The 72,089-nt window shown below is 42.2% G+C and overlaps 1 protein-coding gene across 2 annotated transcripts; it reads right to left on the bottom strand.

The window, feature by feature from the left end:
* Positions 1–21,040: 21,040 nt before the first annotated feature.
* Hs3st1 (heparan sulfate-glucosamine 3-sulfotransferase 1) lies at positions 21,041–51,602 on the bottom strand. Of its 2 annotated transcripts, none has more exons than XM_087584432.1 (2): positions 51,262–51,602; positions 21,041–22,503 (listed from the first exon to the last, which is right to left on the bottom strand). In XM_087584432.1, the coding sequence occupies exon 2, from the start codon at positions 22,395–22,397 to the stop codon at positions 21,459–21,461; it is 939 nt and encodes a 312-aa protein (XP_087440558.1). In that variant the 5' UTR covers positions 22,398–22,503; positions 51,262–51,602; the 3' UTR covers positions 21,041–21,458. The 2 variants fall into 2 exon arrangements, with proteins under 2 accessions (XP_087440558.1, NP_445843.2); NM_053391.2 differs by lacking the exon at positions 51,262–51,602 and adding an exon at positions 50,584–50,767.
* Positions 51,603–72,089: the final 20,487 nt, after the last annotated feature.

The following is a 72,089-nucleotide window of genomic DNA, read 5'->3' as shown; positions in this document are numbered from 1 at the left end:
GAGGGCTGGGAGCCAAGCCCTGGTCCTCTGCAAGAACAGCAATTGCTCATATCTTCTGAACCATTTCTCTAGTTTAGCACACATTCTCAATACGTATTTCAATTGCTATCAGTATTGCTTTTGCATTGCCACAGCTGAAGAAACAGTTTTGTGCAATCTTTGCCCTGAAGACTTTGCTGAGCTGTATTTCCTTATCAGGGTTTTCAGGAAACAGGGTTGTTTTACAAAAAATGCACATACCCACATGGACCTTGGTACATGCTTCTCAGTGGCTATCAGGAGTATTTGAAACATTTCAATTTGAGACTCTTGTAGGAGAATGCCCCAATTAACAGATCCTTACCAGTGTTGAACATTTCCTGTTTATAAATTTCCTATGTGTTTGACAAGTTGATAGGTAGAAGTCATTTAGTTTTGGTGCAACTGCCTTCAAAATACTGCTAGAACAACTCAGCGGGTTATCTCTATTTTTGCTCATTTTACATACAGAGCCTACATGACTCTTCAGTTTTCTATTATCCAAACCCAAGCAGACACACAGTACAGGAAGAAAAGATGAGAAATGACTGGTGGTGGGTAATTGTCAATCTGTGTCACACTCACTGTCCCAACATCGTGTTGTTGGGCACTTGTTGAATCATGACCTGTAGGTGGGACCTTGTGATGACTGTGAAGAGAGTCCACCTGCTGATTACCTGAAGGCATTTAAAAGACATAGACAAACCTAACCTGGATCTATAAGAGATCCCAAAATTCCTGTGTAGCAATGGGCCTGTATATTTTGAAAAAATGTACATCTTGAGACAATATAAGACACATAATGGAGCAAGTTTCTTCTCTAGGACATCTCTGTGAAAATTTAACTAAGGCCTTCCACTTCACTTTTCCTTCACTAACATCTAGGGTCTAGAGAAAGGGCATAATCTCTGAAAAGTGGTACCTTTACATTGTTCAACGTACTCTTGCTAATCAGGAAAGCATAGAGTGCGTTTTTTTGATCATGCATGGTCACTGGGTAGCTGTGTGACTCCACCTTTGTAGTTAAGCCTCTCCAAGATTTAGTTGCCTAACCTATTAAGTTGATAAGGATTATCTGCATTCTCTATGAAGCATTTTCTAGTTAGTTTTTTTGTTGCTAGTTAAGATAAGGTCTCATAAAATCAGATAGCGGTTTCTTTAGTTTATTGTTTGGGACTTTCAAAGGTTCAGTTCTAGTATCAGCTTAGGGATAATGAAAGCCTTTTTGCTGGCAGAGTACCATAAAGTTATCTGCTATCTCTTGGTATGTCTGCAGTATGAATGCTTGTGTGTGTGTGTGTGTGTGTGTGTGTGTGTGTGTGTGTGTGTGTGTGTGTGTGAGCCTGCTCATCTGTGCGTGCACATGTACACACTGGTGTCTGTCTGTCTTCTAAAGCCAGCAGGATTTAATCAAGAGTGCTCTCATTCAAGCTTACCAAATTCTATTTGCTTTCCAAAGGCCACTCCACTCATAGATTCATTTTCCACCCTCTCAATGCCATTAGCTATGGCTTTGGATTTAATCCCCTTGATTTCAGAAAACTTAAAACCTTCCTGCTAGCTATGATAGTCATTGCCAAAGGAGCCACCTTCAGTCTGAGTAAAAGCCAGTCAGAGAACACAGGAAGTTCCATTTCTTGCACCTGCTCTCTACATAGAGGCTGTTATCTCTTTAACACTGCCATGTTGCTGAAGCTCCAACACCCACTGATGTTTATTAATGACTATCTATTGCACATTTCAAATGTGCCATTTAAACAGGTAAAGCTGTTTGAAATAGAGGATCATCAGCCAAGGAAATAGGACCTCTTCCATGCTTGAAACTCTTGCCATCCTATATTTTACCACACTCCCACAGCTGCAGAACAAGAGTTCACAGGTTTTCAAGGTGCAAAGTAGTTTTCATCGGCTGAGGAACCAGTTTCAGAGTATTTTAAACAGTCACTGAGGTGGTTCCAGAGCTCACTATGTCAATATCTTCCATAGGAAAAGCTGGCTCTCTGGTAGTTGTAATAACACACACGCTGATATGATTTTATGTTCATTAAAGTGATGCAGGCACAGAAAGCAGAACCCATGAGCAAGAGAGTCATTGCTGTTGGCCAGAAGACCATTGACTTTTGTTCAAGACAGTCAAGCTTAATCTGGTTCCTTTCTTCTAGAGAACTACTGTTCCGGTTTAAGAAGTTGGAATACCTTAAATATGTAATCTCTGTTCCCAAGTAAGTTTATACCCATAGTCCATTGCAAATCTCTGTGCTACTAAGTGCTCTGAATTAATTTCTGGGTCTCAGTTCCCCATCCATGACTTGGAAACATTTTGTTTCCCTCCCATAACAAAGAGCCTAATTTCTTATTATTGATTGACACATTGTTTTTGTCCTGTCCGTTCTTTGAACTGAATAAGGTATGACTGCCTAATGACAGAAACATCTCCAAATACCACAGGCTTTACACACAGAAGTACTTCATTGGATCCATTGAGAGTCCAGGTAGCATTAGTACTATGGCCTCCTACTACGCAATTAGTGCATGATTTCTACATGGTTGGGGATCAAAGATGTAGGGACATGAATATCAGGCCCTGTCTCTATTCAGAGTTAAACTTTAGCTGGACTCCAAGGAAATGTCACTTATCTAGGAGTTGCCCAGTATCTCCCATAAATACCCATCTCTGTTGTCTTCTCAACTCTTTGCAGGTGTGCAAAGGCAAATGTTAAAACCCAAGTCCATCTGTACAATGATATGACAGAGTGCGAATTGCTATTTAGAAAAAAAGAACCCCCAGTGAACGTGATTGTTGGGGGGAGGGCAGTAATGGGGGGAGGATGGGGAGGGGAACACCCATAGAGAAGGGGAGGGGAAGGGGTTAGGGGGATGTTGGCCCATAAACCGGGAAAGGGAATAACAATCAAAATGTAAATAAGAAATACTCAACTTAATAAAGAAAAAAAAGAAATTAAAAAAAAGAAAAAGAGAAAATTTTCTTTATCATTGTACCTGCAGGCGTTGGGGTTTGTTATATGTAAATGAGTGCAGGCTCCCAGGGAGGCCTGTGTCATCAGATCTTCTAAAGCAGGAGTTACAGGAAGCTGTGACTTATCCAACATCTATGCAGCATGCTCCCTTGAGACTAAGCCAGTCCTCTAACCTCTCTCCTCTAGTTGTTTCCTGGGACAGTCCATAATATCTTTGAACATGAAATGTGACATCAAACAAACAGAGCTGTTTGAAATAGAGGATCATCAGACAAGGAAGTAGGACCTCTTCCATGCTCGAACTCCTGCTATCCTATCTTTCCCCACCTTTCCACAGCTGGAGACCATTCATTCCTTTCCCATGACAGTTTTTAGGGAGACTTGGGGCTCAGAAAGGTAAGATCCTTGTTTAAAATCCCAGAGCTGCTAAGTAAGTTAAGACTAGACACGTCACTTCCCCTGAAGATAAGCAAGAGCTCCAAGGAGGGGAAGGCTACGCTCTGTGATTCTCTTTCCCATGCTCGCCTAAGCAATACAGTCTGAAACTATGTGTGTGAAAGGAGTTTGTTCTGCTACTGAGAGCTCTTTGAGCCCTGTCTGTTCTGAGGGAAGGGCAGCCTCGGACTTAGCTCAGCAGACTAAAGTTAGTAGAGGAAGTCTCCCAGCAGAAATGGGGCCTCTGGACTCTTGCTGGCCAAGTGCAGAGAACTTCTTCCCAAGAAACTAAAGAATTCACTCTAGGAAAATAAACAGATTTGAGTGTTCAAACCCTGGCCGAGGATGAAATATTGATCAAGGATGTGAAGATATGAATAAAAAAAACATTTATTCCTTCATTCTCCTCTGTGTCTCCCTGTCCTGCTCCCCTCTTCTCTTTTTTTTTCATTTACTACCCACAAAAGGATTTGGATTTTCAGATATGTTCAAATGTTCAATGTTCAGATATGTTTGTATGTTCAAAATACCCATAGCCTGTGGTTATGTATAATATATATGGATGGTTGCATGTTACTGGCATCTGACCCTTTATGGCACTATCCAATGTGAATAAAAGGTCTCCTGAAACTGAGGTCACTGTGAATCCTTTAAACATCCACCTAATAGGGGGCTGGGGATTTAGCTCAGCGGAAGAGCGCTTGCCTAGCGAGCCCAAGGCCCTGGGTTCGGTCCCCAGCTCCGAAAAAAAAAAAAAAAAAAGAAACATCCACCTAACATGTAAGGAGGGCCTCATGTTACTGAGGCCTTTGTGGATCCTTTACAGATCCACATCACTAACATTAGTCTGGGCTGCCCAGATGTTGTACTGGCTGGTTTTGTGAGTCAACTTGACATGACCTGAGTTAACACAGAAAAAGGAGCCTTCCTTGGGGAAATGCTTCCGTGAGATCCAGCTGTCAGGTATTTTCTAAATTAGTGATCAAAGGAAAAGACCCCAGTTCTTTGGTGCCATCCCTAGGCTGGTAGTCCTGTATTTTACAAGAAAGCAAGCTGGCCAGGTGAACCAATCCAGTAAGCAGCACCCATCCATGGCCTCTGAATCAGCTCCTGCCTCCAAATTCCTGCCCTGTGTGACTTCCTGTCCTGACTTCCTTTGGTGATGAATGGCAATGTGGAAGTGTAACCTGATTAAACCCTTTTCTCTCCAACTTGCTTCTCGGTCATGGTATTTTGTGCAGAAATACGAACCCTGACTAAGATAAACTGGTACTAGGAGTGCGGGTATTTCTGTGACCATGTTTTTGGAAGGGTTGTGGAAGGACTTTGGAACTTTGAGCTAGAAGAGCCACAGGGATGTTAAGAGCTCTGTGGGATGTTCTGTAGGAACTTGGAAGATAATGTTGAGAACAGTGCTAACAATAGAGGCCTGGCTAGTGAAATTTTAGAAGATTAAAGACTTATCAGGGCTGATGCTGTTTTGATTGTGAATATTCTGTGGTTTGGGTTAGCTGGGGCTGAAGAATCAGCTGTGATCAACAAGACACCAGAACTACTAAAGCCTTTGCCTTCCTGGGACTATTGATGCTGGTCAGCTGGAGCTAAGAAATTAGTGGTGATTAGGAAGAAACCAGCATCACTAAGGTGAAATTTTCTTGCAAATGTTTCCTGAGAGCACAGAGAAGCTGTGTTCCAGAGGCAGCCACGGCTGTACCTCATGTTGGCAGCCAGACTTGGTAATGTATAAGAGTCACCCAGGTGGTACTGGTATTGAAATATAAAGGGGCAGCAACTGATGCTCGATAGTGTAAAGGGCCAGGAGAAGTCATTAGTGAAGGTGCAGTTTCAGTGGCAGTTGAAGGCCCAAGACTGAAGAGGTCATGCAGACAAGGTGAGGCTTAGCACTATGAAAAGAGCCTATGAGAGGCTATTGGTGAAGCCTAGTTGAAGCAGAAGACAGCAGTATTTTGGAGATGCCAGTACCAGGAGATGACCATCAAGAAAAACAGCAGCAGTGGAGGACAGGTATCTAGAGCATAGAAGACAAGGTGTGTGCTACAAAGGGCAGAGCTGGAGAAGTAATCCAAGCCATTGGAGTAGCCCAGAAGATCATGGGTGGATCCCAGACATTAGATGGTTAGAGTTTGATTTTGCTTTTGATTGTGACTGTGCCCTGATATTTCTCCCTCTTGAAGTAAAAAGGTATTTTAGTGGAGCCTACTGTTAAGAGACTTTGACTTGTAAAAAGACTGAATTTCAAAAGAGATTGGATATTTTGAAGTGATTAAAATTTTAGTATGTAAGAATCTGTTAAGACTGTGGGACTTAAAGTTATTTAGATCTTGGGGAGGAATAAGAAAGTAAGGGTTAAGGCTTAATAGTGATGCATTTGTGTGTTAAGTTGACAAGGGGTCAGTTCTACTGGCTGATTTTATATATCAACTTGACACAAGCTGGAGTTATCACAGAGAAAGGAGCCTCCCTTGGGAAAATGCCTCCATGAGATCCAGCTATAAGACATTTTCTCAATTAGTGATCAAGGCTGGAGGGCCTAGTCCATTGTGGGTGATACTATCCCTGGGCTGGTAGTCCTGGGTTCTGTAAGAAAGCAAACTGAGAAATCCAGTAAGCAGCACCCCTCCATGGCCTCTGCATTAGCTCTTGGTTCCAAGTTCTTGCTCTGTGTGAGTTCCTGTCCTGACTTCCTTTGGTGATGAACAGCAATGTGGAAGTGTAAGCTTGTTGTTCAGGTTTTGTGCAGGAACACAAACCATGACTAAGTCAGAGATGGTGAGTAGCAGAGGGAAGTGGTCAAATAGACCTGGCTTAGAATTCTGGCTCTGGCTCTGTCTCTGCCTGTGTTTGTGATGTTTACATCTCACTTTTCTTACTGAGGAGAGAAAGCTCACAAACTACATAGACCTAGGAGAGCCCATAACAAAGTTCTCCATCTACAGATTTCAATACTTGTCCTTTTTCCCTCCTGTAGACTACTATGCCATGTAAGGCAACTATTCATTCATTAATTTACAACTTTACAAGTTCATGGCCTACTAGCTTTTCAAGGTTCTGAGAGGGCACTGATAACCAGGAAATGTAAATACAAAGACAACCTCCTCTCAGGAAATCCTATTCAATGTTTAATAAGCACTCAGTTAATACATTGAGAATTGAGTACTTTTTGTAACAGCAATTAAAACAGGGCAGAATAAATAGAATTATATTCGATTCAAATATAGTATATAATATATAACATGTAATATGTAATGTGTAATACAATATGCAATATACAGAATATGGTATATAGCATATAACATTCAGCATATAACATAACAAATAATATAATTAATATATCATGTATATATACATATGTGTGTGTGTGTGTGTGTGTGATTTCAATGATTGAAAATTAAGTTCAGCTTTAAAAATTGTTAGGAAAATTACCAAAAAAGATTGTATTTCCCAGACCTTTGATATGTAGATGCCATCTGAAGAGCAGGTATACATGCAGCATCAATTTCAGGGAATTGTCACTGATCACAGAAGCACTTTCTTGAATTGAAGTATTGAATATATTAAGACTACTTAGTTTGTCATAACCCAGTGTATATTGCAATTATCAGAATCATCAGGACGGACAGATCCTAAAAACATTAGTAAGTTACTTACAAAGATCTTCCACTTCCCTCATTCTCTCAGTTATACCTGTGGCCTCAAGAGGATTACTTTCTGACTATCTGGTATAATGAAAACCTTGGGCCTCATTAACAGACAGTTGTGTAGAGTATGAGGCTGTATGTTTATGCAACCGCCTTCTAGATCATTCCTGGAATACAGTCAAAGTGGGCAACTATCGCAAAGAGAAGAACCTAGGGGTAGTTATCCCAATTTCCACTTTGATGGGTGCTGGCTAGATTATAGTTATAACCAACATATTAGCAAGATATGCGTGGTGGGTGGTAGTCATCAGGAAAGACCTGATTCAGATGATACCTACTTATCAGAGCTCTGGGAAACACAATCTCTCTTGGTAATGTCCCTAACACGTCTTAAAACTGAACTTAATTTTCCATCATTGAAATCACACACACACACACACACACACACACACACACACACACACATTTCTAACCCTGTCACTGGGTCATAGACACCTCCAGGTTAGAGGAAGTATTTGAGACACTTGCCCTTAACTTGGATTTTGGAATGCAGACAGAAAGACACTAAATATGGTCTAAGGTCAGCAGAACCAGAAACAAGACAAGACAGACCTTATTGGCCTCACGTCTCAATCTGAACCAGGCCTAGATTCAGAAAGCAACTATGAGAGTGAGTTGTCAAACCTATAAACCAAATCTCCCTCCGTTTTCGAAATAGCTGAGCTCCCTTGAAAGACTTAGCTCCTTAAGTGAGCAGAAGGCTCTTCCTTGAAGCAAGCCTGCTGATTTTTCTCTCTTTGTGTCTTCAACCTGAGGCTATATCTTGAGGCACATCAGAACTCTGACCTAGAGATTGCCGAGAGTCACGATGAAGACGTAGGAGATGTCCACATCCTAGTCTGCGTCATTCTGTGACTAAGTTACTTTATATGGAGAGGAATCTGCATATGGGATTAAGAATCTTGAAATCAGAGAATGTTCTGAGTTGCCTGAAGGGCCCCATGGAAGCAGATCAAGGCAGACTCTAAATAAAGGAGTTCTGACAGGTGAATAGTTTTCTTTATAAAACTGGGTTATTGTGGCTATTTGCATGTAGTTGTATATGCACACACACACACACACACACACACATGCACTACATCTTCTTTGCTCACTCCTCTGTTCTTACACACTTAAGTTGTTCACAATAAACAAAAAGGTGCAAATATTCTGTGATATACTGACTTGGGATTCCAAGAAAAAGATGTTCCCAGGAGACACCAGGAAAAACAGATGCCTGACAACAATGTGTTTCTAGCTCATAGAAAGTTGATTAAATTCCAGGATAGTGAGATCCATCACCTGGTACAGTTGTTAAAACAAACTAATCAAGCCCTGCTGTGACTTCCATATATGACACCTGTCTAGAAGAGGGAGGGGTGATGCCATATGAGGCAGCCATGATCTTTACTACTGAGTTGTATAGTCTCTACATGCTGACCCTGCATGTGTCCTCATGTGTCAGCCTCTCAAGCCTCCCTCACTTCTTGTCTTTTTAGAATTATATTGATGAAATTATAATTCTTGGTTGAGTTTTGAAGAAAGTAGTCATCATACATTAACATTTAGTATTTATGGTTCATTTAAATAACAGTTATTAAAGCTGAGATTAATCTCCCATCCTTTAAATTTTATATTCGATATATTATATTATATGTTAAATTTGTATATGACAAAGACTTGACATTAAAAAAGAAAGAATGAATTAAAGAAAAAAAAGAAACCCACCATGTCCAAACTCAATATTTTAACTACTTAAGTGTTAAAACTTATCTCGAGGAAACCACTTCAAGCTTGTCCGCTTTATACTTCTCAGAAAATTGGATCCAACAACTTTAAAGCAGAGCAGGACCTCATGATTACAAGGCAAAAATTTCAGCTGGGAGCACTCCTGTCCTGCTGGTGAGTGGTATATCTGGAAACACCAGTCCTGCTTTCCTCCCCTTCCTTTGGAGGTCATCTACCTTTTTGGATGGTCCCCTTGATCTAAGCCCTTCATTCCAAGGTGGTGTAACGCCATGAAGACTTGTTCCAGCCAGTAAGGCTTGATTCGTGCCTTAACATTTTAGTCTTTTTGGGCAGTGTTTTGTCATAGAGGCTTCAGGTGAGACTGCTGATCATATTGCAACCACAGTTGGGAAACAACGAGAGATGCATACTTTTCTCAGCTCACTTTTCTTTTTTTTCATTGAGTCTGGGCTTCCAATGCACACAGCAGAACCACCCGTATTTAGAGTGGGTCTTTCCATGTTAATGAACCAATCTAGAAAGTCACAGAAATGCCCAGAGCCTGAATCTTGTAGGTGATTCTAGACTATTGAGTTGATCATCACCTCCTTTGTTAATTTATTCTTTTGTTAATTTTGTAAAAGGACTCGATATCCATCTGTTTTTGCCAATTCATCATTTGGTGATCATTTTAAACATTTAAGTTAGTGGTGTTCATTCTAAATTTAGGAACCCTTATCAAACTCCATTACCAGGGCAGAAAGTTAACTTGCACTTTTGAAAGAGATGACTGATGATACGCATTGAAGTTGTTATATTGAGCATTTCATAGGAAGCCAGCAAGGAGCATACTTTATGAAGGCAATGTTGCAATTCCTGATATGGTGGAGCAGAAAACTCAAGCAATAGCTTAAATTATGAATGCAAATGATTTTGTTTCTTTTTAAGTGAAGTCATGAGATATGCAAAATAGAAGCAGGTATAGGTTTGTTTTAAGATGTGAATTAAGCACTTTATGGAAATCTTTTCATATATACTCCAAATGAACTTTGAATGGTATATATGAACAAAATTCATGTATAGACTAAGATTAGACATCATCCTCTATTGAAAGACGTAAGGATATATAAGCAATATAATATATAAGACGTAAGGATATATGTGTGTGTGTAGTGTATGCATGCATTATAATTGCAGGGTACTATATTATAGAGAATTTGTCCTTTTGCTCATTTTCTACATATGAATCATACATTGGTCAGTCAAAACACTGTGCATTGTCATTGTTTCTAATACATTTTATATCCCCAAGACAAACTCCATACCTCTAAAACCATATATCTTATTGGCCCTTCCTCCTACTTTCTGTTAATATTAGCCTATTTTATATTTCTGTGGATTTGCCTACTCAAGATATTTTGTATGGGTAACCACATTTGTCTTTTGGAAGTGGTTCATGGTTCATCCATGCATGTATCAAAACATCATTAATTTTAGTATTTGATCAATATAGTATCTCATGGATACATCACATTTTATTTATCTAGATATCTACTGAGGACACTTGGTTTTGTTGTTTGAAAAAGATGTCTTCCATAAATATCCAGCATTTGAACACGTCCTCAGTTGATGGCTGTTTGTGGAGGTTTAGATCTGACCTTACAGGAAGATGTATGTCACTAGGCGTGGACTTTAAAAGTTTCAAAAGACTCTCAATATGTTGAATGCATTCTCTCTGCTTCCCACTTGTTTAAGATGTGTGTCCTTGGGGTTGGGGATTTAGCTCAGTGGTAGATCGCTTGCCTAGCAAGCGCAAGGCCCTGGGTTCGGTCCCCAGCTCTGAAAAAAAAAAAAAAAAAAAAAAAAAAGAAAAAGAAAAAGAAAAAAAAATTTAAAGATGTGTGTCCTCAGCTACTGCGCCAGCACCCTCCACCTGCTCCCTCTATGCCACCATAATGAACCCTAACCCTATGGAACAGTACACCCCAAATAAACCCTTCCTTCTAGAAGTTGCCTCTGTCATGGTGTTTTAATACTGCAATAGCAAAGGAACTACTCCAAGTGGCTGTTTCTTCCTCTTGCCTGTAAATGAAATGACACTTGACTATATACGGAGGCGATTAGGTTAAGATATCTGCTACACTTTAAAATTCTTTAAGGGTACTTTTCACGTTGTCATCCTCTCTCCCAAGGGAAGGAAAAAGATATTAAGTAGGTCACTGTACATTTGTAGAGGAGAATAGCTTAATTTTCAAGGAATAGCTGTGGCAAGAGTAAAAAAAACTATAAAGTGCTAAAAGAAAAAAATGCCATTTTATGTTTGTAGAATATAGTTAACAACCTCTCCTTCCCAAAGGGGTAAAAATAAATTTCCAAATGGCTTAGGTGAAGTACTTTTCTTTAAAATGATCTCTTATGTGTATCAGTTAGAGAAGAAACAGAACACATCTTACCTTGAGTTTTTCACTATTTGAATATTACATGGAAACAAAATGACCTTTACTTTTCAGAGAGTTGGCTCAAAAAACTGCATTTGTTGATGGTATGTTAAAAACAAAATATATTTGTCTATACACCGACTGAGCTCTCTCACTGTTTCTTTTTTTGCTATTCATTAAATATATGCTTCTTTTCTCTCAGAATGAGCAGTTCTCCAGTTGTTGGAACTTACCATGAGGGTGTCCTCCTATTGCTTTCCATTCTGACAATCTCCTGAGATACCCACTGATCTCTGAGGTAAAGAACTGCATTCCATAAATCCATCCCCCATTTCAGCTGAACATGAACATCCATGTTGCCTATTGCATTTCTGACTCATCGATTGCAAGTTAAATATTCTTAAGTGTTCTTTTTGGGTTCCATAATTCTCCGAAACAGCTAATGTAATTTGAAAAAAAAATAGTTAGCTTACTGGATCAACAGCTCATTTTTAAAAAGGATACAATTAGGGAATAGACAAAGAAAGAAATGGTATATAGGCCAGGAAATGTCCAGGTACCTCCAGCCAGTCTTTCCCAGGGCCTCCACACCATTACCTGTCTGTTTGGATCATTTGGGTTATAGAATTTCTGCTCAGGATGTTCAGTTAACTAAATAGCAGAACATGGTTTATAATTCAGCCTTCATTCCTTGCTGTCTGTACCCTAGAAGATAGAGTGGTAGTAGGAACAAAATTCAAAACAGCAAATATGGCCCCTCTGGCAATTGTCTTCTATCCAGTCATTGTTTTATTAACATAGACTAAAGTTTGACTTGTTATGAACCACCAAAGACTTCTTTATTTTTCTTAATATTTAGGGAATCCCAGAGTTTAGAAGCTATTGGTCAAGAATGACATGAGACCAAAATACAGTATTATTTTCTGACTATATCAGGACCTTGATTCCTTCTCTGTGAATATTCATATTTAGAGGCACAGAGCATTTTAAAAATAAGAATTTAAGTCAGCTGGTGTTGCTATTTAGGGTGTTTCAATGATGGCTGAAAGAATGCTATCTTGTTAGTGGTAATATCCTATTTAAAAACTATGAATGTTATCATGAAAAATATATTAATGTAAAAATAAACGTATAATTATTGGATATCACTCTGTGGCTGAACATGTTTACAGGCCTAAAGGCTTTAGCCATTCCGAATTCCCCCTCAACAGACCAGCAGACCGACCCTCTGAAATGCTTAGTCCAACTTTTCTAGTATCACACAGATCTCGTCATTAGGCCAACATGTAAAACCTAGGATTTTTTGTGGTTGTTTGTTTCTGAAGAGATTAGCAAAAAGAAAAGAAAAGAAAAGAAAAAAAGAAAAGATGTAAATTACAGGTAAATTGGATACTTGAAGTGCAAATCAGAATTAGGTAGTCTTTAATTGTGTAGAAATGTAAATTGCTACTAAAATAGAACTTCCAAATTGGGAAGCTGGAAATAGAACCTGCCTTGCATTCTCTGTTGAATGCCATAGACAGCTTTTAATCCCCAGTGTTAAAAGTCTCAACAACAGTCTTTAGTGTTTGACAAATTGTCTAAGAGGTGTGGTAGGTCTGGCACGCAGTGTGCTTCCATATAGCACGCTTTCCCAAGTGGATCTCAATCTGTAATTTGCTTTAAGTGTGTTTTAAAGCACTTCTTCATGTGGTTTGATGGAATTGCACAACGACGTTCAGAAGAGACATCACAGCAAACAAGCCTGCATTCTACTTGTGGCCTGAATGGACTTATATAAAAAAAATCACTTAATCACCATCAATATCATCAAAGAATCAGTTTGAAAAGAGTCAAACAACTGAGGCAAAAGTAGCTGAAATTCCATAGGAGCACACGGGCTTATAATAACATGCATTAGTGTAATGGACTTTGATATCATGAAAGCTTAAACCTATATTAATCTTCCCCTTAAAGTATAGCCAATGATCCATTACACAGGTGTGCTGTCCATTTTATTGTAAAGGAATATATAGTAAGCTGATAAATAGCTGGTCTCTTCAAATGGCCCCTGTGAATCACACCTACTATTATTTAGCCCCTTATGAGGTCCTTTCCCATAAGGAATCCCAGCTGGTATTTTTGGAACAATAGAACGAGGCCACTCTTTCTCTTTATTACCTGATAACATTTGATTTCTCTTTTGGAAGTCTCAGAGCAAGCCAATTGTATAAAATGTCTATCTACTATCCTAGCTCTGTTGGGCTATGAAAAGCCAAGTTGGCAATAGGGAGAAATGGAGAAGGTAGGGAAAAGAGTTGGGGGAAGAGAATGGTGTGTGTTCCTTTCAACTTAGGATTCAAACATGTGATTCGAGGCATCCTATTGCATATTCATCCAGTTGAGCCCTCCAAGAGTTTTCTTCTATAGCCAACATATGATTATACATGAGGCTCTGCCAAGTTAGACTTGCCTGACTATGCTCATCCAGCCTCCAGGGTGTATAAGATTACAGATTTGGCATGGAACCAGCAACGCTAGTATATTTTGTTACCAGAATGTATGTAACTAGTGATCCAGAACTAACTGTTTTCCCTTCACTTCCAAAACACTACTAATCAAAGAGCATAGCTTTAACTGAGAACTGCTAGCTGACCTCCTTTATGTACAGATGGATGTGGTACTGGCTTTCTTAGGCAGTATAGGGAACCAAAGGCCTTTACTAGATAGTGAATGATAAAATCAAAAATCTATAGATAACATAGCATGATCATATGGCTTCCAGGTTGAAAAAAAAGTAGAAGGATATGAATACAAACATTGGCAATTATAATTGTTTCTCAGTGCTCAAAATGCAGGCTCTGGTGATTATATAATGTACTTGTATTTATTTGGTAACAACAACAAGAAAACCTCCACAGATTTTGTTTGTTTTGAAAGCAGACATAGAAAAGTAAGCACAAGTCATTTGAATGGACTAGAAAAATTGACACAAGTCTCTGTGTTAGCATAAAGGTGAGCACATTACTAGATCACAGCAAGTTAAGTCAATACACGTCCATTTACTCAGTGTAGGTGACTCAGGAGACCAAGCCTGCCATGGGATAGTTTCCTCAGATACAAACAAGGTTTCAGACAGAACATTTTCTAATCAGCATTTTCTTCCTTGCTCACAAGTGTTGGGGAAAAAAATGAGATATTTGCAAACATCCCTGTTGAATGTTCCTAGAAATACCCTTAGCTTCTACTCGTCTCAATAGTTCTTTGGTATGTCATCTTATCAGAGTCCTATTATGTGTCACCAGGAAGATATGTCTCCCCCTTCTTCATCTTCATTTCCATTTCATTCTGAACTGATCTACTAAATTACAAACTATTTTCTTTGCCACACAGATTAGCCTAATTAAGATAATAAATGGCCCATATTATTTTCAAATGCTACTCAGATGTGAGGGGAGGTCAGTCAACAAGATATCTACACCAAAGGGTGGGTATTTGGGGGCCATTTTAGAACTCTTTCTGCCAGAGACATTTAGGGGCTGTTGCTCTTGCATGATTTGTCTTTGACTACTTTGCACTCACCCTTGCCATTGGGAAAGATCTCTTTTCCTCTTTGAAATGGAGAGTAGCCTGGAGGCCAAGTGTGTTAGAGACCACTCAGGAGAGAGTTCTGGCAGCTAAGTGTGTTAGAGACTACCCTCAGGAGAAGTTTGATGGCCTAGTGTGGTAGAAAACAGGGAATAATTATGGAGGCCAAGAAAGCTAGTGACCACCCAGGAGAGACAGGACTCTAGGCAAATACTATCAGTGTTCTCGAGTTTCCTCATGCATAACCAAGGTTAATGGTAACAAAGGCCCAGCAGTTACTACAAAGATTAAAGTATAACTCACCTACTGCTTGTGGATTATGATTTTAAAATTGTTCAATTGTCCATTATTTATGCATTGCTCGTAACAACTGTGGAAAAGGCATTATATTCCTTACTAGAAAGTCAGGGAAATTAAGGTATTTGTCTAAGTCCACATAGCTATGAACCCGGCTGCACAAGAAACACTCCTTCTTGGTTTCATGGACAGAACCTAAAGAACAGAGGTCCAAGAACTATGAATATCAAATGTAAGTTTGAAGACATAATGGGGTGCCTAGGAAAGTACTGGGGTGTTTGATTATTCCAGAAGCTGCTTTAGAGTTTAGCAGAGTGGAAGGAAGCTGAGCAGCAGGAAGATTTGTTTAGTTAATAAACATTTGTGATTCCAACGTCAAGTATTGTACTATTTGCTGGCTCTGCGCTAATAAGCAAACACATGAAACTTGGTTTGGTTATTTCCCTAGGGGCTTTTGAGGATTGAATAAAACACCATATTGTTAAGTGCCTAGCAGTTCATGGACCAAAGAAAGGACTCCCAGGGGGAGGCCACACTGTGAGGCTGGAATGTGATGGAGAGAATTTTCACATTAGATTGACAACTGGACAAGATTTATCATCTGAATCCATAAACGAGTATTTCTGTCTACCTCCTACCTAGGCAGGCACAATGCAACGTACCACAAGGTTTCAGTTAAGAGGAAGATCCCCCCTTGTACTGACCCTGAAAAGAACATTGCAAATGAATGGAAATACTGTACTGTGGAGCAGAAATGAATTAGAGCAATGCAATTTTATCTGTGGGACCCAGAAGTAATTTATGAACCAGAATCTCAAGTATTACATTAATGTCTTGATATAATTTTTTTAACTGAGTTGGGGTCTCCCTATGTACCTCATGATGACTTTGAACTAGTCCTCCTCTTGTCTCAATTCACAAGTTCTGGGATTATAGGTGTGTGCCAACAAGCCTAGCTTCATCTATGGGGTTTTCATGATAGTCTAATAATCCACAGAAAAGAGTTAGCTTGGAAACAATTTCATCTACTGTCACATTTAAGCCTTCTATGTACTAGCCAATAACATAGACTTGTTTTCTACTTATTGTTTTATTAAAAAGTGATGTCTATAGTTCGGCCATACTATCTATATTATTTCCATAGAACAAGACATGAATGCAGGTTTATTATCAGACATTAGATGTCCTAGAACCAAAAGCTGAACTGCTTCATTTACTGAGAATGGGGTTTCAAAACAAAACAAACAAACACGCAAAATGAGTGGAGAAAAAAAGAAGGAGGAAACAAACAGGCATAATTTTTAGACGTTTGAACACGGGCTGATCAAGAGGACCTATGAGCAGAAATTATACCGAGAAGTAGCCTGTGAAAAAGCAAGGTAGTTGAGCAGTCAAGCATTAGTCATTTGTTCTCCCCAAGAAAGGGGGCACAGCTTTGCAGGTATCTCTGGGTCATGTGGCTTTGCTAAGATAAAACTTCAAGAACACATTTCTATGGAGATGTTAGTCCTCTGCCTTTGGGGAAGATGGAAGACAGAAGTCCTGGGAAAGAGGATCTGTCTGGACCAGTAACAGCAATGACTACAGTCTTATAGCTGGAGAGTGGGGGACAGAACATAGACAGTGAGTGTTTGCTGATCACTGCACAATCAGTTCCTGTCTGTGTCTTAAACTCTAAATCTGCTCACAGCTAAGCACTATGGGTGCACCAGCTCGATGGCCTTTACCATTCATCTCATTGACTTTCCTTTTAAACTGAGTTGAATATCAGCCCATTTGTACCAAAGAGCAAATTAAGGGTCTGGGAATTTATACTAAAGGCTGCATGGCCACACTGGTTAAATTTCTGGATTATAATTGTGTTTTCTTTTCTTTTCTTTTTTTTAACCTAGCTGTGGAATTTGAAAAGATGGAGTAACTTAGCATCAGTTTGAGCTGAAGGTCCAGGGCTACTCCTTACATGAGAATAATTCAGTCAAGCAAGTGGGGGAGCTGATGGGATATGGATCCCCTGCTTACTCTATGCTACTGGAGTATCCTTGCTCTGGCATTCATTGCATGCTTGGTGATGTATTTTTCTTTTAACTGCTGCCTGTTGTGACATCCTTTAGGACATCCTTTAGGACATCCTTCAGGTGTGGTCCTATGGACACCGACTTTCCAGTCCTCTTTTGTCCAACCTCACACCCTATAACTTTCTTGGGAGATGCTGCCGTCTTGACAGACACCTATGTGTTTCTTCTTCCCTTGACTCACCATGGGTTGGAAGGAAATTGCACAGATTCAGGACACTAGAAAAGTTTGTAAACAAAATCAATAATTTTCTCTGTTTTCAGAGGTCAAGGTTTTAATCTCTGTTCTTAAGTTTCTTCTTGACTGTGAAACTAGGGCACTATTTCTTACCTCTCAGAGTTTTTTTTTTTTTTTTTTTACACTTGATCTTAGCCAAAAGGTCGAGAAGTTTTTTTTTTAAGTTATGTTAGAAGCAATGAATATAAGATACAAAGCACATAAAAGGTGTGTAATAACGATCGTTATTCTTGTGCAATCGACAAACCTGCACAGAATTCAAAGACACATGGAGGATTATGAGGCTTTTAGTACCTCCACTTGGAAACCTCTAGCCAAGACTACAATGAATGATATATCTTGGCTGCTTAGTGTGTTTAATCCAAGCTACATACTAGCTAGACATGACTTTTCCCTGTACTCTCCTGTATCCATTCCCTCCCCCTTTTCAAGACAGGCCTTCATGCAGCACGTCTTCCTTTGGTAGCATCAATGACTTTCATTTTCTGGCTCCAGGGCAATTCCTCCACAATGCCGTGCTGCTAAAGGACAGGGTCTCTGTGACCCTTGAATTAAGTGACTTTGGTCATAGCTCTGTTGCAACTGTCAGGCAATATTCTTTTCTTTCTTATAAAAAGAATGATTGGCAATCAGGAAAATCTCATTCCTTATTCTTCATTCATCCTCTTTATACCAGCTGGTCGTCTCCTTCCAGGGATGTGGCTGAATTGATGCTAAACTATGGAACGTATTGTCCTCTCTACTCCGTACCCAACTCAAGGCCATTTCTCTTGCTTTATTAGAACTTCTTTGCTTCTTAAAATACTTAACTCCTGTGACTTTTTGTATACTTGAAGAATTAATACTGCACTTTCTACACCACAGGATCTCAAGAAAAAAGATCATTTTAATGCATATTGTGGACTTTGTCTCCACATCTGTAAGCAGCAGACATGATGGGCACTGGCTTATTCAGTGCTCCATGTCATCTCTGTGGAGGATAGGAAGAGAAAGGCAGCCTGAGTTCATAAACTAACCAATTCCCAGGCTGCTAGGTGACATTTATATAGTAACAACTGGGTTTCAATGCCATCCATTCCTAGAGGAAGAAAAAGTGATGCTATTTCTCCTTTGGCACAGCAAATGAGGCCTGAGTCCAACCCTGTATGTACTGCTTTGCTCAGCAAATCTTAGCCGTTTCTCTAGAGCTCTCAGGTGGCTGTGGCCTGAGCTTGGGTAGGTTCTTACACTCCCGTCAGGAAACTGTCTTTGTTAATAGGAATGGCATTCAACATGATCATAGAGACCAAATACCATTTGACTCCTGACTCACTGCATTTTGTTCTAATAGGAATGACCCTGGGTCTATTTCGTGATCCTCTGAATGGGATTAGGATGAGGTCTGAATGCCTGGAGTGAAGTAGGAAGTGATGGGGTTTTGTTTCTTAATATGTAGTGATGACTCACTGGAGTTTTATCAAAAAAAAAAAAGAAAGAAAGAAAGAAAGAAGGATAATGAATTAATGAATGAATGAATGCTATCCCTGGAACTCCTGGCATCTTCTCTGGTGGTATGTGCAGGACCATGACTCCCTGAGTCAGTACTCTGTTCCCCCAATAGAGCAATGAATTAGATTTGCATCCTAGTCACCTACTCTGTGTTACCCATCCCATTAGCTATGCCATTTCTAGAAGCTCAGGCTTACTGGTGCCAATTCTGACTTTCCTCATTCCTAACCAGCACCTGTTGGTGCAGCACACTAGGCTCCAACCCTATCATCTCCAGATATGCACCTTCTTGGGCAACAGATTTCCTCAGTGGAGCTTTCTTTCCATCCCATTATCCATGAGCTGCTTTGGAAAAGTGGTTTAATCTTTTTGGAGCCCCTCGTTCTTCAGGTAAATTCTCATAAATGATCCCAGGATAGGCTGCAGAAGGGAGCATTCTGCCTATCACAAAGTCTACGGAAATCTCCTATAAATATGTCTGCTTCTCTTTCTGAGGAGGCGGTAGTCGATGGAAAACCTTAATGAGTTCTGAAGAGGAGTGCATCCTCTACACTTAGTCCTAGCCAGGAATGGGGTGTGGGGAGGTTAAGGTCAGATCAGGCTGGGACTGTGAAAATACAACCAAGGTGACTCATTTCCCTAAGAAGACTGCTGAGAAAAATGCTGGTTTCCCTTTGCCCTTCCTCTGGCTCAAGTGCAGCTCGTAGGGTGGAAGTCTTTTGGCACCAGGAAAGACATGTCAGGTCAAGAAGTACTCTTTGAGCTTTTCCTTAGAGTTCAGATAGAGCTAAGAATAAATAAGTAAAAACACTACCTCTGAGTTTGAGCTTTTCTTTAGAGTTCGTATAGAGATAAGAAGAAATGAATGAATAAGTAAATGAATAAATAAACAAGATTACTTGTGCTTTGGATGCAATTGGGCTGTAAGCCTGATAGTCAGTGAGAGCTTCAACAAGTGCCTCGTGTTTCAGGGCCTATTCTCTATTCTTGGAACTTGTCAGAGTAACGCCTTCATCTTAAGTTGGCTTGGGGGCAGTTTCTGAGAGTTCTAAGATGGGGGGAACAACCAAGGATGCCTGCTTGTGTGTCACTGCTTCAGAACAAACTGTCAGGAAATTCTGATGCCTGGCATTCTCTCCCGCTGTAATGATCACACTTTATTATCTTATTATCTTTATTATCTTATCCATATTTATCATTATGAAAAAAGTCTAGACCATTTAATCATAAAAGGTTGATTGTCAGGTATGTGTGACATCCAGAGACTTGTAACTGGCTTTTATGACCAGCCTCTGCTTTGTGGCTGTTCTAGGGAGAAGTGAAACTCCCATTTCAGTGTGCAGGTGCACGGGTTACGTTGTGGTTTTTTTTTCACATCTTAACTTCAGTCCTTGGGAGTTTTAATTTTCTTTGCTATTCGAGACTGTAAAGTTGGAGCCGATTTTGAAGTCCTATCTGTCTGAGTATGAAATAGAAGATCCTAAATATATGTTGCTCTTCAGGAGACAAATTCTAGAGTGAGCAATGGCTACTCCTTACTGTGCTCCTCATGTGAGATTCAGGATGGACAGACACACACAAAGCGAACTTGCCTGATTCTTGCTCTCTCCTAAAAAGCTTTGCAGAGGCCAGTTGCCACGAAAGGCAAAGGTTGCAGCCCCAATAGCATCCTGAAATCCAAGGTGATAGCTTGTTTAGTATGGGTTTTGCACATATCCTCTGAGACTAATTTGGATCTTAAAGAACCTCTTGCCAGTTATCATCTGTTTTTCATTCTCAGTACCGTTTTCTTCACTTAACTGTCACACGAGTTAAACCTACATGCAAGTGGCCGAGGTTAATCCCACATAAAGGCTGGCAGGGGTTAAGTCCACATGCAAGCTGGCAGTGGTTAAACCCATATGCAGGTTCCAAGGGCTAAACCCACATGTGGGCTTACTTGAACATAGATAAAACCGCCACTTCCAAAAATAATACTCTCTCAGTGAGGAGGAAATGCAAGGTGCAAGTAAAAACTAAGTCTGATGACCACAGTGAGACATTAAAATTTAAAAGAACAAATTCAGAAAAGAGAGGAGAGAGGTCCATAATACCAATAAATTTTTTTAAGCAGAAAAAGATTATAGATTTGACAAGGAGGGTTGCAAACAAAGAGCTATTTTGAATTGGAGGCAGGTTAATTATATTAAAAAAAAAAAAGACGTCTCCAGAAAAAAAAATCTCTTATTTTTTTCAGTGCAATAGTTAAGTTCCTTCATATTATAGAGACATACACAATGTTAACAACCATGAAAAACAATACAAAACGCCCTCCATTTAACAAGTAGAAAAATATAACTACTATATATGGCAACTGTGAATCTAATACTGTACAGAAGTCATTTGTGGGTTTTACAAATAAATTATAGCTTAAATGCTTTTTTAAAATTTGTTCCTCCCCCCACTTCAGATGTACACCAGAAGTTACAACAGGAAAAGTCCCGTGCCTAACAGACGGCAAATTAGTGCCAGTCGAATGTTCTGCCCACGAGCTTGAAAAATTTCTTATTTGGCTCATGAAAATATTCGTGCAGTTTATCAAGTAGTTTGGGATCTACTTGAGGGTGCGCCCGGCCTTTGGACTCATGTAAGCAGCGGTCCTTGCCACTGTCCCGCAGGCAGTAGAAGCCCTTGGTTTTGTTAAAGTAGAAGTTCGAGGCGTTGATCTGTGGAGACAGCTTGAGGAACCTTTCGACTTTCTGGATCTCAGGGAAAGGGTCTCTGATGAGACGGTCGCCATCCACGATGTGGATGTGGCCCAGTGGGAAAAAACGCAGCCAGTTCAGCATGTGTGCATGGTACAGGCTGCGGTTGAGAGCCTTGTAGTCCACGTTGAGCCGTCCGTCCCGCATTAGGAGGTCCTCAATGGGTGGGTAAGGTTTGTGCTTCTGAAGGTGGTTGTACAACACCTGGGTGTAGTCGGATAGCACACGTTCGGATGGGTCCCTCAGGATGAGCAGCAGGCGGATAGTAGGGTTCATGCTGTGGATTCTCTCAGGCACTTTGGGCGAAGTGAAGTAGGCAGGTGTCTTCTCTACCGTGAGCTGGTGTGGGGAGGAGAAGGGCATCTGGGTGAGGTACCAGCCCAGGCCTTGGCTATAATGTTCCTCCCAGTCAAAGAAATGGACCTCGTTTTCAGCTGCCGCAACATCAGGATGCAGGCTGAGCATCTCCAGCAGGGCTCGGGTACCACCCTTGCGTACTCCAATGATGATAGTCTGTGGCAGCTGCTGAGTGGAACCATTGGTGGCTGCACCTTCTCCAGTGTCCTCCGGGAGAATAATCACCTTCCTCAGAAGCTCCTGCTGTTTGAGTCCCGGGCCAGGAGCAGCCGGGTGGGAAGGCACGAGCTGGGGCTGGGCCACCAGCAGCACCGTGCCCAGGAGCAGCAGCAAGGTCATGCTGTACAGCTCAGGAACTTCACTGGGCCACACGCCCCTGGATCATGAAGCGGCAGCAAGGATCCCTCTTGATTACTGGAACATGAGTGTCTCCAATTTCCAATTACTAGGGAGGAAAAGAAAACACTTTTAATCCCAAGCAGACACTGAAGTAGTCCAACAAACATCTGTAGTCGTGAGTGTTGTCCTCACCTCCCTCAAACTCTCTATTCTATAAAGGGGGGATAACAGACATTTTCTGTAAAGGAGTAGAGAGTAAATATTTTTGGCTTTTGGGACATATAGTTTCCATGGCAACTCCAATTCCAACTGTGCTTTTCTGGATCTGAAGCTGCCACAGACAATAGACGGAGGCAAGGGTGTGGCTGTGTTTCAATAAAACTTTGTGGACTCAAAATTTGAATGTCAAATAATTCTCACGTGGTATTAAATATTACACTCGATTTTAAGATTCAGTTCCATTGTGTGTGTATACGTGTATGTGCACCTGTGTGTGTTTGCAAATTTTGCTCATGAGTGCAGGTGGCATCAGAGGCAAGAAGCCTAAGATTCCCTCTAAGTTGAAGTTATAGGCATTTGTGGTAGGTGCTTAGAAGTGAACGCTGGTCCTCTGCAAGAGCATTATGTGCTCTTAATTGCTGGGCCGTCTTTCTAAGCCTCTTCTGTATTAATTGCTATTTTTAAAATAATCTATGTGTTTAGCTATGCAGTTGTATAAAAGGGGGCTTTCCCAATTAACCATAGTTTGCCAATCCCTGGTACAAAGAAAAGGACTAGAAACAGCCTTTCAACATCTAAGAAATATCTCCCTCCTGTCAGCTTCTGGCAGAGGCTAAGGTGATATGGAAGTAGGCTGGTTTCTGCACCCCATGTCTCCTACCAGGGGTTCCTATTCCAATGGGGGTAGATAAGTCAATGTGGAGGAATGAATGAAAGTCCATTGCTTCCCCCAGCATCAGACTTTGGTGGCTGCCTTGTCGTGGGGACTGCGTTTCTCAGTTTGGGGTCTGGCTAATGTATACAGACAGATGTGACAGTATGCTGAGCCCATTTCAGTATCAAATGCATTACCTGCAGCTATACTTCTGCAGTAAGAACTGGTCTGGTCAGTCACAGGTCTGGGAGGAGGAAGGACAGTGACCCTGGTTCATGATCAAGAGCCAATGACTACGTATCGATGACTGGTCTTGGGGATGGCTTGTTGAATTTTGCAGAGGGAAACGTGTGTATACTGACTTCAGGCACAGGCTGGAGTTGTATGTTAGGTTGACGATATATGGAGAGATGTTTACTCATTTACCTAAAACCACTGAAAAGTCTTCATAACAGAGGAAGACATTGAATTGCACCTAATGGGACTGAAAAGGCAACATTATCAGAAGCGCTCAAAGCTTCCTTGAGGACACAGCTTTACTATTTATAAAGGGGCTCACAACCGGCAGAGTTCACTCTCATCACTGCCACATAGTGTGGCATAGGAAATCAAGGTTACAATCATCACCAACTTATAGCTGATGGTCCTAAAATGTCAGGACACAAAAGTAAACATCATAATTCATTTTAAAAGTCAGGGCTCACATTAAAAGCTCCAAATGGAGACCTTTTTTATGCTTACAAACTTTCTCCCTTCAATCCTCCACTTTAGGGAACTGCATCACCTGTTGTGTAAAGTCCTTGCAGGACATCAACTGTCAGCTTAGATCTAGGGACTCACACAGATACCAAGCTGTGGTCGCTGCTCCGAAGCATGGATACATAGGAACCAGGTTTATCATTCTTGCACAAGGAAGTAGAGGCACTGGCTTGCTTTGGTCTTCCCCTAAGGGTTGGGACAGTCCCAGCAAGGGGATTGTAGGGTTGTCTCGTTTTCATATCAAGCTTTTCATTTGCTTGCCCAGAATGCACAGACAAAGAGCAAATTCGGGTCTCTCAAATTTCTGGTCCTCAGACACAAGGTTATGTCATTTAAAGAGTGTATGCTAAAAACTTGAGCACTGGGTGGCTCAGCTGTTAAACATACATGCTGCTCTTCCAGAGAACCTCTTGGCACTTCTAGTACCAACATGGTGGCTTACAATTCACTTTAACTCCACTTTTAGGAGCAGTCTTTTGACCTCAGCAGTCACCAGACGTGCATGTGGTCTCCATACATACATGAAGACAAAATACTCATATACATAAAAAATTAACAACTCAGATAAAATGAAATAAAGTAAAATAAAGCCCAAGCAAAAATCTTGAGCACTGAACCAGACAGAAACCTTTAGAGAGTGGCAAACACAAAGAAAAATGGACACACGAGCTATGGAACACTGCAAAAGAGACTTGAGCTCAGAGAGGACATCCTTGGGGGGAAGTGTTCATGGAGGGTGTGGCTAAGCAGTGTGGGTTGGGTTGATTTTGAGGGGGTGAACTCAGTGTGATAACATTGCTTTCCTCAAGGAAAGGATTCAGGAAGCCATTTGTACCTGCTTGTGACATGTTTGAGGGTGATGTTTCCAGAAAGTCGAGGGGAAAGAATGAGCCACAAGTGAGTCACGGGTAGCACTAACTCTCACTGTGTGTGCTGGCCACAGCTGTCATTTTTTTAGAGTTCTGCCTTTGGACTCAGGACCCAGGAACAATCAGCAATTCACAGGATTCAGCACTCATATGATCAGCATACAGATACAACTGAAATCTACATTATCTGTCTGCTTGTGCTTTCTCTGCTTTATTCTGAAGCAAATTGGTCACCACAGAATACACCTGAGACTTCTGACAGGGAATTACCAGCAAACAGCAGAGAAGAACTAAATACTGTTTGTCTGGAATGCTAAGAGAGAAAAATAGTCCAATTGTTTATTCAGTACCAAATGGTCATCCCTGAAAACATATAAGCAACATACGGACTGAACAGGCTATATTTATGGATATATAAATATGAATAAGTATATATATGATATAGTTATATGTGTGTATACATACATATACATATATGCATGCGACAACAATTAATGAAAAAAGAGACTATACATGTAATATGTCTAAAATATATACATATATATGTGTATATTATATATGTAAGTGTATAGAATATATGTGATAACATAGTAACTCATTTATGTATAGAATATATATGTACACAATAATCTTATGTTTCTTGTGCTTCGACCACTCAAGAATTGTGCATTGACACAATCAGAATTATTTGGTCTTTTACTCACAGGAAAGAAAAATATCTGTAAGCTCATATGAACCTGAAAACAGTCTCTGGGTTTCCTGACCTTGACAATGGGTTTTCAAACAACAAGGAAAGATAGTCCTTTTGTCTTTGCCTTTTATTTCACACAGGAGGAGACCCTTGGATGACTTGGCAATAGCCACATTGAAACTCTAGGCCTGAAACTTTTGGCCAGTCAGTTCCAGTGTAGTGATCTGAGTGCTATTATAACTCTTCCAAGCAGGTGATCTTGATATATAGCAATGATAGTGAGGGGGTGGGGACCTAATGTAATGTAAAGAAAGACCTAATGTAATACACTCAGCTACAACTCCATAGCTCCCCATTCTAGAAGTCAGAAATACACAGAGTACATTGGGCATGGTATTAAACCCATTTATTGCTTTTAGCCAATAGATGGGCAAGAATGTGGCCTGTGACGCCAGGCGAGGCATCCTGCCTCTGGTTTTGAGTTTAGAGGAACTGACTTTGGCTCTTTGCCTCAATCTGATCGTCTGTGAAATAAAAGTCTACCTCAGATGATTCCTTTGGAACATGAATGAAGAAGTGTGTGCCAGAGAGATTTACCTAAGAGAAATGAGTCACATTTGTACTTAAGTTTTCTTAGAAGCCATAGGAGAGAAATCCAATTTTATATGACTCAATGTATACAAAATGTCATTATTCTAGAACAAAATCATAATAAAAGTTAATGAGCATTTTTTTCTATATTTTACAGTAAGTCTTGATTAGCCTGTGTGTGTCTTTGGGACAATAGCAGTCCACTCCCTGGCCCTGTGTAGCCTGGGGCAACTGAGGTGGGTAAGGACAGAGGGCTGAGGAAACTGTAATTCTTCACTTGACACCTTCATGGAGAGGTCCCCTCCCAACTCACAGAAAAGTCCCTGTGCAGGAAAAGGACAAGGAAGGCAAGTCTGAACTTGCAGGTGACATAAATACATTCATATTCTTTCTGTTGATAACTTCATTATTCTCCCACAGGAAATAAACCAGGTGACCTTGAACACAGAGGGCTATCTGAAAGCTTGGAGCTGTCAAGGGCATAGACACAGATTATTCTATGCACCTGGAACTGAGGCCAGGCACCCTGGCAAAAACATAGACAGCAGCCCCAGCTTCTGTTGGCACCAGGCTCTGGGCTGGCAGCTTCACACGTAGCATGCCCGCCGTCTTGACAAGGAACCCCCAGGACCACTAGCATTGCTATAGGGAGGCAGGGCTCAAAAGGTTCAGAGGCTTATCGAGAAAGAGTGAGCAAAGCTAGCACCCAAGTGGAGTCTGAGGAGGTGGACCCAGAGCCTGATTATGCCTCTCACTTCTTCCCAGTGCCGGGATTAGTGTGGCTTCTGGGAATCAAACCTGGGTCCTCAGGAAGATCAGGAAAACAGTGCTCTTAATCACCGAGCCATATCATTGGATTCTTAACCAAAATGTATGTATCTAATAGGCCCTTTGGGTTAAAGTCCTGTTGGGTAGCTATAAATGGAGGACTATGAAGACTCAGACTGGTTAGGCTGACAAAATTAAACCTCATATTTTGTAGAAGGATTATTAAGTCCAAGAGGGAAGTCATCCTCCTCTCTGCTCCTTTAATCAGAGATGATTTGCTTTGTGCTGAGGTGACGAACTAAGAATTGAAAGCCTGCAGGTATTCTGCCCCACCCCTCCCCACTTCCTGCAACCACCCCCCAACAATACTGAATACTTATGGAACTATGGAAAACCAAGAGCTCACTGGCTCTCCTAGAGGGTGGTCTTCATTGTCCTTTGAATTCAGTCCAAATAGCTTAGGCTAGGGATACCCTTAGTGTGGGACCTGCATGCCTCCTGGGTTTCAGTTTCCTTCTTTGTGAAGCTCTAGCCACATAAGCTTCTCTATCCCTTACACTTTACCAAGTTCAATCCAGCTTTGGACTCGGCATTTATAGATCCTTATTTCCAGACTGCTATGTGCCAGGCTTTGTGAAGCTGTCTCTTGCTTGCTATTCAGATTTTATTTCAAATATGAGCTGTCCCTAATGGTTTTCACATTATCCAATTTTAAAGGCCCCATCCATTGGACCAAATCACATCTGCCCTCCACCTCTCCACCCAGTCTTGCACACCACTGAGTCTCTTGGCAGTGACTAGTCTTCCTCAGATGCTCTCAACAGAGAATGGCATTATTCCTGGCTCGCTCTAGTGGGTAGAGATGTATTTCCTCTACGAACTTGTCAAATGCAGGGGCCAGTAAGGCCAATCGCTATAAGTTACAGAGAATAGTTTTTAATCTAGCAAGAAGCAAAATGTAGCCGCCTATTCATCGGAAAGACTGCCAAATTGCAATGTCTCTCCTATTCCTAGAGAGTCAAGAAGAAGCCAGATGTTGAAGTGTGTGTGTGTGGAGGCTTCATATTGTTCAGTGATTGGACAAGCTCACCCAGGAGTCTAGAAAACATCTTAATTAAAAAGGAGGGGTAGCTACGAAATAACCCTTCAAAACTATTTTAATTTTCTCCTTAAGTCTTTTTATTACATAATTCACATTATGACTCAGGCTCAACTGTAATTACTCTAATATACCCTTGCAGTCTCACCAGTAGAACATAGTCAGTATCAGAGCACATAAGCAGAATATTTCATGAGATAGTGATGTCCATGTTAATCTGTCTTCAAGGTACCTTCACAGCCCTGCCACATGAGCATACAGCTAGTTCAAGCATGCATGTCCTATAGGGTAAAAGGCTTTGTGATTTAACCGAAGAGATGGAAAGGAAGAGGTTATTTGCTGACCGGTCACTGTGTGCAGAAGGCAGTACCACAAGCGCAAAGGTCTTCTCTAGAACCTCCAACATCACCAGCAGTGAGAATAGCTGTTTTCACTTTACTTTATTTGATTTTATTTCGTATTTTGAAGCACGGAAAGGGTGTTAAAGGATAGTGAAGACTAAAAACTCTGGTAATTAGACAGATCCAAATGGGAACTCTTGTGGGAAGTAATCCCAGGTAAGTATATTTCCTCTTAGGTATTCAGTGTTATCACCCCCTGCTCTCTAAGAAGATATATGAGACCACAGATGTCAGGGGGTAGATGTTATGTCAGGAGACTGGGACCTGGAGACAGCAGCATTAAGATTAACACGTGAAAGAACCAGTTGGCAAAGGACAGCTGGAAACACTTCCTGACCCGTGGCAGATGCAATTAACAGAACACATCTAAGAGAAGACACACACACACACACACACACACACACACACACACACACACACACAGCAGAGGCAGGTAAAGTTAGAAGAACTGATAGGAGGCCACGATCCTCATGGCCCATGTTTAATTCTTTATTCTTAAACATAGGACCTGGAAAGCGTCAGGGAGTGGCCTAAGCCTCAGAGCCAATCCTATACAAATTCTACAAAATGGGTGTAAGCCTATCACATATGTGGGCAATCAGAATTAGGTCATTACCTTTGGTAAGTATGCAACACAATGAGTGTCTATCACACAGTATGTCCTCAACAAACATCATCAGTGTCTTGCCGGTTTTGCCCACAGCAGTCATGGAAGTAAGTGATTAAGGTTAAATAGCCATCACAATGTCACAGTACCAGGAAACTGTATGGTCCTTCTCCAAGGCTCTTGCTTTGCCTTCTCCTACCTTGGAAGGGAAGCTTCTCTATGGATCATTCAAGTATAGTCTGGGCAGAAAAAGCCAGAGAAGGTGGCCGAAGGCACCGGCTTTAATAAACTGCTGTGGAAAAACCGTTTCTTTCAAGTCTCCCATGGTGATGAGTGATTTAATTTTCTGAAGTGTACTGAAAGCTGAGTAGAGACAGTTTGAACAACATGACTGCCATTTTTTTTATGCAACTAAACTGGGCAATTGAAAGCATCAGGCTATTTGTTCATCCTGAAAAGTCAAAAATGTCTTCACTTTCATCTCTGCACAATGATTTAAGAGTCTGTTGCCACGGTGTCAAATTTCCATCCTTGGCAGGGCATCGTGGAAGGAAAGGAATAGGAAACAGATTCAGTCTGTGCCTGTCAGTCTGTGAAAGGACATGGGTATTTCAAGACCTCCATAAATATTTATTCTCTTGAAACTGCCTCTACATGACACTCCTCAGCCAACGCTGACATTCAATTTTGTTTGCAGTTATGATAATTGCTGGGAGGTAGGATAAAAGTGGGAAGGGTTCAGGGTAAGAAGGAACGAAGGAGTAAGTGTTCTTGGAGCACGTTTGCTGTCTGAGCTAAACAGGTAAAAGTGGGCCCAAGTTCCCTTCGAAGTGATTCATACTCTTGGAATGCGGATCCTCCAAGTTCTCTGAGTTTCCTGGAGTCCTCCATAATGTTGGAAGGTTCCAAATCCACAAGAGGTTACCAGGATAATGAACTCTGCCAGATAGAATCAAAGTGAGGGTGGGGTGGGGGGGCATATCTTGGCAAGGACTGGAAGGCATCAATCATGCTGCCCTTGAGGAATCAGAGAATACCATTTCCTGTCACAGGGTAGCTGGAGGCAAGCAACTCACCAGCATCCTCCCCTCCAGGTACAAGATTAGCACCCAAGGGCCCTGAGGTGGTGTCAGAAGGAAGTGACTCCAGCTTTTCCTCAGCAATCCAGGCTGCCCATCACATACTATCTGTCGTACTGCAGCTGTCCAAGTGGGAGAGGACACACTAATCTTATGGGGGTCTAGTTAAAGAGAAAAGTGGCACTCTAAAGTTCAGGGAGAGGTGTAAATTTTTGTGTCTGTAAGTTCTCGGGTACACTGAGGAGTCCACGGAACAGGCCAGAAATCTTGATGTCCACTACAAGTCTCAGTGCTGTGACCTGTGGAGGGGCTGTCCTTTGTCTCCCTGTTTGTTTTTCTCTGGGGTGGACATAGTTTGTTTTTAAAGCCAAGATTAACCATAATCCTGGTATACCACAAAGAGAGATCAGTCTGGCCATGGAGGTGGAGTTATTCCAGGAAGGTGATAGATAACGAGAAGTTGGAACTAACAGGAGGATTTCTTGCCAAAGCTTAGGTCCCTCCCTCAGCTCTGTAATTTAAAACCTGCAGGAAAGCTCTGAAACTCTCTAGAGCATTGTCTCTCTATTTTTTTTTTTATTGTAAGGATTTAAATAAAATAGTATGCATGGGGCATTTAGGACACTGTTCACATGGCAAGCCTTCAAATCATGGTATCTAATTTTATCCCTAAAAATGCTTCATGGTATAAATAGGATCTAGGGGATGATAATTAGTCAAATGCATTTGTTCATAAGCTAAACTGCTGCAGTGATTCAACCAGACAGAAGCTCAAGGAAGAAAGGACAGTGACACACAGACAGGATTAGGCTCTCTGTTTGAGGACAGCACTCGGAACAGGGTCTTTCTATGACACCCCCCACCCCCAACCAAAGTGGAACAGCAGATGGTAGTTGCTGCAGCTTCGGAGAAGGGAGGGAGACAGGGTTCCTTCTCAATGTGCTTCACGTTGGGCACAGAAGGCAGCAATGACCTAAATAAATCCTTCATTAGACACAGAAACACAGCGGCAGAGGCAGCACACGGCAGAGCCGTGTGACAGGAGAGCAGACAGGGCCTCTCGTATTACCATGTAGCTGAGTGGAAAGAGAGCACTGCTAGCAGAGTGCAGGCTGGAGCTGGGCGCTGCAGCAGGAGTGCGCCTGCTGACAGGTATTTTCTTAGCTGCAGGAACTTGCGTGCATAGGGCCGAGGGTCATCCCTCATGCCACATGTGGCAAACACTCACGGGCTCTGTATATTTTCCCAGAGATGCCAAGATACAAGTGGTATGGTAGGAGCAAAGTCTGTGTACTAACATCTTTACCTATCATCTTATGCTATCTATTCACAGAAAGAGAAATGGAGATACACAAAGAGGAAGGATCCCAACATCATGCACAAAGATGCTATACACAGAGTAGGGTAGCATGGCGTCCTGAACCAATGCTTATGAACACAAACCCCTACAAACACAAACAAATGCCTGTGAACACAAATCCTTTTGGATCTGTGTTAGGCAAGGAAGAGTAGAGCACGTTCACAGTTGTAAGAAATATGTGCGACGCAAAGCAAATTCTTTCTCCACTTCGACACAGCTCAGGAGAGGATTTGACTTATTTCTTAGGTCAACTTTAAAGGAATGTCTTGTCAGCATTTATGGTTTGAAGCCCCGATGTCCAACGTGATTATACTTGAAGGTCGGCATCTTTGAGAAGCAAGTTGGTTTAGGAGAGGTCATGCCATCGAGGTCCTAATCTGAAAGGACAGGTGTGCTTCTGAAGGAAAGGAAATGAAGAGACTTTTTTAAGTGTCCAACATGTGTGAAGACAAGTAAAAAGGAAGCTGTGCAAAGACCAGGAACCAAACCATATAAAGGACTGGGTCCTCAACACTTAAGCTTGAGATCTCATCCTCCAGGACGGTGAGCAATGAATAAGCACCGATCTCTAGCATCGGCTCAGTGAGCCTCACTAGCACACAGTCCTCAGGGGCACAGCAGCAGAACGCAGCTTTTTGCTGGAAGCCCTTCCGCTGCAGAGCAGAGAAATGCCTGCTGGATCGAGGCAGATGACATCACACAGGAAGTCCATTGACTGTTAGGGGCTGTGGCAAGCAAGTTGTGCACATGAACCAAGAGGTCGCTGTTGTCAACTCTGGCAGATGTCCTTTAAGGCCAGGGACGGGAATGCTGTAAAATTCAGGGTTTTACAGGTCCGACTATGAATATTTGTGTGAGAAATATTGGGTTTTATTAATCAATGTGTGAATATGTGAGGTCAAATAAGGAGAAGGTAAGAAAATATCAGATGGAGAGTACATCACGCCTGTAAGTTCTGATGCCTCAGATATGCACTTTGCCTATAGGTGAGCAATCGCCATTATACAGTGGCTTCTGTAGGGCCTCTGAACTTGCACAGAATTCTAGAGATACATAAACAATCTGCTCATTGTCTTTAAAGAGTTCCCTCTAAAGTAGAAGGCATCCATGAAGGAGCTAATAACAGTGAACATGAAGAGAGCCATGCAGAGGGCTGGAGAGATGGCTTAGTGGTTAAGAGCACTGACTGCTCTTCCAGAGGTCCTGAGTTCAAGTCCCAGCAACCACATGGTGGCTTACAACCATCTGTAATGAAATCTGATGTCCTCTTCTGGTGTGTCAGAAGACAGCTACGGGGTACTTATATTATAAAAAAAGAAATAAATCTTTTTTCAAAAAGAAGAGACCATGCTAATACAAGGCTCCTCTCAGAGAGAATTTGAAAGAAGCAGGGCAAGCCTAGAAGGAGACCACAGGATAGGTGATGCCTGGTCACAGTCATGAGGGAGACATAGGGCTTGTTCTACAGAACCCTCAACAAGGCATTCATTTTAGGTTGTTTGTAGCAGAAAACAGGGGTAGGTATGTGTGACCTCTAACATAGAATTTGCTGTGGGGCTCGCTGTTGATGAGAGTCGACAGAGATGGTCTTTCAGGAGCTTGAGTATTATTCCATGGTGTCTTCCGTAGGAGAACAAACACAGCAGTGTTCTGAGTTTGATTTCCTGCAAGGCCACTTCACCAAATAGATCCCCACTGGGGGCAAACTACTGAAAATTCTTGGAGATTTCTACTCAGAGATCTGGTATCCATGGGTTCTTGATATATCACAGACATATAAAAACAAGTATTTTGTCCGGGCATGGCGATACATCCCAAATCCTAATGCTTAGGAAGCAAAGGCAGCAGGACTGGGCAGCATAGTGAGATCCTGTCTCCAAACCATGAAATAAACTGAAAGCAGCTCTCTGTATACATGCTTCATCACTGACAGTGCAGCTGTCCCAACATATCCTTGCACATCGAAAATGCATTTAAAAAGTGCAGCCTGTGGAACATCCCTGATGAACAGCTAGGTGCACCAGCGGGTTGCTGGTTTCTCTAGTGGCCTCATCTGACTTGGAGTTGCAGCAAGGCCATCATCCCAAGAGGAAAGGATGCCAAGAAATTATTCGATCAGGAACTACTCCAAATTTAAGATTAAAATATAATTTCTGCCGAATGCACACTGCTTTCTCACGATAGTAAGTGGAAAAGTCCTATGGTAACAGCACAACTTATCTGAACTGCCAAGCACCGTGAGTAAACCAGAGGAAGAACAATGCCAAAGATGCAACCCAACTGCAGGTTGGAGACACTGCTCTGTGCCTGAAGCACTTGGCATGCAAGTGGACCTGACTTTGAATCCCTAGAATGCATGTAATGTTTAGTGTGGTAACATGCGTACTAGTACTTCAACAGTGAGACAGGAGGGAGAAACAGGAGACTTCCAGGAAGCTCAGAGGCCAGCTGACCAGGCATGCACAGCCAAGAACAATAACAACAGGAGCAGCAAAATAACAGAGATACCCTGTGTGGAACAAAGTGAAACGGGAGGTTCTACATCTTCAGGTAGCGCTCTGACTTCAATATGCATGTGGTGGCATGTGTAAGCTTCACACACACACACACACACATACACATACACACACACACACCTACACACACACACACCTACACACACACACATACACACACACACCTACACACACACACACCTACACACACACACCTACACACACACACACCTACACACACACACCTACACACACACACCTACACACACACACCTACACACACACACCTACACACACACACCTACACACACACACCTACACACACACACCTACACACACACACCTACACACACACCTACACACACACACACCTACACACACACACACCTACACACACACACGCCTAAACACACACACACACCTACACACACACACACACACATATATACATACACACAGACAAATACATAACTCAGACATAGAAGCACACACAGGGACACATCACACAGTATAGACATAGATTCACACATAGAAAGATATCATATACATATTTACCATAGACATAGATGCACACCCATAAAGAGAGAGACATAGACACACACACACACACACACACACACAAACACCACACACACACACACACACACACACACACAGGGAGAGAGAGAGACAGAGAGAGACAGAGAGAGAGAGAGACAGAGACAGAGACAGACAGAGACAGACAGACAGAGAGACAGAGAAATTTTAATGTATATCCATGCCCATGAGGAACTCAGGAGCGAAGCTGGAATGAAAATGAGCAAGGCCTGGCACCACAGCAGGCACTGATTTCATAGTGACCACATCTTTTACTGAATAAATATGTGACACTTAATGGAACAACATTCTTTGCCCTCCCTGATACATACACACATACCCATAAATATATACAAACCATGAGGAATTATACTTTAAAAAACAAAACAAAACATAAACAAACCAAAAGAGCATTTGAATGCTATTTAGGTTTCCAACATGCCTTTGTTATGATCATCAGCCTGGGTGCTCCAAAATTAATTAGTGCTTCAATTTTCTCTGACTTGAACTTCAATTTATCCATAATGATTGTACTATAAACAAGGGACACCTGTCTTGTTATCTTGCTCATCTAAAAGCGTGTGTCATCTGTCCATATATGCTGCCCTTGACATAACTCTGTTGGAGGTCTTTTATTATTTCTTACTATATTTTCACTATCTGCACATCAAATCTGATGGCACCTGTCAAGAAAGATCATTAGGATTCTCTTCTTGCCTTCTTTTGGAATGTGAATACAAAAATGATTGACTTGTACTTTGCAGCTTTAAAGTATTATTTATTTTTACTTAGACAAAGCATTTGAACCTCTTGGCATCAACAGGAAACGTTCTTGTCTCAGCTAGATGAATCCCTACACTCACAATGGGAAGGTTTGGGGAGTTAAGAGTTTGGCTTTGAACTCCAGCTCCACAGACCTTCTCCTGTGTAGCCCAGATCAAATCCTGTGATCTGTGTGTCTCGTGGTCTTATCTGAGATGTGAAGATTGCAACGGTACAGACTTTGTAGGATTGTCTGAAAACGAAAGGAAGTGTTAGTATAGAAAGGGCTAAAGAGGGGGACTGGCATAGAGAAACCCTCACGAAATGTCAACCATTGTCACTCTCTGACTTCTGCCTTCCATTGTAGCAGATAAAGGCTCTATTCAGGTGGTCTAAGTAACTAACCTAGATAATCTCTGTCGCATACAACAGGTCCCTACAAAGTCTCCTTTGCTTGAAAGGGCTGGCGCACAGAAATGGATCCATGTCAAGCTACTGTAAGAAGCTGGGGCCCAGTTCAACTTTGTGCTCTGAGTTCTTTGTGACCTTGTTCAAGACTTGGGAATATTCTAGACCTCATTTGAACAGGGAAGTAATTAGGACAGAGATTCTAACTACTTAACACATGTCTTAAAAGAGAAACATTCAGAAAATTAAGGCACATCCTCTTGTGTCACAGTAATTACCTCAGATTCCAAACAGGATGGTTCCTGTTGAGTTAGCCATAAACCCTTATCACTCACCATCGGCCTAACACACAGGTTAAGTTCAATGCAGTAACACATAGCAAATATCCAAGCTGCTAAGGTGTTCTCGATGAAGAGAGGTGGAGGAATAGAGCTGTTTTAATAGGAAAATCCCAGTTCATAGGGAATCTAATGTCTTCAGATCTCAGTTAATACTCAATGAATATTAATTGAGCTAAAGATCTGGTATGGAGTAGATAAAATAGGTTAAAGGACGGTCTATAAAAAGATGTTTAGTCATTACGAGAATGAAGTAAGGTAAGACTGAAGTGTGCTGTCATGGACATGTTGCATGCACTTCAGTGTCTCTCCCCAAGGGATGACTACACAAGAACACTGTGGACAGAGAAACAGTCAATTCCACAATGAGAGGCAGTAGCCTGGAGTTTATAGGAATTGAGCAACTGAAAGAAGTTTGCAGTGTGCTCCTCAGAGCAGGTTTGAGTGAAGTCCAGGCTACAGTGCAGGGATAGGGAGAGGGGTAAAGAAAATATTGTGCTTGAGGTACCTTGAGTTGCTTGCTTCAGGACTGTCTCCTGGGAGGCTACACTCTTCCTTCTGGGTCTCAGCTTTCCATTTAGAAAGGGAGAAAGGGCAACCCACTGTCCTCCTTGAGTGAATAATCAAATTAAATGCACTATTATAAAATTCCTCCTATCTTTCCTGATACAAGGAAGACTTTCAGTAAACAGGAACTTGATGGTATATAGTCTGTCATAACCTGGACAAAAATGATAATGATAATTTGGACTTTAAAAGAACGATCACTGTCTTCTTAAATAGCTGTCCTAAGAATGAGAGGAAACTGCAACATCCCAAACACTGACACTTTTGAGGAAAAAGGTTCCCCTTCCCCAATACAAAAATGTTACATATTGTTCCTTACAGAGAAAACAATAACAGAAAGAAAAAAAAAAAGGCGGACTACAGTACACAAAGTTTTCTAACCCGAAGGACCTTAAAAACTACCCAGGTAAGGAAAGAGAGCATGTGACAATACTCTCATACACTGGTCTGCCTAAACCAGCTCCGTCCAACCCTAGTGGGGCCAACCAGATTCCTACCATGCGGCCTGACGTCAACCCAGAGTTCGTCCACAGATTCACTTGGGATGTGTGTGATAAAGTGGAGACTGAGGAGGAGGATGAGCATTAGTGTGAACAAGCTCAGCCTGCAAGACTCAAAAGTAATGGTGTCCTGGAAGCACGAGCCTCGAGCCCTGAGGGAGCTCTTTCACAGAAAGGTTCTGGTGAGGGAGCCCAGACCAAGACAGAGAACTGAGAGCAATGACCTTGACTGCAGAAGGAACATCTGCACAGGTTTCGTGAACTTCCTTAGGTGACAAAGGGCAGCTGTGCATCTGAGCTCAAGAAGTGTGAACTCACACATGAGCTTTCCTTCAGAGCTGATGTTTCTATTTATAATAAATGTACTTTAAATTCGTAATAATAGTACTCCCACTTCCCTTGAACCTTGCTCAGCAAACCCATCTATATACATTTCGTTCTCTATTGCACAGTTGCACCTGAATGTAGGGCAAGGCATCGAGCATCGTGCAGAATTAGTTGTCCTGTTGTCTGAGACCCGAGTCCTCAGGGACATAGTCAAGTCAACAATGGTCATAAACCACATCCCCTGAAAGAGCAGTGCTCTCCCAGTACAGAAGAGGTGTCTTGCTTATTCAACTGCCTAAACCTGAGGTGAAGTCCTATTTTTCAACATCTCCTTGAGTTGCTTGCTTCAGAGAGGCTGATGACAGGCCTCTTCACACTCAAGTCTCTCAGGGATCTTGAAAGAGCAGCAGCCACTGTTGCATGCAGAGCAGGCCACCAGCCTGAAGGGAAAGCAAACACACCCCAGGGTAGCAAACCGGAGATGGTTCCTGAACTCACAGGCCCTCACTGCCTGAGAAATAAAGCGTAGGAGCATCATGTGCCTGGATAAGAGATCTGTGCTGGCCTTCACACAGGACATGATTTGCCATGGGATAAGGTTGCATCAGCAAGAACGTAAGAAGGACCTGGTGTGAAGCTGAAGACAGAAAGGCACAGAGGCTCTCCAACAGGAGCTAGTGTGCTCCAGATGTGGGGATACCCATGCCACTGATCTGTGTGCATAAAATCCCAGGGCTCCCCTCATTAGATTACAGAGAATAAGTCGGGGAGGGATTTCAGTGGGCACACCAGCTGCCCAACTTGGAAGCCCATTAATACTTTCATTTTTTAAAGGCAAATCAGAACAAGAAGAGAGAGCATTTACACACCTACTATATGCATTAAATGCTCCAGCTAATTAAATGGACTGTCATTAAAATCACCATTAAATGCATCATTGCACTTAATCTTGAAGACTGAAAAAGAGGGTGGCAGGGTCTCTGGTGTTTTCATTCAACAGTTATTATGTACCAACAGTAAAGAGTCTGCTGAGCTTTGGGGGTGTCTTTCGGCAAATTCCCCACACTCTGAAACTTCTGCTCCTGAAATAGGTTTAATATTAAATAAATAAGCAAAGAGAATTGCATAATTGAAATTATGAGTGAATACTCAAGGAAGAGAGAAATGATTTACTTGCCCAAGGTAACATCTGCGCTGAAGCCTTATGTTGTGGGATGAGATCACCTCTACGTCTAAGAGTTCAACACCACCATCCCTGGGATTCCCCATTGCACTGGGGGGAAGGGGAGTTTCCATTTATCTCTGAGTTTTGTAAAGATTGTCCAGGACATCAGGAAAGACTAACAAAGAGACATATTGCAGGCTGCAAACGGTTGCAAATGTTATAGAGCCAGAGGAGGGAAAGTGATGAAAGCAGACAGATAACAGATCTGTATTTTAGCTGAAGATAGCAATAAAAATGAAGTTATGAAGTTCAGCCTGATCAATCACTGCCTGCCCTGTACAAACACAGCTATAATAGTTGCTCAAAGTAAGACAGATCGATTTGAGCTTTCGTTTGTCAATTAATTTTCTGCTTTCATTACTTCGAGTGCCTCTGTGCCTCAGTTTACTACTGAATTTGCACACACACCCCTATTTACCTTTGGGCTAATTTTTGATTGCTAGGAACTATTGGGGAAATCTAAAGGGTTTTGAGATTTTTCCTCCTGCTTAAAGGATAAGAGGGGCCCCCACCTACTTTAGAGCAAAGTAATGAAATCACTTGTTTGAGGGATGCTGGGAGGTTTTGCTACAGTAGTGTGGGGCACCAGCACATAAAGGGGGCAATGAGCGGTACTCAAGATGGTATTCTTGATCTGGTTTTCAATGAAAATCTGCTTTTCCAACAAGAGACACTAGCAATGAGTACTAGGTGCCACCATGTTGATACTATCTATGTGCCTGGCTTCCTAAGGGATGTTCTACATAAATTACAAATAAGATTGCCCATCAATTAGTAAAACGCATTTTACAGATAAAACAATGAAGGTTTTGTAAAAACAAATCACTCTCCAAATGGGAAATACAATAGAAAAACAATTCTTTCTTGGTCAGGGATATTTTCTTTTGTTCATCATCACAGTGACTTGCAAAGTACTCCCAGAACAGTGCTCTAGCCTTATGTGTGATGTTTCCTCCCAGGAAGGTTGATAGAGGATGAATCTTGTATCTCCTTACAGGGATCCTTTACACAAGGTGTTCAGATGGAGCTCAGAGTGGAAGGGGGAGAGAGAATTCTCCCTGAATCCCTCTTCCCAGGGAGGACAGAGCAAGCAGGGTGCCACTCAGAAAGGGTTCGACAAGAGTGGGGTTAAACAATGAACATCTTTAGCCAACTCAATAGGATCCCCACTTCGCCAGAGGACCAGCAGTGGCACAGTGGTTGGTCTCTCCACAAGGTGGCATCAGGTGCCCTTGTCATTCATCTACAACTGTACCAGGATCCCCCAGCTTCTCTTTGGTTTAAAAATTACAGATTTTGTACCTTTCTTCCATACCAAGAACCTTACTTTGGAATCCTGAGTGGTGGGACACAGGATGCAAGTGTCATTATCTATCCTAAGTGCCTGGGTGAGGATGTAAGCAGGGCTTGGTGAGGACGATCCTGACACTTACTAGACTTCCTGCCCTTGGTCTCCATTTATCTGCTCCAGTTGGTTTCCTGTTGTGTCATCATCTCTCTTTTCCTCTATGCCCTCTGCTCCTTCCTGTCTGAATTCTTGTCTCCCACTCTTGGTCTTCTGTCCTCATCCTATAGGATTTCTTCATTTCTGTTTCACATGGGTGTGATAAATTAAAGTTGGTAAAACAAATAACTGACACATTCCCCTATTAATATAGTACATGAGCTTTTGTTCTTGGCCTCCTAGATACATTATTCAATTTTCTATTCATGGCAATTGTCACCTTCTGTTGTCAGTTTCATGTGACACTATCTGTCAGGTATCATTTATCTCTTGACATAGTTTATTTGGTTAACTAAGCATTAAACAACCATGTGTTACAAATTTAAGCATGCCCATTTCCCAGATATGAAGACTGACACACGACTAGTATGCGGCTCATGTTACACAAGGAATTAATATTATAGCAACATAAGTGGATTATTTATTTTAAGCAATATGTTATCATTGAGGAAACTATTAAAAACTGCCTAGGAAACTATACATGTAACTATCTCCTTGCTAATTTGATGCCTATCTAGTGGCTGCCTGATCAGTCATCTCTTATCCATCCTCACGGCATATTCTAACAATCTTTAGAAGATAGACACTCACATTCCTAGACCCAGCCCAGCTAGCCAGGCAGAGTGCATGTGAAAGGCCCTTTACTGAGCTGACAGTCATCTGCTAGAAGAACAGTTATAGGAGTGAGATTGCAAAGCCCTTGACATCTGGTCCCAGTGGCGCCTTATGAATATCCAACCTTTCTTTCCTTAGTAATTTCATAAATGTACATAAAGTACTAAAATTGCTCACTGCCCTTTATTTCCTTCCCGCCTCTATAGAGCACCATCCCTACCAGACCCTTTCCCAGGTTCATGACTATTGAGTTGATGTTGTGACTTACGTAGTTTCACCAGAGCCATCGCTGTGGCCACTGGATTGGAACCATGCAGTGGAGCCTGGTGGGGTCACCAGTGGGAGTGCAACTACAGACAATGATTCCCTTCACCCCCTAAATCTATCAGTATCAAATATCTAACTGGTGAGGAACTCTCTGAGTTTCTCCTCCAGCCATGCTTGACTTGGGCAGACCCAGCATTTCTTTTTTTTTCTTTTCTTTTCTTTTTTTTGGAGCTGGGGACCGAACCCAGGGCCTTGAGCTTGCTAGGCAAGCGCTCTACCACTGAGCCAAATCCCCAACCCCCAGACCCAGCATTTCTATCTTCAGCCACATTTAGGGCATAACTGCAGTGGCTGTGTCTTGGTTGAAAACATTTCACAGCTCTCTTCCTTCTGGTGTGGCTTTTAGATTCTGTCCTCCCATTCTTCCATGATGTTCCCTTTGCCTCTGAGGGGTTGATATAAATTATGTGAGAGCTGAGCACATTTAACGTTTATTCTCAGCACCTGGTGCATCTATGAGCCCCTGCGTTCACTAGACAGGATCTACTGGTTAACATCTGTGCTTATAAACATCAATATTTAGAAGGAAGCTTGACAGTGTCAATTTAACGAAGTGGCAGTATTCTGTTCCCACTAGGGCCTATTATCTTCTGTGCCATGGGTTTTTGAGCAGGTTTGCCATACTAGGGATAGATTCTCTCTGGGGGGCGAGTATCAAATCAAACCAGAGAACAGTTGATTATATTACAATAGTGTCACTGACATGTCACAGGAGCAAATACATCTTGCCCGGTAGGCTGGTTCCATAGCTGCATGAGACCATGGATTGACACTTTTTCTTCATGCTTCCTCAGAAGCCTGTACAGTGCCTTCTAGGACTGTGAAAGCTAGCCTATAGAGGGGAAACTTCCGTTTCCATACCAGCCTGAATTCTGTTATGCATCCAAGGGGTATGATATCTTTAGCAACATTGTCTTACCATCTGACTGGAAACGAAAAAAATGATACAAATTTATACTGTTTTGGATATCCCTGACCAACAACTCATAAGGTCATATCCCACTGCTGGCATGGGCTACTGTTTTAATAACCCATGGCACTTAGAGGCGGCTTTCTCCAGCCATTAGGTTACATCTCTCTTAATAAACAGTTTATTAAAAAAACAAATGATATATTTTAATTTGGTTAGAAGATAGTATGTTTCCATTATGTTTTTTAATATCCCTACATTTGGTTAACTCTCCTCCCTACTGCCTTTTCTCTCCTATCCCCCAACCCTTTTTTTTTGCTTATCTGCCCTATATTCCCCGTCTAATTTCACATTGCCTGTGTTCTACGATCCTTCTCTCCTTTATGCTGTAATCCTCCCAATGGCCTCTTCTTAGTTTCCTGGCTTCTCTAGGAACTGCAAGTTAAACACACAGAATTAGAGATTCTAATACTAGGTCTACAGAGATGAGCTTGGAGCGATATTTGCATTTAATAAGGCCCTGACTTGGTAGCCTCGAAATTCCTTCTTCCCACAGATGGCTGAGAAAGACTTGGCTCATGATATCATAGTCTTAAAGAGATAATGTGAGTCTCTGTTACTAAACACATATCAGTTCCTGTTACCCTCGTTTTAGTGGGTAAATAAGATCTCTTAGACTCGGCTGCTCCTTGCTTAGCTCACCGGGGAAAACATTTCTGTTTCGTCTTGGACCATTCCCACAGGCTAAATCATTTCACCTTTGGGATTACAGCGTAACCCTTTCCTTAACCTTCACATGGTTTGCAGTTTTCGGGAACAGTAACTGCTCAGTAGATGTAGGAAACTAGTGGCATTTTGTAAGCACAGGATGATGAACATGACACAGATGGACCCTGGCACTCACGGATATTAAGGATACATCCTCCCTCTGACCTATATTCTCAGCCCACTGACCTATATTCTCAGTCCAAAGTAAATGATTTTTTAAGTATGTGTGATACACCTAGACTGCTGCTTATCATTTTTCTGAAATTCAAATTTAATTGGCAGTCTTATATTTGCACCTGTGAAACCTATCAACTTTACACAAGGCAACTTTCCGAGCATGGCACTGGGCACTTTTATGTCTTTATAGCTTCTAAATAATGTTGAGAAAATTCAACCCCAGAAAAGTCACCCATTATTGAAAGCCAGCACAGACAGAATACCAGCAAAGGAAAAATAATTGGAAAATAGTATCTCAGATATCTGTCCCTGACACGGAGTCCCCCCTTCCTCCCTATGCTGGAAAAGGGTCTGTTTGGAGAAGGGGTGGGAAGCAAGGGCAAACTAGTTTTCTCTAGCGGACTTTCAGCCTACACTGAACCCTGTTTCTGGAGCAGTTATTTTTCTAAGCACAGCAAGGCAAGCATTGCCTTTTCATTTCAGCTTCATCTGCAATCACCTTTCTCTCACTGTATTCTAACTGCTGATATAGGACTTTGATTGACTCTCCTAAATGAAAGAATGAAGACATTTACATAAAACAACCTACCGCAGGACTTACAAGCACTGAATCTGCAGGAATTCTAGGGGGAAGGCGACAAGACAGAAAATGCTGAAGTGGAAGTTCTTGATGGATAAAAGAAGACGTGAACAGTTTTCATTCTAACGCGCGCAGAGTGTGGGTTACTCCTTCAGTCCTCTGGGTGGATTGAATAATCTCCAGCTATCTGCTTGGCTCAGGTAGAGGATTCTTCCTGCAGGATCAGGATTAACCAGCTCCACACAGGGCATGGGAAAAGGTGATTTATCTCCAGGCCTCAGTTTCCTTTAACATAAAGCCAAGAAGCCAAGCTCTCCCACCTTTGTAGGACAGAAATGGGTGAGTGGGTGGGTAGGGGAAGATAGCTGGTGTTATCACCAGCTGCCAGTGCAAGACCTTATCATTCCTACATTCTTTCTGAGTCAGAGAGTTTATGTGGCTAAGGTAGCCTCAACAATGGGCTCCTGCCAAAGGATCAGCTGACTCTTTACTTAGTAGATACCAAAATAATTTATTGAGCTCTCAGTAACCGGATCCACGTCAGTCAGTTCTGACTATGCTTTACTCTTGCTTTTTCTAATACCCACCCTTTCAATATTTCTTCCCCCATGAAGCACCCCATCACTTCCTCAGATGAAGCCTCTCAGGTTTTCTCTTTTGATCTAGTACTTGGGAGCAGACACGGTGTTCTCAAAACTGAAAGTAAACACACACCTCCAGGTCTCCACTCTAACAGAGCTTATCTCCTTGTGGGGGAGCTCAGCATAGTAAGCAAGTGAGTCAGTCAAGTAGCAGGATGAGGACAGCTAAGCGTACTCAGGGGCCACACAATTGTCTTAAGAAAGAAGGAAAGATTTGAACAAAGGGAGCAGTGGCGAATGAGGCTCATCTCTGAGATAAACCCATGGAAAATGGCCTTACGCTTCCCACCTTTGACAAACAACCTTGCTAGTTTATCTGATAGACTGTAAGTTCATCAGGAATCCAAAATATTTCCTTGTCTCCTGGACAACTGTCTACCAAGAAAAGCTGGGCAGATTTGGAAGACGGCCTCTAAGGGTACAATCATTCTTCATAGTTTGAAAAAAAAAAACTAAATACTTTGCTCTCAAAAGACAAAGTAATAGTAATTTTTATAACAAGTCAGCATCGGTTAAAGAAATTGTCACCAGAGAGGGAATCCGGGCATGGAAAACAAGTTGGAAGTACACAGGTAAGCTATTTCTCGCAGATATCTATGCACATTCACTTTCAGTGAAAAAGGTACTGAACACCAGTGTTCTGAGGAGGGGTGCTCTACAAAGGGATCTTCCCTACAACCGTCCAGAGCTCTGATGATCCAATCGCTTGTGATACTGTACTGATGCTTTCCATGTTGGTTTGGTGGTCCATCACTATCCTTAACACAGTGGTGCAAGGCTTGCGTTCAACATGGCCACTCCTCACTTAAAACACATTAGGTATACAGGGACAGATTAGAGATTAATTTGAAATGGCAGGATCCACTCAAGGTGCCATATTCTCACACTGAAAACTGTTTTGTGTCAGATCGTGAACCTTTACATTGGTCGCAATGAACTAGAGCCAACCTAGGCTAACCGCCTAAGGCCTCACAACTTACCCACTACCCTGACTTTTCGTGGCACGCTTTCCTGATTTTTGTTTCCATCCTTAGCGTATACCAGTGTAAGGAGGGATTTTCATTTGTTCTCCCAGTTTGCATCCTCCACTAGAAGATGTGCACAGTGCCGAGGGTTTCCATCTGTTTTAGTCCCCACTGTGCTGCTGGCAGGAAGAACGGTCAGCAGAGCAGGGTTGGGACTCAGGGAATGAGTCAAAGTTGTAAATGGGATTCCAAACCTGCTTACAGAGATAAGGACCAGTGGCATCCCAAGCTGACTGACGCAGATCATGTGGAAGGAAGGGACTATAACAGTCTATACCCCTTCCCCTACATTCCTGTTGTGATTTTACAGGTAAGCTCTTCCGTGAGGGTCACATTCCAACCGGAGCCTCCTTCTATCCGAAGCATGCAGAAGCCACATACTCTGCAGGCCTGTGGAGAGCTCCGAGGCCCTTTTATAGAAAAATGCTCTGGACACGCACGTGTATTATTTAGACATGTTGAACTGGCTGCTAGAAACCGATGCCTTTAAATTTTACACAAAACTGCTAACCTGTAATTTGTATTAAACAGTAAATAAATCCTGGCAAGGTTAGGCCATAGGTTTCACTGGCAACAAAATGTTGGATCTGAGCTCTAGGTCTATGTTTCTGTCCTGTGCAGGCTATTTCTTGCCTGGCAGCCGAAGGCATTGCCATTTGCGACCCCTGCTGGAAAGTGACCAAAAAAGCAGGCAGTCTGTGGGAGAAAAAAAAAAAATTAGGAAAGATGTCCTTTGGGATGCATTTCTGTTATGTTGAAGCCTTTCCTTAGAAGAATAATGTATTCATTTTTCTAGTCCTCTCCTGGTAGCACATAACTATTGACAAACTATGGCCCAGTAAATATTATTCTAACGGCCTGCAAAAGCTATGGACTTAATTCCCGGTGGGTGGAGGGAGCTGAGAAGGCTTCGTGCCAGAGGCAGTCCTGAAGATGGATTGTGGAGCTGTGCATCAGCTGCTTAAGATGCTGCTTAACTCAGACACAGGAAGGAATCTGTCTGAAGACTGTGCGTTGCCTCTAGGAACGAGTGGGATGTCGAAAATCCAGGCTTGGAAAATGAGAAGGAATGAAGGGAGCAGACTCCAGGGAATCATGGCAAGATGGTACCCAAGGAATGGCTCCACTGGGAGCCCATCTTGAGGATTGGATGCTGCTGCTGACGCCAGCCACTTGATCCATGACCCAAGTTGGTGATAAACACGCTACAGCTTCTGTGTCCTTAAGCTGCTCCCTCCAGATTCCAATCCCCTGGTGGGATCATTTAACTGAGTTCAGGGCTGCAAGATATAAACTAGGAAAAGAAACTACCTCTAACTAGGAGAGTCTCTCTGACCAAGAGATAGTGAGCTTCTCTCTAGAAGAATGATATTTGGTGGCTGGCTGCCTTCCAGACACTTAGTGGGACTTCGAGCAGTAATGAAAGAAGAGGCACCCAAAGCAGTACTGATGTCTGGAATGAGAACACACAGATCTGAATTTCAATCTGGAATCCTCTGTACCTTCAGAAAACTGACAACGTTTCCTAATCTGCAGATTCTCAATTGTTAAAATAGAAGGAATGCCATCTGCTCTCTTGAATAGCTGTGAAGATTCCGTTCAATCATTCATTCACTTTTCCAAACCCGTTTAGGAAAACACATTAAGTGTTTGATACTGAACTAGGCTCTGGGGACAGAGTCTGAAAAAAGAGAAAGAGGAAGACAGAAAGGCAAGCACTTTGTGCAGATGACCAAGTTAGACAAGAGAGACCCACCAAACTGGTCATGCTTCACTCTCCCCCAGCTGAGTCATTGTCCTTTAACATTTCTCTGTTTCTGATTAAGCAATATTAAGTCTCTCCCTCCAAATATATCTTGTTAAGGCATATGCGTATACTGAATTTAAATGTAAAACTACAGGAAAAACTTTTAAACGGCAAGGATGTAGGTCAATTGGTAGAGGACTTGCCCAGCACACTGGTTTGAACCACAGCACAAAAATAGCTGGGTTCATGTCTGTAACCCCAGCACTTGAAATTAGGAGCAAGAGGGCCAGATGATGTTCAAGGTCATCTTTAGCTACATAGCAGTTGGAGGTCAGCCCAGGATATATGACCCTGTCTGAAAACAGACAAAGAAAAGCAACTGTAAAACTTAACAGTGATCCTGAAAATTATAATTTTAGAAACAGTGGGGGCTCAGTGCTGATGTAATGTCATGTAGAGTGCACATAAGATGAAACTTACTTAAATCTGCCCTCATTTCATGTTCAGTGCCTGCGATGAACTCAGATGTAGGCACACCCCAAGTACTATGAATATGAACATTAAGTAGATATAAAGTATAAATGCCAGAAAGGCAAATTAAATGAAATTTCACAAGTGTTTTGAAGTCAGCAAAAGGTCTTTTGTGTGTATTTTATCATTTCCTCTTAATCATTCTCCAGTCACTAATCTACAGGAAAGACTATGAGACGTCGAGAGAGAAAACAGTGGGCCTAAGGTCATGGGGACAGAGGTTGGCTTCATCCCAGCCTGAAGTCTCTGGCTTTCTTATTCCAGAAAGGAAGCCTGGATAGAAAGCAGAAGTCCCATAGCTAGGTTGGGGACTGGGGAACTGCAGTGTTGGTATTTTCTAACTTCCACTGTAACATCTCATTTGTCCTTCTGTAACACCTAGGAAGACTTGCCACAGGGTTGCCAGGAAAGTGCTACAATTTCCAGCTCAGCCTCTGGAACTGGTGTCTAGATCCTTGTGACAGTCACAGGTTACGACACACTAAAGCATCCACATATTTGACTGTCTTTGCCTCCAAATCTAACCACCCGGGAGAGAACATGGCTCAGTCCTGCTGTATGCCTCCCAGAGTGCATGTTGGGTCTCAGAGAGGCCGAGCACAAAGTTGAGCAGCACACCAGCCAGCCCACCCCCAGCTGCTTTGGGATTGCCACAGAATTTTAACATAAGACAAGAAAAGCTCCCATGAATCTTTTCCCTTCAGAGAATCCCTGGGATTTTTCAAGGCTGAGAATTTCTTCTTTTGAGGATGAAAACACAAGTCCTGGCTATATAAAGGAGTTTGAGTAAGGCAAAGCTCATTCTGCTTAACAAGGTGTAGGAAGGCGATAATCTGCCGGAGGGATAGAACTCAGGCTCCTCCACTAGCACCAAGGTCCCTCCACATGTCCAGATTTCCCTTAGTAAGAGCAAGGCACCACTCTGTCACCAGATCCCCTGTCCAAAACTTTCTATGTGAAAGATGTGGTATATTGCACGCACAGCAGCTTGGCGGACGATATGAAGCCCAGAAGCATAGCTCAGTCTTGCTCACTAAGACATCTTCCCTGGCTGCTGGCTAATTAGCTGCAGAGACTTAAGAGTGCTTAGTCAGGAAGTTGTCCATCCCTGTCGAACAAGACTTAGATGGGTAACTGACGCCAAAGAGGCTCTTTTAAAAGTTCACCTTCTCATACATGGCTGTGGTGGTGGTGGTGGTGGTGGTGGTGGTGGTGTGTGTGTGTGTGTGTGTGTGTGTGTGTGTGTGTGTGTGTGTTTCGGGTTACCTTACATAATAGAGCACTCTATATCAATGTTATTTTCCAACCTAATGAATGTAGAAATCTAAGCATGTTAAACACAAGGAAGGGCAACACGATGTATTGTAGCTTAAGCATTCATTTGGAATTTTTAGAAGGTCAGGCTAATTTTAACCGTACTCATCATTGCTGGCAAAGTAGAAAACAAGACTAATTCCTGATGTCAAAAGGAATTAGTACTTCAGAAAACAGGAGTTTGGGGCTGCAGAAGTTGAGCTACCTCTATCTCCTTTTATTAAAAACTAAAGTTAAATATAGAATTCCTGGAATAAACTCCTGGGTGGAAGCTGGTAATTGAATTTCAACAAATACAGTGAGATTTGGAGGCAATGCTGAGACCACAGGACCTCGTTTTCCCTCCAGCAGCTGGTCAAACACTCAGGGCTGGGGGCATTTGGGGACTGTGCTGGAGACCTGCCCCCACCAGGGTTGGAGGAATGGTTGGGAGGTGGTGCAGCCTGGGTGCTGGTGACACTTTCCTCAGAATGCTGAGCTCAGACTGAAGCAAGGGTGAACTCTCTCCTCTCCCTTATCCAGGTTCTCCTTTACTCGCCCCAGCTGCTGGCTAACAAGAGATCTCTTCTGGGAGAGCAGCTTCAAGGCTGTGGATCCAGAGTTGCCTCCTTGGGATCCCCCCAAAAGCATCTTAGCATAGTTAGGGATAAAAATAACCAGGGATAACGCTGAGGGAAGAGGAGGAGTAAGTCTCGCGCAAGGCAAAGCAAGAATACCACAGCTTCTGCGTCGTGGGGGTTGGCGAGGAAGGGTGTTACTCCTGGTCCAGAGAACCCCGTGTGTGCAAATAAAATAAGGTATCTCCTTAGCTTAGATTGTGCCATAAAGAATTGAGGGCACCCACAAAGAATTGCTAAGTCTGGCACAAGCCACCAATCCCTGGTAGATATCTGGCTCCGGCACTGGTTTCTCCATCCTACTACTGGCTTGAGCCCCAGGTTCGGAGAGCTGGCTCTCCAGTTCCAGGAAAGGCAGGGTCCAGAGGGGAAAGCAGCGGAGTCCGCTGTTACAAAGGCGGGTGCGTATGGCGTACCTGAAGAGGTCGCGCTCCGAGGGAGCTGTGTTCATTCTAAATACAAGCTTCCCAGGTTCGTGTACGGACATCCCTTATCCACCACCCTCCCCCATCCTCCTCCTCTATCGGTGGTACTCGAAATAGAAGCCGAAGCGAAAAAAGTAAAAAAAGTAACATGAAAAAATAACAGCCGTATGTAACTGGCTTTCTTAATACTTACGGTCCTGCCTGACACCTTCTTTTTCGAGTACCCCAGGAGATGCTCTGTCTCCCCATTACTGTTACCCAATGCAAAGGCAAACTAAACCGAGGCTTCCGCGCCTCAAACGCTCCATTCCGGAGTGACTCGGGTGAGCTGTCCCCTAGCCCAGTAGTCCGCCCCAGGTGGTACCTGGGCTCGGTCAGCGCTCCACTCTAGGTGCAGTTGCCCAAGGTACTAGAATGAGGCTGTGGCGCCAAGCAAAAGGCAGCGACGACCCTCTAGAGTCAGCTAGGAGCATAAGTCCAATCTTTCAAGAGTCAGAAAGTCTGGTACCTTATAGTCCATCTCGCGGATTCTAGAGGTGAAGTTCCAGGGCAGAAGACAGGAGGATCAGAAAACCCCCGAGTCCTCCCTCCAGTGGAGTGTACTCTACCTGTTTCAGCCTCATCTCACCTTGGGCTCTGCGCTTGCTCCAAGTCAGAACACCAGAAGAAGGTGCCTAGGCAGCCCTTACCCCTCACGCGCAGCGCTCACCTGAGTCGCGTACCCGTCCAGCCGGTCCGGCGCTCTCAATCCTCTCTCCGACCCGGCCATGGGCAGCACCGCCGCCAAGCACCTGCGCCCCTTGGAGCAAATTCCCAGGCACCCCGGGACGGGCGAGCCGTGAAGGGACACAGGCACTCACCGAGAGAGAGCCTGCGGTGGCCGCAGCTCCAGGCTGCAGCGCGCTGAGGACCTTGCAGACAGGCGTTTTGGTGCCGGTTCCGACGGTGGGAGGAGCAGGAGGAGGAGCAGAGCCGGAGGAGGGGACAGTGGAGGCCGGAGCTCGGGGAGAGCACCGAGGGCAGAAGAGGATCTCGAGCGCCCACTGCTGCCGTGTTAGCTCCGGTGCTGGCCCGAGTCCCGCCTCCCAGCGAGTCCCCGAGCGCCGACTTCCAGCAAGCAAGCTAAGCACCGGATTTCTGCGCTTCTGGGTCCCGAAGGAGCCGCCTCGGCTCACGCAGTACCTTGGCTCCTCGGATTTTAGTCTAAGGGGAGAGACCGGCGAGGTCTAGAGGGTGGGGCGTGTGGCTTGGGTGACTTTATCCACCTTGCAAATCCTGGACTCCTAGTCCGCTCCCTGACCCCTCTGGGTCCGAACCTTGGACCCATTTGTTCCTGATATCCCTCTGGTAAATTCCGGGTGGTCCCCAAGACCTTCGTAGTACTTACGTGTGCTCGCACCCAGCGTTCCTTACCACCAGGTGACTCGCTTTAGGTGCCTGTGGTGGGTGCGCAGCCCTGGAGGTCTCTGGAGCCGGTAGCTCCATCTTGCGCTTCGGCAGGGACAGGAGCCACTTGGAGAGCTGGCTTCAGAGTGTGCAGTGTCGCCCTGAAATACCCTCTCTCCTTCGGTTTCACCTCAAAAAGATCGACTTAAGGCGAGCCTGAAGAATTCAGCTTTCCTTTAGCAAAAGTAACTAGGTTGGCAAATTTCAGCCCTGAGACTAATCAAGTTTTTTCCTGCGTTCCAAAGCTGAGAGGTTTTGTGTGAGAGCCAACGTGCATATTGTGACTCAGTTTAAGATTTGGAGGGCGGAGGAGCTGGAATCTCCTTGGAGACAGCTGGACTGCTTCAGCCAGAGCAATTCGCCTTCCAAAGCAGGTTACAAAAAGAAAAGAGGAGCGGGCGGCGGGGGGTGGGGTAGAAAGAAGTACCCAAATTCAAATAAAAAGAACTTCCTTTAGCTATTTTAATAACTTCTATATCTTAAAATCAGAATATAAATATTTATCATTTGCATTTTTTGAATCAATATTCTCCCTCTAAGGGAGGAAATTCCTTTGGGAAATTGACCTCTTAGCTGGTGCAAAGATTAGCCTCAGTCCTCTAAGAAGGCAAACAGATGCCCAGTACAGTATACTGTGACTTATAAAGCAGGCAACATCTTACAGAGCTCAGAACAAATCTTCTTTTTCAAGGATGCGTTCTTAGAAAATTTAATGAACCTGGCTACTTAATCTTTGAATAAATGTAAAGTTGGCATGCCCATTTCAAGTAAAAAAGAAAAAAAAAGTGCATCTTGAAAAGTAAATTTAAAATTTACCTTAGATTTAAATATACACATTTTCTCCCAGTCTATAAAATTGGGTACAATTCTGCAAATAACTGTTGTGGTCCAATGGAGAGTGAAGATTGAAGGGCTGCCCACTATCAGTTAAGCTTCTACCAGAAGCACGTGCACATAAGAAATCCTTCAAGACAGGGAGGATGTTTATTCCTTACATTGGTTGAGATTACTTTTTCTTCATAAAGGGTCCGATGTGTTTCAGTACCCAACACATGGCATGAATTCCACATGCCATCCCTGAGACACAAAGGGAGATTAGCAAGAATCCTATTCACACCCTGGAAGTCAGAGGCCAATTAACCAGCTTTCTTAATTACCTGCCACAAAACCTCAAAAGAAACTAAAATCCCAGCCCTGGCTCAGAGTCTATATTAGTCACCTTTGGCAGAAGCTACTCCAGGTCTGTCCAGTAAGGGTAAGGAATTGGAGCACTGACTTTACAGTTGCTCACCCACCCCGATATCATAAAATATTTATTGATCAATAATCAATGTTCTTAGATTTGGGTAAATAAAAATACCCATGGGCTTCTGGGCTGGTTTTTGACAGTATGTGTCTGCTTAGACATTGACCTCTCTCCTAGATGTCATCTGGGCCTGCCTTCTACTCACTACTGGATATCTGTTCTGTTGTATCAGCCTTAATACTGTATTAAACAGAGCTGTTTTTGCATCTGTCTTCCCCAGTACCTGAGAAGATCCTTGGATCTGAACAACCATGGCATAATTATCACTTACTGACCTTTTGTAACTTAAGAAAGAAAAAGAAAACCCCCAAAATTAACAAACACATAACCCAGATAACATCAACCAAACTCACAACAAACACACAAACAAAAGCATAAAAACGATCTGTAGGGGCTACAGAGAAGGTTTACCAGTGAAGTGCCAGTATTGTTCCAACAGAGGACCAAAGTTCCGGTCCTAGACGAGAAGGCTTGCATCAGCTGTCAGTTCAGCTCCTTTACGTCTAATACCCTCTTCTGTCCTGGAAGATACCTGTCTCATATACAAGTACATATGATTTGTGTGTGTGTGTGTTATGCATATGTACTTGTAGTTTATATGGAGGTCAAAGGTTAATTGGATCTGATGTCTTCTTCTATATCTTGCCAACCTTGTTTTTTGAGACAAGATCTTACACTAAAGCTGAAAATTACTGTTTCCCTAGACTGACTGGCCAGAGTCTACCACCCCACAACACACAAAAGATCTGCTTTTCTTTACCTACCCTAGCACTGGAGTCACAGATGCACTGGGGATTCAAGCTTAGATCCCCATACTTTGAAGGCAAGCACTTTACATCCTAAGTCATTTTCCCAGCATACATCTTCTGCCGTCATAGCAACCTTATTAGAAACAAACAAACAAACAAACAAACACACAAACACCCCAGTGTACATCTAGGACAACTTAATCTTCACAGAGAGTGACTTGTTTAAGGTGACATACTAATAAGAAGTTTCTCTTAACCATTTCCAGAGATTGTTAACCCTTCTCTATTTTGAAATGAAGAGACTTCATTAGTGCACCAGGTAAAGTGGTTCATCTAGAAAGCTCCCCTTCCAGTTAAACCTGAGCTCTTAGTCCAGTGCTCTCCATAACCGAATGGTTTGCTTATGGCTCTTGCTGTTGGTTTGTTTGTCCTTTCTTTCAGATGAGTGACCAGTAAGGAGTAGATCAGGAGGAGGGGAGGCAGGGAGAGAGGAAGAGAGTGAGCCCAGTGCGCCCACTTCTTGTAATGACTGAGGATTCACACTCAGTACCTGACCTGACTCAGAGGAATCGGACCTACAATCCCTGCCTGAAGGGCTGCCCTATATCCTCTCTCCTCATAATGGATGTTTGAGTCTTTCAGGTTAATAGCATGAATTTTAAGGAGTCCAGTGGGATTCTTTACAAGCAGTTGAAATTGGGATCAGGTTAAAAATCCAATTTTAATAAACTTTCCAGGTCCTGATTTAGATGGTGTGCTAATGGCTCTCTGTGCTGAATCACCTTAAAAGTCAAATGTATTTTTAAAAGGCTCTCCTTGTATGGGAGGCTTGATGGATATCACTTAATTGTGCATTGTGCATTCCTGTCTTCATCAAAAACGATCATCTAAAATTAAAGAGAGCTGATAGGAACTGCAGCCATCCTTTGAGCTCATTGGCTGCAAGGAAGACTCTGAGGTTGTTAGATTATTTTCCTTCCTTTTGACCACAAACAAAGGAAGCATGATTACACTGTGTGAAATCGCATTTTCAAATTTCTCCTCTAATTTGATTGTGCTGGGGTCTAAGGCTGTTTCTGTTTCTTTTGATTTGCTAATTAGCCAGAGTTGTCTGCTTGGGTAAAAAGAAGCCAGGGTCATGTCCACAAACATGAGACCTGGGGAGTCCTTCCAACTCAGCTGGCCTTCACATCCCTACCCTGCAGCCCATCCCAAGTCCCAAACCGTCTACACTCATGTGCAAACAACCCACCCTTCTGTGGTTAGGACATTATGTGATGATTTTCTTTCCTCTGAAAACATAACCTGTGTGATCACAGGGCTAATTTGGACTTTGGGCTTTTATGATTTCCTTTCTGCTCATCTGCTAGGATTTAAAAATGGTTGGAATTACCACCACCACCACCACCACTACAATAACAACCATCATCACCACCATGACCCATGCAAATGGCCCATCGTTAAAGGCTTGGTCCCAAATGTTGCTTCACATGCAGGAAGGGGAAGTTGCTTTTAATAAGTGAGGCCTAGGGAAGGTCTTTGAGTCTCTGAGAATGAGCCCAAGGGTTAAGGTGGTGCTCTAGAGACACCTTAGTAATTCTCCTGAGAGTGGTTATAAAGGCAGTAGCCCACACAAGCTCAAGGGACTCAGGGAAAATGGCAGAGATAGATTCAGTGATCAGCCAGGCTAGCAGAAATGGCAAGCTCCAGATTCAGTGAGAAACCTTGTCTCAAAACATAACGTGGAGAGCAGTGGAATAGAAATTATGTCTTTTCTTGACTTCCGTTGAGCACACACAGGTACAGGCAAGCAGATCTGTACACACACACACACACACACACACACACACACACACATACACACACACACACACACATGCATGCATGCACGTGAGCATGCACGCTTGCACACACACAGAGAAGCAAAGGAAAGCAAAGAAAAGTGACAAAGAAAGAAAAGCCAAAGCAAAAAAGTCTTTCAATCCCTTTATAGCTTAAATTAACCTAGAGCGACCCACTCTTGCTTTGCCCTCCAGCACAGGTGGTAGGGTGTAGCAGAATTCCTTGTAAGATGATATTGTGTTAGGATAACTGTATTACTTTTATTTAATTATCCTTTTAAGTTTAAATGTGTTTTTATTCCAACTTTAAATTGTAAAATTCTTAGAGACTCTGATGTCACTCTGGACTGTAGATCCTGAGCACATGAGAGCTAAGGACCCGATTGGCTCCTTGAAGAAGGCGATACCACAGAGCCTGGGTGCTTACCTGACGAGAAAAGAGACTGCTGAAGGGGATTTCACACAAGTGGCTGAGAGTCCCTTTGCTGGGTTGGATAAACAGCTATAATCAACGTACTGCTTTGACTTGTCATTGCCTGTCAAACTTTGCTTCAGATTACACATATTAGTGCCACAGAAATTGGCACACTGCAGGATCTGAGTGGTCTCCTTGTTCACACTATTCGATTCTGCCTTGACGGCAGTCCTCTCATTACAATGGAAAATCGTGGCACCTCTTTTGGTTTTCAATTCTCTGAAACCAAAGTTAACTGCCCTTCTGAGGTCTTGATGCTGCTTCTCCTTTGAACTTTTATTCAAAGGCAACAGAAACGTCCCTGTATTCAGAAAATAATAAAAGAATAAAATACAAAGCTTTCTCTCTCCCTATAAACCCATCCATTCGGTCAACCAAGGTTTACAGGCTCCCTCCTTGGCAGCAGCTCTATGCTGGGCGTGTGGGCAGAGAGTCAGGGAGAAGATGAAGTCCAAGTCCATTCCTAAAGGAACTCATAGATGTGCATGGTATGAACATGGTATGACCAGAAAACTATGGCTTAATCAGGTGAGCATCCCAAGCTCCTGCTCCTTTGGGTACCAGGAGAGTAGAAGGAACACTGAGCCCTCTGCCCTCCCATCTCACCTTCAATTCCCAGCCCCAAGTAGCATATGGAAGCTCAACAACTCTCTCTTCTCTGGGGTTCCCTGTAAAGTTCTCTCTCTTTATGTGGTCCTCAGTTGCCTCAAACTGATAAAGCTTCTTTTTGCCTTCTTTGGAAATAAATTTCTTATGGAATAATTTGTAGTGATACTTGAAAGTAGCACTGTTTATCATCTCCCTAGAATCCATACATAGAATAGATAGAATAGATAGAATCCATAAATGTCTATCATTTACCTATCATCTATCTATACCTGTCTACTTCCCATTCATCTATACCTAGTTATCGTCTTTCTTTCATCAATCTACCTGTCCATCATCTACATATCTTATATCCACCTCTCTAACATCAGTATCTCTACTTATCTGCCTATCACCTTTCTATCATCTATCTATCTAACCATCTACCTACTATCTATCTACCTCTTATCTATTTTCTATCTACCATCTTTTTATCATCCACCTACTGATCTAACATCTGTATATCTCTTTACTTATCTCTCTGCACTATCAATCCATTTTCTTGTCTATAATTTATCTGTATGTTTATCTGTCTATCTTCTATCCTTTCATGATAGTAATAAATACTTCACATCATCCTTTGAAGTTTAGACAGTTAGTTCCTAGATGAATATATTATGTATATATATTTACATTTAAAATAAGAACTTCTTTCAATATGTCATAACATCATAAAGTAAGCTTTGTAACTAAAAATAAATATCTCATATGAAACTTAAACAGACAATTAGACAATATAAAACAAAGCAAGAAAAACATGTAAGCAAAATAAAAGTTATTTATGTAGCTTCATGTTGAGGATTTGAATATACTCTGTACATGTCTCCATTTCACACAAAGACACTGAGAAGTTAGTGTTGAATGTTGAATGTTCCAGCTGCAAACAGACATGCTGGCTAGAGAAGCCAGTCCTAGTTGAATCTACCTTTCTATCTCCCTTGTAGGAGTCCATCATGGACTCAGAGAAGACCGTAGTATATTCTACCTTATTTCCTCAAATGAAGAGCCTTGAGTTCTTCATGCCTTCAAAATGTACTTACATTCCAGGAATGTAACTATCCATAAAGTATTTAAATGCAATATTCATGATATTGTTGTAATTGCATTGCATAAACTAATTGACAAAAGAAAATGCTAGGCTTAAGAGCTCAGTTCTCTGTGTAATTGGGCTCCTCTTCCCACATATAATCAGCCTTTAACTAGAAAAGCTATTATAGTCTTAAAGTTCCCAGTCATACCCTAGCTCTCTTTGAGGCCCTTGATTTCATGGGATGCTCTATGAGCATCTGTGTCAAGGCCATTCTTTCTTAGTTAGGAATGGAGAGTGATAGACCACTAGGTATACACCATAGGTGAACTAACATCAGTACCCTGTCCCCATGGAGATACAGAGCAGAGAGGTGTTGGCTCACTCTTTGCAGGATTTAATCCCCTTCTTCAGGTCCTGTTCATTCTCTGAATGAGGCCTGCCTCAGGGTTCACCTTTTCCTGGAAGCTACTTGGAGTTGGCAGGGATACTGCCTGCCAGAGAGGAGGGAGGGATACATTTATTGACAGATGTGGGATGAATCTTTGCAGAGCTCCCATCATTTCAATCCTTCCTCCTTTAGGGAGCAGACTATCTTCAGGGAGTGGCCAGCTGGCGAGGGTTCCTGGCTGCTACTCAGGGACATTTTCCTGTAGGAAGAAGGTCTGCCTGGTGTAGCTTAACCCTTTCTTCCGCATAAATAAGGCTGGCAGTGGGATCACATAGCAGGCTTCTTAGCTCTCCTGTGGTGACCCTCTCCAACTTAATCTCCACCAATGGAAAGCATTGTGCTTAGCTCTCAACTGTTTTAGTCTTCACTGCATCCACACAGGACAGTGGTGTCATGGCTGAGGTTCTTTATACCCTCCTCTGCTCTCCTAAAACCGTCATGCAACTCCTTGAATCAATTCATCTCTGGGTCCTGATGTCATTCTCTACCACCTTAACCACTACCCAGCTCTCTAATTGTTTTCATTGCCCATGGCTTTGCTGAGGTTACTATAATTCCAGTGTGTTCATAGTCCATGTCTTTCAGTATCTGCTTTTATTTAGAAAAAGGGTAGGGAATGAACTTCCTCAAAATGTATTTTAAGATGTTATGAGTCCCACCAGAGCTGCCAGGTTCCATTTTTCTGCACCATGCTGTCATGACCCCTATGCCATATAAAATGGTAACCTTGCAAAGAGCAAATATGAGTTAGACATAGAAGAGACTTTAATGACACAGGCAGATTTGAACTGTCTGCAAGCCAAAGGCAGAGGCATGGAGCCTTCTCCTCAGTCCTCAGAAGCAGCCAACCTGCTCAGACCTTGACCTTAGAAGCCCTTGCTATAGTTTAGAATTGCAAGAAAACAAATGTCTCTGGTGTAGGTCATCTTGTCTATGGCCCTGTGTTAGGGCTGGCAACCTTTGCAGTCTAGTCACACAAAGCATTTGGTTTTGACTGGGCAAAATAACACAGAATGCATGGTCACTCTCATATCTGAGGACATGAGACATAAAGTACTTCATTTTTTTAATCTCTGCTTTTCTTTTTATTTCTACATATAGGCTTTTTTGTTCTTAAGTCAAATCTTAGAATGTATTTTTAAAGATATCCTAGTGATTATATTCCACAATTATACTTCAAATCATGCCAGTATCTTAACTGAGTTGGTGTTATTACACCCATACTGGTTAGATATTCCTGCATGACAAGTTACCTCCAATGTTCTTAGCCTAAAACTATCTCATAGCTTCTGTGAGTCCACAGTCTTGGCTGGCATAGCTAAGTCTTTCAATATGAGATATGACTGTGGCTGCAGAGACTCCGTGGGTGAAGACTTATGTCCAAGTTCATTCACTTGGCTGCTGAGAGGACTTGAGCTCTGACAGGTTGTTAGTATGAGAGCTGAATTCTTTGACGGCTGTTGCGAGTCTCCCTTCAGTTTCTTGCTATGTGTTCTCTTTATAGGGCAGTTGATAGGAGGTAGTCAGCGTCTTATGACTGAGCAGGTAACACGAGAGAGGGCATGGAAGGTAGATGCCATAGCGTCCTTGTAATTGAATCTGTTTAGTGTCATCTGTGGCATTTGCCATTTTTAGTTTTTGGAAACCACTCACCAGATCCAGTCAGTTCTCACACTGAGGTTGTTACTTAGCAGCACGAATACTGAGAGCTGGGAATCACTGAAAGGCAATGCAGAAGCTGCCTTTCACAAGGTAGCATCTATCCACATGGGAGTGTCATTCCATGGGCACCATCCATCTATGAGGGTGAATCCTTCTGGGGAGAAAGTATCCTCTCACAAGGGTGTACCCTTCCACAGGGGAACATATTTCTATAGGGGAGCATCATTCTACATGGGAACATTCTTCTACTGGAGGGAGCATCCTTCTGTAGGAGAGTAGTTACAGATAGCAGCCATGTTGGTACCAGCACCACGTGAGCGCTTGGCCAGCATCAGGAGTAAGTTGCCATCACTCATTAGGCATTTTGGATTTCTCCAGTATTACAATGTTAAAAAGAAAAACCCTCAAGGTCAATAAATTACAATATATTATTTCTTGAAATCTTTACAGTCATATTTTAGACGTTTTTCTCATGACTTTCACATCGCATGATAGATAATAATATTATAATGTAATGTAAAATAATAAGTATTAAAATTGAGTACTAATAAAACAGCTAATCAGTCAAGATATGAGTATCCTAAGAATGTGTATCAGTACTGTAAATGCTGGTTTTAGTGTTAACATTATGATTTTTTGAAACAGGGTTGTATGCAGGCTAGGCAGCCTGAAGTTTCTCCATATAGCTAACAATGCCCATGAACTCCTGATCCTTTTACCTTTACCAGTAAGGTTTAGAGGGTACTGCTTCCCTCTGTGTGGTCAGAGAATGTAGTCCTCACAACAGAGATAAGAGAAAAGTAGCCGTGCAGTATGACCTTACTATGGGAGGATGTTCAAATCGAGAATGAATGGCACCATTCTCTACTGAGGATACTGCGAGCTAACGTGGGGAAAGAAGCAGGAGCCATTGAGTAATACCCAGCCCTGCACCTTTTAACCCAAAATCTTTGCTTTCAAGACTTAATTAAGCACAATGGTTGGATTGTTTCTGTATTTGGTTCATTATAGTGTACTCCTGTTAAGACATTATAGATGATTGGCAAAATTAGATACAATAAAGAAGAAAGCAGCAGTAATTCCATTACCCAAAGGCAAATCACAGAGGAGGATTCGGGAAGTAGCAAGATTCAGCTGAGAGGGAAAGTCAACCTTTGGTCTGTTATATCTTGGCATTGTTACGTCTTTAATACTTAAAGTGTTCATGTTTAGCTTTAGTAAACATAACGATGATGGTTTATTTAATTTCCTGATTTCTAAGACACAGGTACAATTAGGGTAGAAATTTTCATTTAAAAAGCAATTACTTCAACACTTCCTACAGAAGACAATAAATTCAAAACCCCACATGCTAGTACAAGGAGATCTAATGAAGTGCAAACAGTAGATCGACTTCCAGTCATTATTGCTCGTATATTATTGTCACTTATTTTGGTTTTCACAATTGAACCCAGGCCCTCATGTATGCTTGGCTAATGTTCTACCATTGAGCTAAATCCCCAGAACTCACCCCTGTTCATAAAGCAGAGCGAAGAAAAAACATTCCAGAGGTATAGACAGATCTCTGTTCTTACTCAGGTGAAGTGTGGATCACTGATGTCATGCCAAGAGGCCTTGAAGGCCTCATCCTCACAACATCCTTTCCCTTTTCTCCTAAAGTCCCCAGTTAGCCTGAGTTTTGCAAACAGTTCCTTGTTTTAAATGCCACCATGTTTTTACTTTCTGTCTCTCAGTCCTGTTCACTACTTTTACAGAATTCACCTGTTCCCGCACATGGCTATAGTTCCTTTGGAATGCTGAATGCTTGTGGGCTGAATGTGAGTGGTATTCTTAGCTGCCCTTCTGTGGATGGCATTTCTGTGGTTTCTGGTTAGTTAGCACATTGACAAACTCTGCCTCTTGGAACACTTTTATGTAATCTTTGTTGCATAGAGGCAAACATTTACGATGGTGAAACCTTCAAGTGAGGCTTCTCTCTCCCAGGATAAACCGCAGCCTGGTGGTTGAGACTGATCAGTCTTCAAATAAGCAGGATCTACCTAGTGCCTAATAAATTGTGTTACTCCGTTCCTTATTCACGACTGGCAAGAGCAATCCCTTCAGCTTTGAACACTTTGTTGACTGTGTTTTCTTGTCCAGATTGGCCTTGATTTCATAGAGGTCCCCTGCTTCGAGGGTTAAACATCCATGCATTACCAGCATGCTGATTGTTCTTTTTTTAGTAATTAATTTCTATAAATGTTTATGTGGGAGCTACTACTGTGGCTCTGTTTTCATATCATATGTGTATACATGTGATACCGTTATGAAGCAATATAGGCAAAACCTGAGAGCCATACTACTATAAAATAAGTACTTTGTGCTTCTAAGCATTGACCGTGATTAGAAGGCTTCAACCAGGGCACCCATCCAGGCCTTCCAATATCCATTGGCCTAATCAAGACTTGACCATTAGCAATGGGGTTCACTCACCACCTTCCTGTTAAACTGAGCCTTAATGCTAGTTTTAGAGGAGAATGCTGCTGAGCTGGCTGTCACACTACATACAATTTTTAAAACATGTTTTCTTCATAGGACGTCGAGTTGATTTTGAAACACCGCTTCTTGGTAGTCTGTAATGTGTAGAGTGGGGAGCTTTTCACTTGCTCACTGCAAGAGTTTTGGTTTGTTTCTCTTGAGACAAGGTCTCATGTAGTCTATAATGCTTTTGAAATCACTGTGTAGCTGAGGATGGCTTTGAACTCCTCACCCTTCTGGCCTGAAGTGTGTTGGGATTACAAGCACGTAGTACAGTCCTTGCTATATATATGGTTCTGGAAACTGAACCCAGAGCTTAATGTATATTAGGCAAATGCTCCACCAAACAAATTATATATCCTTGACCTTTTTTACAGGAGAGGAAGAAGATGGACAACAGAAGTAAACAAAACTAAACCACAAAACAATCTAAAAAATTACACTCTGAATACCAAAATTATATCTTTTAAAAATTAGAGGCTGTTCTGAAGAGCATGAAGTATTTTGATCCAAGTGTTCCTTTTGTCTCACCCAGCTTTATCTGGCACAGTGGGCACATGGAAGGAAAAAAAAAGCAGTTTTTCTTTTCCATACCAATGGGGATTCTTTTACTTCTGGTGGCCAGACAATAAGAATTTCTTAAAAGCAGATAAATAAGCTTTAATCAGCCTGATTTTTTTCTTCTCTCATCTATGGAATTTTTCACAGATAAATAAGTTCAATTTGGTGGAAAGAAACATAAGAGGGTCCACAATTTATGCCTGTGCTGCCCAACTCGGCTGTTTTCATTTATTATTCTTTATGGAGACTAGTTACTAATACTTTCTTTTAAGGTCCCTAAATTAAATTCAGCTTTTTCTATTTTTCTTTTCATCCATTCCCCCCCCCCACTCCCTGATTAATTTAGCTCTTCAGAGCAGTGATTTCTCAGCTGTTGGATTTCATTTACAAGATTTGAATTTCTGTAGATTTCCCTTCCCAAGTAGTTTATATCCTCCATCGTTCTCCCAGGCAAGGAAACTGTTCCACATAGACCAGAGCTAACCAATTTATAGATGTTCAGAGTGAAGCACACAGTTACTCTTTGTGTATATGAATGGAGGGTTCCAAAACTGGACAGTGAGCCCAAGACTAGAAAAAATGATATTCTCAGATAATTATTTAAAAGAGCTATTGCTCCCATTAAAATATCTGACTATCGACGGAGAGAAGCAATTTGTCCTCTCAAGGACACTTCTCTGTACAGAATGGGGATCATTTGCCCACTGCTGTGTGATCTATGGGATCTCTCCTTTCCACCTATGACAAGAGTATGTTCCTCTGTCCTTCGTGTTGTCCTTGGTCACGTGACCTTTCTTCAGCCAGTGGAATGATCTGATTAACAGGATGTAGATCGCTCCTGAGAGACACAGCCAGAATACAGCAAATACAGAGGCGAATACCAGCAGCAAACCACTGAACTGAGAATAGGACCCCCGTTGAAGGAATCAGAGAAAGAACTGGAAGAGCTTGAAGGGGCTCGAGACCCCATATGTACAACAATGCCAAGCAACCAGAGCTTCCAGGGACTAAGCCACTACCTAAAGACTATACATGGACTGACCCTGGACTCTGACCTCATAGGTAGCAATGAATATCCTAGTAAGAGCACCAGTGGAAGGGGAAGCCCTGGGTCCTGCTACGACTGAACCCCCAGTGAACTAGACTGTTGGGGGGAGGGGGACAATGGGGGGAGGGTAGGGAGGGGAACACCGATAAGAAAGGGGAGGGGGGAGGGGGATGTTTGCCCGGAAAGCGGGAAAGGGAATAACACTCGAAATGTATATAAGAAATACTCAAGTTAATAATAAAAAAAAAAAACAAAAACAAACAAACAAAAAAAAAAACAACATCCCGAAGGAGATGTCGAAAGGCATAAACTCCCATCAGCTCCCTTGCTCTTCCTGTGTCTTCAGTTTGTTTAGCCCAGTCCCAAGAATGAGAAGAAGGTTCTGGAAGCCACGGGTGATTATCTTCAGCCCCCAGCATTTGACATGGACATGAAATAAGCAAATGAGGTTTGAGGTGTGCTGGTTACTCTCAACACTTAACACTTTCATTTTTTTTATTCCAAGCATTTATTTGCTTGTCTTGTTCAAGACACATGCCCAGTGACAGGGAATGTGTCCTCTTTGTCAGGCACATTTTATGCTTGGCAATCAGTAACATGTGTCCATAGTTCACCGAAAGCCTCCAGTGAGAAGCATAGATTTCTTGTTAGGACATCACTGTCTACTGGAAGGGATTCCAACCTGGGCAAAAGCTGATTCTGTAGGACTTATTTTGGCCTATGCCTTTGAGTTTCTTTGTCTAGATAAAATTATCTATGATGGTTAGTCCTCATTGCCAACGTCATAGGATCTGGAATCACCACAAAAACATACCCGTTGGTTTGCTTATGGGGTTATTGACAGAAAGACAAAACTCAGCAGGGAAGACTTACCCTAAATGTGGCACACATCCTATGAGATGTGACCCTAAATGAATAAAAAGGAAAAAGCAAGCTGAGTACCAACATTCATTTCTCTCTGCTTCCTGACTCTGGTCATAATGCATGAATGCAAACACCTCCACTCCTGCTACTGTCTTTTGTGCCACGATAGCCTTTATTCCTCCTTAAACCATGAGCCAAAATAAACCTCTCCTTTCTTCAGTTGCTTCTTAGGTATCTGGTCTCAGCAAGCAGATCAATTGCTAGCGTGACGTCTAATTGCTTTCCTTATCCAGGGTAGGATAAGAGTTTGGCTAGCCACTGTGGGATTTTTTTCTTTGCAGATTGACTATGCTCAGTCTGTAGCCATGCTGTTATCCCAATCTGTTCAGCTTCCTGGTCCTTTGCAGGTGATTTAATTGACCCCTGTTCCTCTTAGAATGGAGAACCTACTATGTGAGCCATCCTCCATAATGCCCTCTCAGTAGCACAGCAAAGAAGGGACATCTCCATCCCTCTGGATGAATGAGTTATACTTGTCTAACGCTGCCCACAATTGCTTTGCTATTCTTGGCAACGACCTCATGCTGCTAACTCACTGAGTCAGCCAAATCCCTTAAGCCTTATTCACAACCCGTTATTACCTAGCCTTGCCTCAACTTGTGAAGGCAATTTAGAGACCAAAATCTTGATCCTTACACTTGTTCCCTGCTAGATTACTCACCTCATTTCATCTTGTTTGTGGTCTCTATCTATTTGGAAAAAGAAAGGCTTTGATTTCTGGGAAAGAAATTCACCTAGGGGTAAAAGAAAAGAGAAATAAACCTGTCCTATTAACTCGATATGGTTTGAGCACCATCCCATGGTCCCATCTTGCTGCCTGTAGTTAATTTTGTGATGTTGTTCCTTGCCACTGCTGTAGAATTTTCACTTATTTTTCGAAGAGGATTCCTGATACCATGCATCAACATGAACTCTCTCTGTGACAGACTCTAATATGGTTCCCTTACCTCAGTGTCTGGGCATGCAAATGCATGTTCTGTTATTTGGTTCTAAACAATAAGAATATGGTAGACAAGGTTCTGGTGTGCATGTGATTACACACACACACACACACACACACACACACACACACACACAACTAGATAGCATTGTATTGTTAAGCAGCTCCCTTTTCTTGGTAGGGAGAAGTGACTTCCGGTGTTAGGAGCTGCTATGTTTTGGGATAAGACCATGTGACTGAGAGCTGAGGGCAGCTGTTTGGCAGACAGCAAGAAACTGAGGCCTTCACCCTGCTAGTTTGCAAGAAACAGCATGCAGCAAAAAAATAAATCAAAACAAACAAACAAACAACAACAACAAATATAGGCCACTGAAGGGGATGGTTCTCTAGTCATACCTTGAAGGTACGCTGCAGTCCTGGCTCACCCTGAACTGAAACTTTCAGAAGATTTGGAAGCAGAGGATGAAACACAGACAGTCCTCAGCTCCTGATCCACAGAGACTGCAATATTCTAAATAGCTACTATTATTCTCCACAATGTGTAGCTACTGTGCATGCAACCAAATAGCAGAAACCAAATTAATTGGAAACCCCATGACATTGTGAGGCCAAGAGAACACATTATTGGATCTTTGCTGAGGGTTGAATTGACTCAGAGAAGCTGTGATGATTTCTGTACCCTGCACTTCCGTTGTTAAAATGCTACTGGATATTATTAACTAGTGGAACAATTTAGAGGCTCTACGGACCTTCCACAGACTGATTGTCTGAGCACCCATCTGCTTCAGTGCTCCCAACTCTCTCATCCTTAGCCATCTTTTGGATCTTTTCGATTCTCACCCAGATCTAAGTATCTGCTTCCCTTTCCTCCTGACCTCTTAATTTTGACTGTCCGTTGATGAAAGTTTCCACAGTAGGATGTCCCCTGGGTACTCACAAGCAAATATTTCCATCTTGCTCCTAATCTATATATTTCCGGTTTGATTCTACCAGACTTTCTGCCCAAGGAGAAACACTTCACATTCTAAGCTCCTCAAATGGTGAAAGCCTGCAGTCAATAGTGTGAACTTTAGCAGATGCCAGTGGGAGTGGGGGAATCTTTGCAGCCTCCGTGGCTGACAGAGTAATGGCGTACAGCAGATAAGAAGGCAGTTCAGCTCAACATGACTCAGTAGCTGGTGTTGGTTCAAACTTTGGGAGTCCAGACCCCAAGGGGTTTATTTAGGCATAATTAAGAACAGCAAAATTTGGTAAAAAAAAAAAAAACTCTCCTAGTGATAACTAATGCAATCCCATGTGAAATGAATTACAAAGTAAGTTAAATAAGGATTGGATATGTTTTATTTTGAAATTCTCTGTAAAGTACTTGCGATACCTTTCATAAAAACAGATCATGTAGATTGACTGAATCAAACAAGCTCATAATACAGGTCTGGGGGAAGTTCCAGTGTGGTCTCTGGCAATATGGATAGTGCAGAGGTCACCAGGCTATTTTAACCACATCTGACTCCAGTCCTCTGGATGACTAATAGATGATGCCTCCCTTATTTTAAAGGAACAACCCACGTATTTAGCATTCTAGGTTCCCTAATGCTTGGCTGTAAGTACACAGACCTCCATTCCTCCTCTGTCTCCCATTTTTCTGCTTTCTTAAATATAAAGTTGTACTTGTAATGGAGGCCAAGTTTGAATTTATTGGCTGAATGGCTAATCTAACTAATACAGGCAAGCATAACAGAATTAAAATAAAAGCTAACAGAGGACCAAAGAAAAGGGTAGGCATCTTCATCATGATGCCCATTCGAAGGTCACTTGAGAGATTTTGTTGATCTCTTTATGAAGATCACTAATTTGACCATTGATAGTATGAGAGAAATCTGACACATAAGCCAAGATTATACTTGGACAACAAATAACCTATGATATCTCTATTTTTTTAAAAAATTATTCCTAATTTGCCCATCTCCTAGCTAATTTCTCCTAACATTTTTGCTATAATATTAGTGGATTTACTAATCTTATGGGACGTTTTTGAAACCCTTCTTTGTATCCCAGTAATCATTCCTGGGAGTGGTAATCAAAAGGCAAAGAAGCAAACAAAACAAAGCAACAGTAAAAGCCAAAAGCCAATTCTTAGGATGTCAAAGTAACCACTATATACCATCTCCTATCACAGCTATGCCTTTTATCCCCATGACAAAAGACATTTGACATCTGCATTCACAAGCTGAGACTTAACACGTAACATAGTTAGTAAGTTACACATCATCATTTTGGGGTTAGTAGCACTGTGTCCTCATTGTCTCCCCCCAGCCTAGGCTTGTCAAGTTAAAGCCTTGAAGTCTCCCCTTGATTTGTGTGCCATCTATTGGCAGACACTTCATCTGTCTGGTGGGCTCTAGGATGTTGTCCTGGTCAGATACACTGGTGTGGGACAAATGTAAATATATGCTCACCCTGATATCAGAACATTGGGCCCTTTGAATTGATTAATATCATATCTTTTCGTTTAACATATACTTTTAGCTGTGTTTCCTTTAGGGCAAAATGCCTTTAGGTAGCAGAAAAACATTATCCTTTAAAGTGAAAAACTACAAAGCTGGTAGGGCTAAATGTGGCATGGGGATACTTAGGTGGGTGTATCACAAGACCCCCTTGCAAATGGTATCGGTCGATTTACCTAAAGCATTTTGTAACATACACTGTGATTCTTTCCCCTTTCAGTCTTAGGCTTATCAATGTTGTAATTCCAAATCCTCTGTGTAGGTACAAGATGGGACTCTAAACACAGGGATTGGCTGAGAGTCACTTCCATGCCTAAGCTGTTAGTCCTAAGGCACATGACTCAGGTCATAGTTTGAAGGTTCTAGGAAAGTGCTTGATGTTGTGAGCTAGTTTGAGTCCTGCTCATCATTTCTGATACCTCAATGACTGGATATTGGGGCCTGAGGGAACTTTAGGTCTTGGCCTTTGTTTTTATACCAATGCTTTAGTATACAGCTGAGATTGCCCCAAACTGGGCTTATACATCTCCTTATCCCTAATATAGTAAGACACAATGCATCACGGGCTAAAAAATACAAACCCCACACACTTGGGCCTCTTTAAAAGCAGAGACTTTTTGAGCTTAGGAAGGTGACTGGTCGTCCTATGCTAGACTTTCAGGTTCAGAAATTCCCTTAATGAATTATGTCACCGAGGCAAAGCATATGCTGTGAACAGCTTGAGTCATGTGAATAGATGGCCTAGACCCCCTGGGAAGGCAGAAGCAGGCTGAGTTAGTGCTGATACAAACCCTTAATTTTGCTGACAGTAAAATGGAAACTCAGAGAGGTTTAGTGCCTGAACCAAATTTATACCATTAATTAATGGTAACATCCAGATCTGACTTCAGAGAACGTAGCCATGACATTCTCTGAGAGATCATAAAGAAATTGTAGCCCATAGGGGAATGTCAGTCACTTCCAATTACTCAGAGAAAGGGTGAGTTCTAACACAGGAGGCTGTACCTGGGAGGGCAGGCACCAAGATCCAAAGAGAATCATTGCCCATCAGCTTGTCTAGACTTGGGGGCGTCCAGATAATAGGCGTGGATAAAAATAGCAAGTGCTAAGTTAAGGGAGACAAGGGCCGAGAGGACAAGAAGTCAGGCATGGCCTCCTTTTATGAACGTCTCTTGGGGAAAGGAAAAACCTCTTAGATGAAGTTTTGATATTATAGGACTGTTTATTTCCCTGTTTGTGCTCTTCAGCATTTAGTAAAAGGCTTATTGATTTTCAGTATTTTAATCCCAGCCTCACCTCAGCTGTACAGCGGGGAGTTAAGTGAAAAGTCTTTTTTGTCTGGCTGGAGAAGTTGAGTATTATTATGCTCTGAGACCAGCAGGATGACAGGCGGCTATAATGGAAGGACACAGAGTAAACTGGAATTTAAAAATGTAGGCCAGGGGTTCAGAATCTAGTGTTTTTCCCATTGACTAATTTTTGTTTACTTTTCATTCAAGGCCCTAGGCAAAACTCCTTTTGTCAGGTTTCTATGGCTTTCCACTGTGTGCACTGCTCATCTCACTAACAATAGCAGAAAGAAAGGGAGAAATTAACAAAACAAACAACAAAACAAACAAATAACAAAACAGAACAAGACTGTTGAAACGAAGGATGGACTTTACTGGGTTTTACTCCACGCCAGCTGGATCTATTATTGTTAAAGACCAAGACTAATGGCTGTGGAAGGATGAGTCAGGGAACCTCACCTCATAAAATCCAGGAAGAAAGAGAAAGAAGAAAAGGAGGGCTCTCTTGCTCTCCTGCCTTCCTGTTTTCACTCCATTCCCTTCCCTTCCTCCTCCCTCTCCATTCCCTCCCCCCTCCATGTGCTCACAGCCAACCTTCTCTCTCTCTCTCTCTCTCTCTCTCTCTCTCTCTCTCTCCTTCTTTCTTTCTTTCTCTCTGTCTCTACTATCCTCTCAACTCCTTTCCCATGCCCTGAATAAAGTCTCTTCTACACCATAAAAAAAAAGAAAAGGAGGAAGTTGAGAAAGCAGAGAAGGAGGAGGAAGAGGAGGAGGAGGAGAAGGGAGAAGATGGGAAGGAGAGAGGAAAAGATGATGGCAAGGAGGTAGGGTGAGGAGGAGTTAGATCTTTCAAAGGCACATTCTCAGGACCCAACTTTCTCCTAGTAAGTAATATTTGTCATGAAATTATAAGTCCACCACTATATCAATTTATTAATAAAATCAGAGCACTCATAATTCATTTTTTTTTACCAAATTCCACCTCAAAAGATGACATTGGGAACCAAGTCTTCAACACATCAGCTTCTCTGAGAACCCTTCGTACTTAATGAATGGCCAGCATCCCATCAATGCTCCTTCCTGCACCCTTTTCCCATGACTCGAAAATTCTTGGAGTTCTCCTGGTCTTCGAGTTATCTGTGAAAAGGCTGCCCTCCCCTCAGAATGGGATCTATTACAGTAAAGGCAAAAAAGTGATTCTTTTTTATAAGTCTCTATTTTAAGCACATGTCAACGAGGGCGCTGAGGTTACCTGGAAGAGAATGGGGGACAAGAGACAAGAAGAAGGACGCCAAGACAAGAATCTGATCAAGGTGACAATTTTATTTTTTCCCAAGGCTGAATTTATATCATAACAGGGTTAACAGGGCGGGGGGAGTGTGAAACATTTCCACAGGCCAAGGACACCATATTCCTGTGGTCAGCTGATATCAACCGGATGTCAGAAAGGTCATAGGTTTGTCATATCTGTTAGTCAGCAGGATGTTGGTTTTTCAGAAAGGTTATAGGTCATCACATTGGTCATCTTGACGTCAGATGTATTTCTCAGCAAGGTCACAACTTTATCATATCATTATTCATCTTGACCACCGGATTTGTATTAGTCTTCTGCAGCTGGCTGGGGATTTTCCATGAACCCAGTCATACTTTACTCTAACCATAATATTAACATCAATAATGGAGGGTTTCAAGGGCATCACTCCCAACAAGCACATGTCCACATTTTTGCAATACTGAGTGTTTACCAGTTAGATACCCTGACAAGAGAGAAGTGGCAACACATCCAAGTGACACCACAGGTTACCAATGCTACCTTGACTTTGAGATGTGACCCACAGGGCGATTCACTGAGTGATTACTACAAATGACCCTTGACATTTTTGTACCCCCGTTTCCCCAATTTTTTAAGGAATAATGTTATTAATGTGCAGTTATTAGCTCGGTGTATTACAGGAGATGATTTATGAAAAAGGATTCCATTTTGGGTACTGAGCACCCACTGAATGATAGCGCCCATGCACATGACTCCTCAAACTTGTTCTGCCAATCAATATTCTCCTACCCTTACTCATTCCGTTCACCTCCAGTACAGTCTCCCAAACAGTTCATCTGCCCTCTTTCCAGCACACAAGCTCAGATTTGCCTTAGTTTCCTTGCTGTGACTCTCTCAGGACTCCATCAAGACTAAACTGTAGAAACAGCCCCTCTATGTAGAGACCCCTCCATTCTTTTTCTCTTTATTCAATATACAAATATTCAGTATAGAAAAGTTAAGGTTCAGAAGAAACTGCTACTTTAATTTGGTAGTTCCCAACAAGGGCCCCATGTTTTCCATATTCCAACATATGAGCATTCAGTCTCAGACTTGCTGTTGCAAGGTATGCAGTTTTTAGTAGGACATTCTTTTTCCAGCTTTGTGGGCTATTGGCAGAGGGTAGCTGTTTCTTTAAAAAGAACTGAGAGGCCATTACTTCTAAGGCCTGACTTGTGATGTGCTGAACTTCCATGGCTACTCTGCTCCTCTGTCAGTAGTTCCTGAAGCATGACCTGTCCGCACATCAACATGTTATATACTCTCCTCCGTCTGTGACCGTCTTGGAAATGCAATTGTCAGACCGTCAGACATATATAATTAGAAATTCTGGACCAGGAACCAGCAATCTGCATTTTGATCTACATTTTGAAAGCCATGCAGCACCAGCTGACATGAGCAAAATTAGAAATTGTCTGGAGTTTACATCATAGTTGTTTTTCTAAAATGGTCCCTGCAATGTCTAAGGAAATCTCTACTAAGTATCTCTTACATATATGCTTCAGGTAAGGTGTGGTT

The sequence above is a fragment of the Rattus norvegicus genome, chromosome 14 (assembly GCF_021556685.1).
Source record: "Rattus norvegicus strain SHRSP/BbbUtx chromosome 14, alternate assembly SHRSP_T2T, whole genome shotgun sequence".
Taxonomy (NCBI): domain Eukaryota; kingdom Metazoa; phylum Chordata; class Mammalia; order Rodentia; family Muridae; genus Rattus; species Rattus norvegicus.
The sequence above is the reverse complement of the archived record's forward strand: the minus strand, read 5'-3'. Positions and strand labels throughout refer to the sequence as shown.

Bases quoted from the DNA above. Each gene is read 5' to 3' on its own strand.
- Hs3st1 (XM_087584432.1), bottom strand. From the start codon at position 22,397: ATGACCTTGCTGCTGCTCCTGGGCACGGTGCTGCTGGTGGCCCAGCCC.